Source organism: Grammomys surdaster, unplaced genomic scaffold (genome assembly GCF_004785775.1).
Source record: "Grammomys surdaster isolate TR1022 unplaced genomic scaffold, NIH_TR_1.0 125896, whole genome shotgun sequence".
NCBI classification, from domain to species: Eukaryota; Metazoa; Chordata; class Mammalia; order Rodentia; family Muridae; genus Grammomys; species Grammomys surdaster.
In genome coordinates, this window is record NW_021620720.1 from 710,850 (window position 1) to 781,478 (window position 70,629).

The 70,629-nt window shown below is 48.9% G+C and overlaps 2 protein-coding genes across 3 annotated transcripts in view; one reads left to right on the forward strand and one right to left on the reverse strand.

Moving 5' to 3' along the window:
• Positions 1-3,087: 3,087 nt before the first annotated feature.
• Aagab (alpha and gamma adaptin binding protein) lies at positions 3,088-40,038 on the forward strand. 2 transcript variants are annotated; one of them, XM_028752352.1, is made up of 10 exons: positions 3,088-3,188; positions 16,211-16,401; positions 16,548-16,644; positions 16,897-16,986; positions 18,327-18,410; positions 33,685-33,767; positions 34,823-34,919; positions 37,153-37,257; positions 37,722-37,771; positions 38,356-40,038. In XM_028752352.1, exons 1-10 carry the CDS (start codon positions 3,116-3,118, stop codon positions 38,431-38,433), a joined length of 948 nt encoding a protein of 315 aa, XP_028608185.1. In that variant the 5' UTR covers positions 3,088-3,115; the 3' UTR covers positions 38,434-40,038. The 2 variants fall into 2 exon arrangements, with proteins under 2 accessions (XP_028608185.1, XP_028608184.1); XM_028752351.1 differs by having other exon boundaries at positions 3,104-3,188; positions 34,820-34,919.
• A 4,406-nt stretch (positions 40,039-44,444) lies between these two features.
• The window catches only part of Smad3 (SMAD family member 3), a 120,489-nt gene continuing 94,304 nt past the window's right edge, over positions 44,445-70,629 (reverse strand). The window contains exons 2-9 of the mRNA XM_028752348.1: positions 64,814-65,007; positions 64,569-64,700; positions 63,286-63,360; positions 60,750-60,800; positions 53,229-53,441; positions 52,482-52,619; positions 50,295-50,439; positions 44,445-48,157 (exon numbers count right to left, since the gene is read on the reverse strand). Coding sequence (XP_028608181.1) covers positions 48,034-48,157; positions 50,295-50,439; positions 52,482-52,619; positions 53,229-53,441; positions 60,750-60,800; positions 63,286-63,360; positions 64,569-64,700; positions 64,814-65,007 — 1,072 coding nt within the window. The 3' untranslated portion in view covers positions 44,445-48,033. The remainder of the gene's footprint in view (positions 48,158-50,294; positions 50,440-52,481; positions 52,620-53,228; positions 53,442-60,749; positions 60,801-63,285; positions 63,361-64,568; positions 64,701-64,813; positions 65,008-70,629) is intronic.

Here is a 70,629-nt window from a genome sequence, read left to right on the forward strand (position 1 = left end):
ACCATCTGTAATGGGATCTGATGCCCTCTTCTGGTGTGTCCAAACAAATAAATATTTTTAAAAAATAAATAAATAAAGGAATCCTACTTTTATAGTAAAAAAAAAAAAGAAACCATGCAGCATTGGGGAGACTGGATCAGTTTATCATCAGAAGTGACCCAGTCCAAATGATGCGTTCGCATTCGGTAGAAACCGCACTGAAGCCTAGGGATGAAGTGACTGGCACAGAGGTGCAGAGATCAAAGCCACGGGCAGACCTGAGTGTTCCGGCTCCTAGCCAAGTCCTTCTACTTAATACCTTCATTGTCGGTAGCCTGTTTGGAGGAGGTAAGCAAATACCCAGACAGAAGTGTAATCCACATGGGCACAGGACGATGCTGCTTGTCCCAAAACTCAAGGCTCACTGGGAAACTAGGGAGGGCTTCCACAGTACCTCGTCATGCAGAGTCTGTGTAGAGAATTCAACCCTACACAGACGTCACCTTCGATGACTGGAATAACCCACCAGACAGCTTTCTTCCCTTACACAGCTCTCCTCTCAGTGTCTGTGGAAAAGCTGCCCTCCAAGTGTGACAGCCATTCAGTAGCACCTTTGGCTACTCACAAGCATCCCTCAGGCCTGGCCTCTTGCTGTTGCCTCCTATGAGCTGGAGGTGGGGAGTTCATGAGACTGAGGTTCCAGCCACTCCCTCTTACACCTCCCAAGTATGGAACCCTTCTTAAGTAGCATGTGTCCTCGGGGTCTCCAGAGGTGGTGGTACATGCAGTAGACAGGATTAGCTGAAGCAAACTCCATCTATGCAACTTTAAGGGAGCTTTTCGTGCTGGAGTGAGACTTGGGTGATTCAGTGTTTGTGGGGGGGGCTTACCTACTCTCCTGGAGGCAATCCCAGTAAAACTCACTTTTACCAAGGTAGATTTGAGTAGAATCATTATTTTGGCGGCCTTGTCTGGGGGAAGCAGATGTGTTCATGTCTGCCTACACAAAGTTCACGCAGCCCCCTCTTAAACAAGCAGGACACCGGTTAATGTAGAGATACTGCGTTATACCTTTCCAGTCCAGTTCTGCAATCCAGTGTCAGAAGTTGCCTTTCACTGCTGTGTATCTGAGGTTAGCCAAACCACTGTATCTAGTTCTCACTCCGAAGAAGAAAGGCTTTTAGCATACTGTTCTATACTATTCCAGACCTCAAGGGGAATGTGGGAAGGAATTATTTTAAGGGAAAATGTGAAACTGAGCCCCACGGTTCTTTCTCTCTTTTTAAGCTATGTTCCAGGTTTGACGGACTACTGTTCCTGTAGTCAGGTCACTGTGGGAAGAACTGGCTGATCACAGGACTAGGGGGAAGTCTCCACTAGTGTTCTGGTTGTTTCATGTCAATGAAAAAAGGGGCTCTGTGTAGAGAAAAACTAACTGTACTCAAAGAGAGGTCCGGTCCTTGCCCTCGGCTACTTAAGAGATGTGCTCTAAGCCTCTGGAATGCCCTGCCTTACAGAAGTATCTGGATGCTTTAGCCACAAGACAGTCTAACAACAAACACAGTTTATTACAGTGGGGGTTTGAGCCACCCTGTGTCAGCTGTGACGTGTGGAGGAACGGGAGCCTTCACAAAGTCAACCTCAAGGGTCATGTGAGTTTGAGCTGCAACCCAACTCTGACTGGAAAGCTTTTTGGAGTTGGCCAACTTCTGTATGGTGTCACATACTATGCCTGGAGAGAGGTGATAATACCCACTGACTCTTCTGAGATGGCCCCTGGACCCATGCATCTCTCTCCTTGGCTAACTTCAATCCTTTTCACTATGACAAACCCTAACCACAAAGGTAGCTCATCTCTAACTTCCATGAGTCTTGCTCACAAATAAAATTCGAGGGTGTCATGAGACTCATAGGCTCGTAGCCAGCTTGATTGATGTGAGGACTGTCCTCACTGGTGTTAACAGTTTGGCTACATTGTTGAGAATTAGACAAGATGGTTTAGGTCTAATTCATAACAGGGAAGTCTATGAAATTGGTGGGTTTAGAACCTGAGTTTTTTGTTTTTGTTTTTTCGAGACAGGGTTTCTCTGTATAGTCCAGGCTGTCCTGGAACTCACTCTGTAGATCAGGCTGGCCTCGAACTCAAATCTACCTGCCTCTGCCTCCCAAGTGCTGGGATTAAAGGCGTGCGCCACCACTGCCCGGCCTCCCTAGATTATAAATAAGATATTTCTCCAAGTTTTTTTTTATATTGTCTTGTAATCCAAGTCATCTTAAATATATGTTTGGGTGTGTTCCCAAGCAAGCAGTAACTATGTTAGGTTAAGAAGCACAGGCCCCATGTTCTCTTCGAACTTCTCACCACCTCCTAATGATGAGTCTGTTTCTCCTCCACACCCCCAAGCCATGGACTTTAAACATTTCATAATATCATTTTAAACGGTGCCTTGAACACCTCAGCTTGTTAGTCCAGATTTACAATCCCAGCTACTCAGGAGGCTGAGGCAGGAGGATCACAAGTTCCAGGCCTGCCTGGATTGTGAAGGGTGCTCCAAGACCGTCAATGATCATCTGGTCCCAAAGTAAAAAAAGAAGACTGGTGATGCAACCTAGAGGTGGAGCCCTTGCTTGGCGCTAACCTAGCATGTTCTGTGTTCAACCCCCATAACATGATGTCCTAACATGTACGGGTTTCCTGCTACGGGGCCAAAAATGAATGGCGGTGCTTGGGGAGCACAGATTTCGGCGTTCGAGGGGAGGTCTGTGCGGACGCCAGCTTGGCCTGTTTCCCACCTGGATTAGGATGGATCCAATGGGGTCGTTGATCTCCTGGGCCTGCGCCATGACTGAGGCGGACAGAAGACACTTGGCTCCGGAGGTATGGCCTCCTCCGGAGCGCTTCTAGAAGGTGCGGGCACCCGTCACCATAGCAACGCGGCGCGCGCGCGCGCGCGCGCGCGACCGGCACGCTCCACCGGAGGAGCGGAAGGGGGATGTGAGGCCAGCCCGCGCCTCGGCTGCCCAGCGCGCGGTCCCGCCCAGAGCGCGCGCCCGGAGCGCCTCCCCCGCGCGCCGGCTGCGGTGGTGCGGCCCAAGGCGGAAGCGGCGCCGGCGCGGAAGCCGCTCTGCCGCAGCGATGGCTGCCGGTGTCCCCTGCGCGCTGGTCACCAGCTGCTCTGCCACCTTCACCGGGGACCGGCTAGTGCAACGTGAGTAACCGGGCTGGGCCTGGGCTGGGCTGCAAGGCCCAGTTCGGAGCCACGGGCACGGGGCCGGCGACCTCTCCCGGGCACTGCGGGAACTGGGCTCCGGCTCGTCTGCAGGTGTCCTCGCCAGGCGCTTATCCCTCTTCCTGTGTAAAGTGAGGCCAGTCTCTGACCTCCAGCCTCAGGGGTGGTGGCGGGCACCCCCTGACATGGTACTCGAGGCCCCGGAACTTGTGCCCTTAGAGGAATGTAAGGCGCTGGAGTTGTGTTTTGGGGGTTATGCCCCTGCTGCTGGGGTAGTGTTTCCTCCTGTGAACTGAAGTGCTCAGAAAAAGAGATGCACGTGCGTTCGTGGTCTGCCAGGATGATGGACCGACCAGAATTCCTGTGACTGTGGAGAGCTGGAATTTTACTAACTGTAGCCAGATTCTCGTGGACTGCCTTTAGCTTCCTTCTTAGCCATTTGTTATCCACCTCCGTATCTGACCTAATATTCTTGTGTCTGACTATCAAGTAAAATCCTTTTGAATAAGCAGAGAGACCCCTAGCTTCTTCCATCAACCTAAAGGCTAAGAATTTTATCAGACGGTATCTGAGGCCTACAGCAGAGGCTTCCCCGATGTACTGTAATCCACCTACCTGAGGTTCTCACCCATGTATTTTTAAAACATCCTGGCATGTGGCTTTGTTGTCCCTATAAGAACATCATGAAATTGTTATTACCGTGTTGGAACATTTGATTTGAGGCAGCCTGGATTCCTGTTCCCTGTTCATGAGCATTCATATTTGGCTCCAGAATAAATGCTTATTCCCTTACAGATGAGAATTGTGGACATTCTTGACTCCCCTTGATTTTGTGTGTGTAATGTACATACATACATACATACATACATACATACACACACACTTGTGTGTGTCACATTTGTTGGCTGCCCTCTCACTTGCAGTTTAATTTCTTGAGTTCTTCCTGAGGTGCAGGTTCCCCAGAAAAATGAGTTTGAGGTGTTACTGCACCCAGTGCTTTTGCTTCTGGACCCTAAGCATGGCTCTAAAATTCAAGGTTTTTTTTTTCCCCTCTTTGGGGTGTGTGTGTGTATGTATGTATTTTCTGTTTTTTAATCCCACTGCCCTGTGCATACTAAGCATGGCACTCTATCTCTGAGATAAATCCCAGTCCCTCTACCCCAGAATGAGCTCTGAGGTGTAGGTCAGAGAGAGCTAAGGAGCCAGCTCACTGGCCAGTTGTCTGACTCTCTGTGGTCAAGTCGCTTCACCTCTGCCCTTCACGTTCCTGTCTACGGGCTGGGGGTTGTTTTACCGCAGGCTAGCGTGTGGCAAGCATTGGATAAGTGGTTGGCATTGTTGTAAAACCGTATCACCTGTTTAACTTGGCTTTGCTGATCCTTAAAGGGGTCACATGAACAGGTGTCTTTCGAGCCAGTGGATGCTGGCTTGCAAATCACCTGTAAAGCATTATACAGTTTATGTTTATTTTTTACACCTGTTGACAAAATTAGGCAAGCTGTCCTTCCAGCACGGATATTCTGTAATTTGGTTACTGTGAACACTTAGAAAGTTCCGTGCTAGGGCAGCAGCTTAATTAACAGCATTTACAAATGGGAACCAAACTCTCTGCCATTCTCTTACTTCCCTAGGGGAAGTAAGCAGTGCTCCCCACCATCCCTCCCGCTAGGTCTCCCATCTATACCCCTTATTCTTTATGTTGAATTTAGTACAATTTAGCATATGGAGAAAAAAAAATGTTAGCTAACATTTTGGTGATGTTTTTTTTTTTTTTTTGCAGTCTCCCTGGACCCCTGCATAGTTTCTGTGTTTTGTAATTATTGTAATTATATAATTCTGCTTCATATGTAGTTCTTAGCCGTGTGTGTGTGTGTGTGTGTGTGTGTGTAGTGTTGGTGATGGATCCCAGAGTCTTACACACGTTAAGCAAGTGCTCTACTACTGAGTCACACCCTAATCCCCTATCCTGATTTTTTTTTTTAACATTAAGTGAAAAAGTACTTTCTATTGTACATTCATACAGTGAATATACCAGAGTTTTCTCAAGGTGTTTATGGGTCTGTATTTATCTGACTTCCTATAAAATTTATACTCATTTAGATTCCCATTAATGACAGATGAATGAGCTTTAAAGGCAGGCTCAGGAATGTTATATAGTCTGATAGTTGTGGCGCTCTGTCTCCCTCTCGTCCCCCAACAAGGTCTTGCTATGTCTCCTAAGCCAGCTCTGAACTTGTAGTCCAAGTGTTGGGCCCACCATGCTGTCCTATTTCTCAAACCCTGTCCTGTTTGTCAAAGATCAGAACTGGCAAATGTGGTCAGTGACTTGAAAGAGCTGATCGGTCACCAGTAGCCAGCACACGGTGACATTTGTTCTTTGTTCTTTAATAGAGACTTTGAACATTATTGGGGACGGGGGTGAGGTTCTATGAAATAGCACATTTTATTTCTGTATGCAGAGTGTCTTAGGAAACTCTTAATTCTTGTTAAAGTTAGGTGCCACTCATTAGTGTTCCACGAGTCAGCAAGAGAAGGACCAGCCAGCAGGTTATTTAAGTAAGGAAATCGTGAAAGAGGGCAGGTCAGTTCTTCCAAGGTCATGGGGGACAGAGGCCACCGATGGCGTTAAAGACTGACTTCCATTATTCAGGGAATGAATTTAATTTGGGGATAAAAGATGGAGACCACCACCACGAGTAACTGTAGTCCAGGTAGGACCCGGGTTTTGGATCGACTCGTATGTGCTTTTGGGGGGGGGGGGGAGGTTGCCTTGGTCTGGAAGAGGAATCCTGTTTCTGTCGTCAGTCTTTCTGTACCTGATCTGTTTTACTGCTCTTGACCAACAGTGTTAAGTATCTTGTCATCAAACACCAGGTTTGTTAGAAATTCACTCTAAGAATCAGTAGGCCTTGACTGTGGATAAAGTACCTGCATGGACTTTGTCAAAAACTTCTTGTCACCGGGCAGTGGTGGCGCACACCTTTAATCCCAGCACTTGGGAGGCTGAGGCAGGCGGATTTCTGAGTTTGAGAGTTCGAGGCTAGCCAGGGCTACACAGAGAAACCCTGTCTCGAAAAACCAAACCAAAAAAAAAAAAACAAAAACAAAAAAACAACCAACTTCTTGTCACTCTAAGACTTACTTGCAGTACTCCAGTTAGGTACATATATAGCCAAAGGGGGCCTTCTTGGCATACAGTTGTGTGTGTGTGTGTGTGTGGACAGCTGTGGGAGTTGGATCTCTTACTCCACCACATGCATTCCTGAGACTGAGCTCAGCTTGCCTGGCCTGTCTGCACTGTTGCCACCTGAGCTGTCTCACCGGTCCCACAGTGCCACAGTCCCACAGTGCCGGCCATCACAAGCTCGGCATGCTGAGGAACCTGTGCAAGGAACTGCATGATGCATGAGAGTGACCACGCTTCAGGCCAGAGCTCCCTCTGCCCGGAGTATGCTTTGTGAACATAATACTGTCATCCTAGAAAGGTGTGTTCTGATAGACGTTTATTAGAGCTGGTGTCTGTTGTAGCTACTGCCACTAAAATTATGACTTAAGGTACTGTTCCCACCCTCAAGGGGAGTGTAGTAAAAACACATGCCCTATCTGTGAAAATTACAAAACGTTAAGTGCTAACATCTCATCCCTCTAGAAAAGAACTTAGAAGAACTCCTGGAGAATGATGTGGTTTTAAAATATGTGATGCCAACCCAGCAGTTGTGGGTCAGCCACCGTGTTTCCACATCTGGACAAGCTGTCAGAACATCTGCAGCAAAATCCCTTTAGTTAGTAACGTGCAGAAACTTAAGAGATATTATAATAGTACTGTATGTGTATGTAGAACTCTTCATAAGAGCGTTATTAGTAGATCTGTGTGTGTGTGTGTTTGTCTGTCTGTGTCTGTCTGTGAATGTGTGTGTGTGTCTGTGTCTGTGTGTGTGTGTCTTTGTATGAGTATATACGAGTGCAGTACCAAGGGAAGCCACAAGAGGGAGTTGGGTGTGGATTCCTCAAAGCCAGAGTTAACAAGTAGTTGGGAGCTACCCCGTGGGCCCTGAGAATTGAATTCAGGATCCTCTGGAAGATCAGGAAGCCTCTTGATTTTCTAATCTGTCTTTCCAGGCACCCTCAGCTGTGTTTTTAAAAGACAAAATTTACTTTAGTTCTAATCACAGTAGGATAGGGCATACCCATCTTATGGTGAAGGAACTGGTTTGGAAATACAAGGTTTAATTTACCTAGAGTGCTCAGGCAGTAACTGCTGCTGTGTGTGTTCATGGTCAAGTTTTAGCCCAGAGAAAGGTAGAGCTGAGATGTAAACGGAACTACTGCTTAAGGTGGCTGCTTTGGGGTATGAAGCAGTAGGAAGAATTAATGCTTACAAGATAGTTTTAAATATGCTTTCATTACTGTCTGGGATAGTTGAAGATTTATTGATGAGTGGAAGGGGAGGAATCTGGGAATCTGCCTAGAGAATGTATATTACATTAAAATAGAGCATTATTTAACACAGGATGTAGGTGTGGCGTATTAAATATACATTAAAAGATCATTTGCGCGTTAAGTCTAACAATTTCTGGGTTTTTCCTTTTCTTAGTTAATTAAATTTAAGGCAGAGACATTGTGTGTCCGGCAGTTCACTGTAATATGAGTAGGCCACATATCTGTTCATATTAATATGACATCCCATTGGGTTGAGGATTCTGTGTATCAGTAATTCTTCCTTCTGTGTTTGGTAGTATAGTGCGTATTGATTCTGAATTTCCTTTTTTGAACAAGGTCTCACTATGTAACCCTGGCTGGCCTGGAACTCACTATCTAGACTAAGCCATTCTCAAACTCGCAGAGACCCGCCCACCTCTGCTTCCTGAGTGCTGGCATTAAAGGCATATGCTACCATGCCCAGCAATTTGAGCATTCTTAACCTATATTATTTTATTTTTATTTTTAAGAATCCATCCTTATTTTGAGATTTCAACAGACATCTGACATGTTGACTCAAACATTTTACGTGTTATGTTATCCAAGCTCTCCGTGTCCCCCCCCCAACCCCCCGCCCCAGCAAGGTGCAAGAGATTGAACCAAAGGCCTTGTGCATCTTACAGAAGCCATCCACGCATGAGCTACAAGCCAGGGAACATTTAGCTTTCTGTGTTCAGAATTTAGAAGCCTTTATTCTCTGGTCCTCAGGCTTCTAAAACTGGGAACAAGAAAGCTCAGTGTGTTGATGGGCAGATTCGACCATGAAGAATCTCACAGCAAGTATCTGTTATAACATCACTTCTTGGCAAAACAAGAACACTCGGCAAGTTTCGAGAGTGTTTCTCCGTCCACCATACTCCTAGCTTAGGAAAGGCTCCGAAATGACTGTGGTCGGACGTTCCCGTTTCAGGGCTGGGTCCGTTGTTTGAGTCATAACTTGTGGTTTTCCTGAAACAGCTTCTGGAGAGAATCTGAGTGGAGCCTCTGGTCTGCTCTGGAGCTGCATTCATTCAGTTATGTCCCCAAGTCTTTATTTTCTTCAGCAGATGAAGAGATGAGAGCAGCAAGGTCTGCCACAAGTCCTCAGAGCCGTCACCACAGCCATGAAGAACAGTGGTGTCCCATGGAATTTAGGGGACACCAAAATAAACAACAAACACTGGTTTGTTTTTTTTTTTGTTTTTTTCATCATGATACTTCTTAATGCATTTAATTTTTCCAGCTTACATTAGGACTTGAGATTTTTACGTTTCTTACAAGAGAGATACTGTCATTAGCTTAAAGAGTGACACTTAGGGATAAACTCATTCTCCTCAGACCTGAGGGGCCTCCCAGGCGAGAGCACACTGCGTTCCAGTGTGTAATTAAAGCACAGTGAGGCGGGGCTTCTCCAAAGTCATTTACTCATAAGAGTATGGGAGCCGAGATTTAATCCTTCTTTCTGTTCTTGTAAAACATGATTTAACATTTCGGCAGCCAAAAGTGCAAATTGTCAAAATGGAGGCAGGAGAAATGGCAGATTATTTTACCACAGAAGCGAGAACTTTGACAGTTCTCAGAATACATTTACCTTCCTGCTGCAGAGTCTCTGGGACCTTGGTGGGAAATGTATTGAGTCAGTCAAATGGTAAATGAAGGTGTCTCTGTCGGTACTTGGTGCTCGCTTCCTTACCTGTGGAGCAGAGCCTCTGACCTAATGTGAGCAGCTTGTCACTCACGCGTTTTATTTATATTACTGTTGATGGGGGAACTAACTCCAAGGATTGCCTTTGCAGTTAGTGGAGAGGAGGTGAAGAGTAGCGTATTGTCAGCTGAGTTGTGGATGGCCTTTTGTAACGCAGCACACAGTGTTGTGTCCTGGAAGGTTGGAGCCTGTCTAGACTGAGACTTTGATTTCTGGTGTGCCTAACTGCTGACTTTTGTGCAACATGCAGTGGGCATGTGATTTTTAACAACTCAGTGCCTTTCACCCTGGATAGTCCCTTCAGCAATAGCGACATTCAGTGACTAATCAAATCTGATATAAAATCATTTTATAAGGTTAAGTCTGAAAGTCATTGGGAACTTTTCTGGCAAGAATGACAGTCTGGACACAACATCGTATATACGTCAGAGCCAGTCCACAGGTGCCTCAAACAGATCTCTGCAGCTTACCTGAGAAGCAAGGCTGAAGGTGGAGGCAGCCCAGGGCAGCCGTTGAAAGCCCAGAAACTAACAACCAGCTTTGGGTTTAGTATTCCTTACAGACCTGACTGCTGGTCTTGAGCCGCCAGATGAGGCTTCCATCAGCATCAGCCTGTCCAGGGGAGGAAAGCATGCAGCCATTGGGTCAGCAGCAGCGTAGAGGTGCTAACAGGGCAGGGTCATGTTTCCGTTTTGAGTTCTTCGGGAGTGTTCATGGGGGGAAATCTGCCCACTGATTTATAGCCTCATTTTAGTTGTCTAACTTTAAGTACGTGAACTTTACTCCAGAAATATTTACTGATTATCGTTACATGGGCCATCTGTCATAAGTACCTAGAGCATTGCTCCCGTCACCCGCACTTTAGCCGAATGAGAGCATTATTTTATGGAATAGGTTTTATCTAGTGTTTTCACTAAAAGTATTCAGGGGTTATTTTCAGGCATCTAGAATTAATTACCAAGTACTTTTTTTTTTTTTTATGGCTAGTATTCAAAGAAGCATGCTGTAGAGTGGGCAGACATGAACAGGGGAAGACCTTTGTACCTGGAGTGAGGGGTTCTGCAGGAAAGAACAGCAGCTCAGCCTTGTAGGGTTTTTATTCTGTTCACGAGTAGATCTGAAGCACCCTGTCAGGGCTGCTTTCCTCTAGGCTGGGGATTCTCGGCATCCACTCAGTTGCCGTTCTGGACCAGGCAACTCTCTTGCTGTTACTGAGCAAGCATTCTATACACTGGATGCCGGTGCCATTTCCCGACTTGTGACAACCACGCAGGTCAGTGGGCTGCAAGACCATGTCCTCGTGGAGAATCACTGCTTTGGATGTAATTAGAACTAATTTTGAAGGTATAAAAGTGGTGGGTTGCTGGAGAAGGGATTCAGCTCCTAAAATCGCTGGCTGCCCCTGCCGGGGACCTGGGTTTGGTTCCCAGCACCGACCGTCAGGCAGCTCACAACTGCCTGTAACTCCAGTTTCAGGGGATCTGACGCCACCTTCTGGCCTCCAAGGGCACAGCACACATGGTGCATAGACAGGTGAGCAGGCACATGCACATACACGTAAATAAAAATTAAGTTGTTTGAGGGGATGGAATTCAGAGATGTTTCTTTTTGCTGTAGAATCTGTGTAGGGGTTGTGTGTGAATCACCTAATAGTCTTTGCACACAGCATGCAAATTTTAAGGCTGTTGGATCCTGCTTGATTCTCATAAAACATATTACCTCCCACTTCCTGCCAGCTTCTTTATATCCTTGCATGTTTATGCTGCCATTGCATCGTGAGGCCTTTTAAAGGCAAGCAGAGACCACATGTGTGCACATACGCGCGCTAACACACACACACACCACACACAATTATCTTAAGATGAGGCCATGGTGACCAATTCCAGATGACTACTGGGAGAAAGTAAACTGGAAGAAAAGGGGGAGGATTGGGTTGGATTTCCTCTGCTTGAAGTTTTAAAACTTTCCACTGTGATATAAAAAGCCCACGAGCATGTGGAAACATGGGTTTGGAGTGCCAGCAGAGGACAGGGGCAGCCAGGAGGTATAGAGAGCTCAAAGCAAGGGACTCTCTGCTGCTTTTCCACAGCTCCCCGCAGCGGTGCCACCCCGCCGTGCTAGCAGTGCAGGCCTCCCTCAGAGGCTCCTCACTGCTGCCAGAACAAAGGCTACCTGTGCTCGGGCCAGGAGGCTGCAGGATGGCCCCTCAGGGAACTCCAGATAAGAATTTGCTGACATTGGTCAGTGTGGCCTCACAGCCCTGACATTCCGGATTTAACAGCTAGGGCCCCTGACACACAGTACCGTGATCTTGTGGTGTATGTGGTCCCCCACCCACCCCACCCCAGTTGCAGCGTCTGACAGCGTGCAACCCCCAGAAGACCTTCTCTCAGAGTTTTGGCTCAGTAGTTGCACCAGTTGCAACATCAGAGGCGTGCTGAGGTTTCTAAGGCCATTTTACCTGCTGGCTGATGGAAATCCTGGGTCTCATGCTTCTTCCCAACCGCATCTCCCTGGGTTCTCTTCTTTCATAATGGCTGTCTTCCCCTTTGGCTGACGTCAGACTTCTGCTGCCTCCTGTAAATTTCCTAATTGCTTTTTCTTCTGCCTCAACAATGGAAAAGAAAACTTTTGATACGTCATATTTCACAAGGCTGGAAAAGGAAGCAGTCCCAGAGCAGCCCGAAGGAGACTTTCCTCGTTAAGAGCTGCATGTGGCTCCAACCGCCACGTCAGGAGCCTGGTGGCACAGAGACAACTGAGTTGGGACTTGGGGAATGCGCATTCGTTAAAAATTAAATTTTATTTTCATGTGTACGGTGTTCTGTATCTATGCACCACATTCGTGCCTGGTGCCCATGGGGACCAAAAGCATCGGCTCTCACGGAACTGGAGTTACAGGTAACTGTGAGCCACCATGTGGGCGCTGGGAACTGTCCTTCCGAACGGCAGCCACCTGAACTAAGCCATCGCTCTACGCCACAGGAATGAACATTCATCTCCAGCCTCCTCTGTGCTCTGTCCCTCCACCTTCTTGCACATTCCGTCTTGAAGCCACAACAGGAGTTTTGTCTCTGTTTGAGGTGCACTCTGTCCAGGCTCTGGCTAGCACTCAAATGCAGGGCCGTAGTGGCTCTTTTCCAGTGGCTGCACCAAGGGAAGGGAGAGGCACCTTGCATCAGCAGGAAAGAGGAGCCCATGACAGACTCTTGTAGCTGGAGTGTAGACACTGATGCCTGCCGGGAAGACAGTTTGGGTTTGTAGAATAATAACCGAGCTAAGGATGTGGCTTCTCTAGCTTGACTAGGCTCTGGGTTCCACCCCTAGCACCTCATAAACCTGGTGTATGCCACATCCTGTAATCCTGGCACCAGGGAGGTGGAGACAGGAGGGCCAGACCCTCAAGAAATTGCATTCTCAGAACAGTGCTGGTTTCCAGAAGGACTGTCCTGATTTGCAGTGGCAAGCGTCACTTCTCTCAAGCCATGGGGGTGTACGATTTGGCCATGAAATCTGTTGGTACTAAGTGTTCTTATTATACCACTTCAGGAGGCACTCGTTGTTTTGTGCTGAAAATGTCTAGGGAAGAAGAGGCCAGGTGTGCGTGTGTGTGTAAACGGTTTGTGTGGTGTTGGAGAATTCGCCTTGAGCTTCAGTCTGCTTCCTAGCGAGTACCAAGAGGCTCGCCCACCTCTGGCTGATTCTGAAGCACACTCACTACGGTCGCTTTCCTCTGATTGCTTGCCGAATTGGTCTGCCCTCCTAGGTGAGGGCACAAAGCCGTGCAGAAGATGACAGACATGCTGGGTCACTCCACTGACCAACATGCACACAGCCTCTGTCACGTAGCTTAATCTTTCTTGTGAACACCTATGGGGCTGCGGGGGAAAATAAGCTTCCCCAAGTGAGGAAGTAAGTGGGGGGTAGAGGGTAGCTGGAGGCTCCCTGGCTGCCGAAGATGAGGGGTGGGGGGTGGGTTTGCTGCTGGACCTGGAGTGACATGTTAGCTTTTTACACCACAATGAACTATTTTAAGGTGTGAATCCAAGTGTGTAATAACAGACCTAGCAATCAATCACCTACTGTTTGTCTCCTAAAAAGTTATGTATTACAGCTCCACCAGGCGGCCGCCGGTAGCGGGGATGAGAGCTGGAGGGCTGGAGGGCAGAGCTGTTCGGGGAATTTCTTTGTTACACAAGAGCGGAGGACATCCACATTCAGTAAAGAAGGGAGAGTGTTTCGGGCTGTGCAGATATCAGCAGACTCTCATACCCACAGCACACCTCAAACGCCACCGTGAGCAGTTTGCTTCGGTGCCCTGCTGGTTTTTGGAATGTTCCTCTCGTTCTGCTGTTCCTGTTTGGTCCTGGGGAGACAGACAGTGGATCTTTAAGTCCGAGGATGTGTTATGGCTTGTGGTTATACCCCAGAGTGGTGTGACTCCGAGCCCAGCACCTCAGGGAAGCAGGCAAGGATGCGCTAAGCTGGCTTCAGCTTTAGGCTCTACTCCACACCTGGTGTCCCTTTTCTACCCTGTACTGACAGTAGGAACTGGAATAAGGCAGTCTTCATCCTTCCTCACCTACTTACTTAGCACAGATCTGATAACAAAGTTCATACCCAGCCTAACTGGACAATCTGACTAGCACATGCCAAACCAAACACGTGCCGCTGAGAGAGTAAAACAGAACAGAACCCAGGCAGCTACTAGATCACCAGAAAGTAAAATCCAGTTTGGTTTTGGTTCTATTCCCATCTGAGTTTAACACAAAAATAAATAAATTTACCACCTCCCCCATTGCTTTTGTTTATTTACCTATCTTAAAAGGCTTTATTAACATACAATCTGTGCAGCATACAGTTTGCCCAACTAAAGTGTACCATCCGGTGCTTCTCACTGTGTGCAACCCCTTTAGCAGATCCAGATGTTCACAGTTTCAGTTAGCATGTACTTGCAATTTAATTGATTGTATTTTGTCATTGAAGACACCGTTTTGGAAAAACCATGACCCCAAATTGATCCCAGCTTTTAAGTACAAGACTTAGGAAATAGTGGCCAGCCATGGGCCTTAATCCATTTGGTTTCTTCTTTGCCTCTTAACAGTACCACTGTTTGTATTTCGTCTCCTTTAAAAAAACAGCCAGTTCATCATTTTAAATTAGCCGAGAATGAGGATCATCACATGTTGGCTCCTCCCACCCTTTCCAAGCCTGTCTCTGTGTTCTGTGACATCTCCTGGTTTGGGCTGCCTCCCTCGCGTGGTGCCGACAAGATGGGGTCTGTGTTGGCTGGGTGATTCAAGGCTGCTGTTAGCTTGGAGCATTAACTCCCACTGTGAGGTGGACTTCGATCTAAGAGTTGTTTTTTTTTGTTTGCTTGTTCTCTCTGTGAGAAATTGATGTGAAAACAAAGTCTTTGATTTTAACAGCTCCTCTGTCCTGCTGCACACCCACCTGAGTTGTCATGTGAGGAACGTTGTAGCTGGTTACTATGGAGTTAACACTAAATAAAGGATTGCAACTCAAAATGGAAGTGAGGTAGAATTGCCAGTTTGTTAAAGAGGTCAAAGGTCAGTTTCAGACGTGGGCACAGATTATTCCTGTAAGAGGAATGACTGACTACTTTGGGCAAAAATTTCAAGGCAAGGGCTGGAGAGATGGCTCAGTATGTAAACTTCTTGCTGGGCATACAAGGAGTTCAAAGACCGGTACCCACTGCTGGGCGTGGCCACACATGAGGAAGGCATGGCTTTAGGCACACTCATAAACTGAGGAGGGCCGCAGGGGCCTCCTGAATACCAGCATAGCCCAAGGTTTGATGAGAGACTCTGTCTCAAGGGAATAGAGTGGAGAGGGATCGATGTCCTCTCTAGCCTCTGCGTGTGTGCACAGCATGCACAGCTGCACACCCTAGTGCACATAGAACACACTCATTCTTCACCTCTGGATGAGATGAAGGTGTCGGGGATGGTGTTAGGTCACCTCTCCCAGTTTTAAATGTTGTGTGGTACAGGGACCAGCCTGTTCCCACGGCTCCGTGACCGTAGTTCTGTGCGTTTGTCCATCTTCTGCAGTGAAATTTTATTACCTGCACAGCACATACATTTTTGAAAGATTTAGTTATAATGGAAAACATTTAATTTGCTTTGATAACATTTTTAAAATTTGCCAGTGGTGTCTCTGTCAAATAAGGATTTGGGGTGGTTTTCCGAGACGGAACAAGAGTGGATATAAATAGAATTGGGGTCATTTATCAGTATCTATTATTTTGTTTCATTAACTGAATTAATGTCTAAGCATTTAGCCCAAGGAGTATATGCAGCTCTATTTTATTAATGACTTAGCCTTAATCCGTTCATCCTCTTAGCATGCAGTAAGTACAAAGTAGTTAGGATTTCTGCAGTCATCTACTTCCCATGGAGGACTTACATAACAAAATTAATATACCCTCATTCTTTCTTTTCTCTTTGCTCTTTCCCGGGTATTTATCAAGGTAGCTTCCACTCCCCTCCCACCCCCACCACTGTCTAATCTGGAGCTAATGAATTCTGTATTCTGAAAAAGGATATAGCCAAGTGGTCCAGCGCTTGACAAGAACTGGAAGGTCCTGCAGAATTGCAAAACAGAAAACAGAAGGAAAGCCATTGGTTTAAATAAGGTCACAGTTGCTTTTGTAATGATTATGAGAGAAGAAACTCCTAGTAATTGCAGGGCTCTTTAGAGTCATTGTATGCAGGGAAGCAGCCAAGGCTCTGGGTCAGTCTGGTTATCTCACTAAATAAACTGGCTAGTGTGTTGGGTCTGTGCCTTCCATGGAGACACTGTGTGATTTATTTAGATATCCTTGGGACAGAAGATGCCGTTGTGGAAGCGACTTCCAGCGACTCTGTGAGGTTTTACCCCTGGACCATCGATAACAAGTACTATTCTGCAGAGGTCAACCTGTGCGTGGTGCCAACCAAGTTCCTGGTCACTGCCGAGATCGCCGAGTCAGTCCAAGCATTTGTAGTTTACTTTGACAGCACACAGGTAAGCTCTGGTTTCCCGTGACACCTTCAGTCAGACATTCTCATAGCTTTCTGCTTCTCCTCTGTGTTCTCCAAGTTCCTCAATGTATCTCTCCGTTTTTGTTCGTTTCTGCCTCCCCCCTCCCCTCCCCCCATCCCCCCACATAGAAATCAGGTCTTGACAGCGTCTCCTCATGGCTTCCTCTGGCAGAAGCATGGCTACCCGAGGTGATGATTCTGGTCTGTGACAGAGTGTGTGAAGATGGTAAGACTTCCCTGCAGATTTACCTTCCCATGAAGACAGGTCCAACCATGACCTGCACTCACCATGTTACTCGTGAAAATACCACAGTAATTACGTTAGTTGTTTTCAGCATACCTTGAGGCCGAGGTCCTTTCCATTCTGTAGCTTTATCTTCGATACCTTTAGAATGGCACTGACATGGGGAGGAGGCGTTGAGGTCTGTGAGGGTGTTGACGTTAGCTTTACTTAACATTCTTTCACATGATGTTTTAGGAATAAACCGACAGCAGGCTCAAGAGTGGTGCATCAAACATGGCTTCGAGCTGGTGGAGCTCAACCCAGAGGAGCTGCCAGAGGAGGACGGTGAGTGCTCCTGTCTGGAGGAAGCAGCATTTGGTGGAGGTCTAAGATTCTGGTCTAACCTAGGGTGATCACAGCAAGAACCTAGAAATACTAGTTTTCTCCGGCAGTTTGAAAAGCTTTGAGCAGAACCCATTGCTATGATCCTCCCAGCTCTTGGCATAGTCTGTTGGGTGGACTCCACTGCACATTTGAGAACTTTGGAAAACGCACGTGTGTGCTTAAATAGATGAAAGTAAGAGATCGCTGCTGAAAATCATTGTCATCTCCCTGGTTTCTCTCCACTGACAGCCAAGGGTGGTGAGACCTCTGTGTGTGTGTGTCTGTGTGTGTGTCTGTGTGTGTCTGTGTGTGTGGTTTATGTTACTCTTTTTAAATTCATAGTGAGCTAAGGCTGAATTTCGAGAAACCTCAAGAGGAATGCCAGACCTATTGACACCCAAGCCAAAAATAACCCCAGAGCCTCCCACTCCCCTCCCCCAGGGCAGCTGTGTGTCGCCTGCCTTCTGTTCCACAGCCATCTGGACCTCTGGTTTCTTTTCTTTCTTTTCTTGGCAAGATTATTTTTTCATTTAATGTTTGAATGTTAGGCTGTATATATATGTCTGTGCACTGTGCATGTGCCTGGTGCCTGAGGAGGCTGGAAGAGGGCGTCAGGTCCCCTGGAACTGGGGTTACAGATGGTGTGAGGTACCATGTTGATACTGGAAATCATACTTCAGACCTTTGAAGGAGCTGCCAGTTCTCTTAACGGCTGAGCCATCTTCCCAGCCCATCTTTTCTTTGGGGGGAGGGTCTATTGAAAAGAAAAATTCTCTCTCTGTGTGTGTGTGTGTGTGTGTGTGTGTGTGTGTGTGTGTGTATGTATGTATGTGTGTATTGTATATGTATGTGAGTACCTCCAAGGCCAGAAGAGGGCATCATCCCTTGGAACTGCAGTGAGCCACCTAACGTGGGTTTGGGAATTAAACCTCTGCAAAAGCAGCAAGCATTGTAACCACTGAGCTATCTCTCCAGCCCCAAGATTAGTGTTTTTAGTGCTCTCCTCTGGTTGTTTAATAAGAACTTGCATTTTCTGGAGATTGTGAGTAGATTCCATGGGTGAAGTGATGGAGATAGCTTGATCACACAACTCCCTTCTGTCCTGACTGTTCTTATCAGGAGCCCTGTATTTGCTTTATTCATTTATTGCTATACATAGTACATTATGAAGCAACAGCTAATAAACAAGAAAATTAAACCAAGTTATTTGACAGCGTGGCTTCAGGTACATATAGGCGCTATGTGAGTGTGTAGGTATATCTGGGTGTGTACACAGATCTGTGTGTTTCTTTCCCCGGCAGATGACTTCCCTGAGTCCACAGGAGTGAAGCGGATTGTGCAAGCATTGAATGCCAATGTCTGGTCCAACGTCGTGATGAAGAATGGTGAGTAACTAGACGCTGTCGCTCTTCCCCTGTAACGTGTTTTAGATTATCTGGGTATATGTGGAACCATTAGGAGACTGGAATTATTGTCCCAATTCTCAAGTCTTCGGTTGAAGGAAGAGCCAGGTGTTTCGTGTGTGTTGAGTAGGTAATTTAGTGAGCACGCGAGTGTTGCAGTAGGCCTCACATTGTCTTTGGCTTTATAAGACCTAAAATTTTAAGATACGAGCTTTATCATTAAAGAGCTCGCTTGTCCAGCTGTGGGATTCTCTGTCTTTGCCCTCTCTGGGCTCTCTGTGTGAGTGGGGTTTGTGTGCACTTTTCAGATGCCAGGTTGGCGAGCACGGTGGTGTAGTGAACACAGTCACATCTGCAGCTGTCGCGTTAATCTTGATGCAGAGAGAGCTTCCAGGAGAGCATGGGCTCTCGTACCATTCTTCATGGGATGGTCAAAATTCAAAGGGGAGAATGCTTAGCTGGAGGAGGCATGGCTCCAAGAGCGAGGGATTTATGTTATAAAGTCCCTAGGCGAGTCTCACACAGCAGGGGAGCTCCCTTAGGTTTCAGAACACCAGACAGGAGATGTGGGCTTTCTCCTGTAGTAAGCAGGTGGGATCTCCGTAGGTTGACATTAGGGTGGTGTGTGGGAGGCAGAAGTGGAGCCCCAGGTCAGAGAGACCTGAGCTGTTGCAGCCCTGTGGGGTGTGATGGCGGTGACTATGAGGTGGAAGGCTAGGTTTGACCTGTAGTCTGTAGTTGGCTGATGCCGGCTTTTGGAGCCTGCATTAGATTGCTCAGTGTTCGGGAACAAGTCCACAGACTCGATGACTTAGACTGTGGGGATTTATTAAAAGGTCAGAGTCCTCCCCTTGAGGTGCCAGGGCCACCTCCCTCCAGAGATGCTGGATTGCCTGTCGTAGTTCTGGCTTCTGTAGTTCCTTGACTGAGACACTGTTACTTTTAATCTTTCCATGGTTTCTTCCTGTGCGCATGTCTTTGTTCATATCTCTCCTCCTATAAGGCTAGTAGTGGCATTAAATTAGGGCCCACCCTATGGCCACATGACCTGTATTCATTTCCCTGTTTCCAGATGACAGTACACTTCACCGTATTAGAGGTTAGGACTTAGCTTTGTGGTTTGGGGACTGCAGTTCAGTCAAGAGTGTAGTGCCTGAACAAGTGTGCTGTGTTAGGTGAAGCACTGCAGAAGGGAACGAGGAAACCTGTGTGTTACAGTCGGTCTAGCCTGTCTTCCCTGAGAAAGGGCAGGTGAGTGGCCAGCTTGGTGGGTGCAGAAGGCCTCATCTCAGTTGTTAGGATGCTTGACCCTGACCTCTCATCTAACCTTGTGCTTGGCAAAGCCCTTTCTTGCACAATAAGGAAATTTTTTCTCTTTCCTTACCCTTTCTTCTTCACTCTCCCCACTTTCATGTTAGGGAGAATCTGATCTAACTGATGGGCCCTTTCCATTCATCCATGCTCATTCATTCCTTCATCACTTCTCTGTTGAACATTTGTCATAGCTAGCTACTGCTTCAGACAGTGTACAGTGTAACACTAAGTTTAAGCTATGGTCCATAAACCAGATCAATTTAGAATAAAGTTCTTTTTTTTTTCTCTGTGTAGTCCTGGCTGTCCTGGAACTCACTCTGTAGACCAGGCTGGCCTCGAACTCAGAAAACCGCCTGCCTCTGCCTCCCAAGTGCTGGGATTAAAGGCATGCGCCACCACTGCCCAGCTTAGAATAAAGTTCTATTCAGTACTGCCTGTTATAAATTTCTTGGAATAGCTAGAAATGGCTTTAATCATTTTTTTTTTGAAAACTCTGACCCTCATTTCATACATTAAAGAAACAATGGCATACATTAAACATACATTAAAGAAACATTTATAGCTGTGCAACCTCCCAGTGAAGTTACGGCCTCCCATGTCCTTGAGTTAACGAAACGGCACATTGGACATGGTTGGGAGGGACATGTCCATCTGAACGAATGAGTATATGTATATTCAATACACACACACACACACACACACACATCATATACTCTCTTTCTGTCACTGTTCGCTAAAGCAGTGTAAGAGGCCCCCGTTAGCAGTCTCGCTGTGTTAGCTGTTGCATGTAATGTAGAGACGGTAAGGGAGGGGTTCCTAGCTTAGGACCGTGACATAAAATAGCAGGGACTGGTTTGGGTATTTGAGAAGTCCTGGACATGTGTCAGTTTACACACTGAGCATACTTTGCTTCTGTACAGGGTGGTTTTCTGTCAGCTCGACACAAGCTCGGGGTACCTGGGAAGAGGGTGTTTCCGTGTCCTCCATTTGGCCTGTGGGGCATCTTGACTAATGGTTGATGCAGAAGGACCCAGCCCAAAGAGGGTGGAGACGCCCCTGGGTAGGAGGTCCTAGGTTGTCCTAAGTAAGCAGGCTGAGCAACAGCCAGTAAGCAGTGTTCCTCCATGACCTCGGCTGCAGTTCCTGCCTCCAGGTCCCTGCCCTGACTTCTCTAACTACACCTCTAAGCTAAAATAAACCGATTCCTCCCCAGAGTTGATTTGGTCCTGACGTTTGTCACAGCAGTGCAGAGCAAACTAGGACTTCATCTTTGTGCAGAAGTATTCCTACATCCTGTGAGTTTAAACAGTGGAACAGTGTTCTTTAAGTGAAGCAGCGAGGCTCAGTGTGGGTTTGCATGGCTCTTGACCTTCATTTCATTTTTGTCTACAGTCCCGGGAAACAGACGTACTTTCAGCTAAAACCCAAAATTTTGGCATTAGTTTACTTTCATGTTAAGAGGATCCGGGTCCGTGTTATAAACAAAATAACCCGTCTCCTCCTAGTCGAAGCAAGCAATGGAGCCAGGGAAGTGCAGGCCTAAAGAAGTAGGACATCTTTCAGAGCCTCAAGTCTGTCCCTAGAGAGACAGCTCTGTGTGACCCTGTGGTAGGCCATAGGGTCCGTCCAAGGCAGCCTGCTTCCTCTGCCCCCTGAGAACTTGCGGCCTTTCTGGTGTGCATGCCAGTAAGCTACGTCTTCCTCAGCAGCTACTGCCTCTTCCTTTCCTCTGTTTTCTTTATGTGGTGTATATGTGCAAGTGTGTAGACATGCATATGAGGTGAGATATAGATCTTTGAAGAGGTCAAGGGTCAACCTTGGGTGTTGTTCACCTTGTATTGAAACAGTTTCTCACTGGACCCTGGGGACTGGCCGATTAGGCTATACTGACGAGCACATGCCTTCACACCTGGCTTTTTACTTGGGTGTGGGCAGACACTCAGGGCCTTCTATTTGCACTGCAGCCACTCCAATGGCTAAACTATCTACCCAGTCACACAGTAGGTTTTCTGAAAGTCTAAAGTTAGGCATAAGAGAAGGGCTTATCCATTGGTCTATCAGGGGTGGGAGAGGGGTTCATGAAGCCCCGCCTACCTTAGGAGCTATTGGCAGTTAATGATTGCTGGGCAGGGGGAGTCATTTCCTTCTGTGATGTAACTGCTAGCAGCAACTAACCTTCCAGCCATGCTTATGCATGCGGCCCTAATTAAACTCTGTGAGTCACAAAAGCAGCCACAAAATAACACCGAAACCCCAAATCAGCCATGAAAATAGGATGGAGACTGTCGGGAAGAAGATTGGTTCAGTGAGAGTGGGAAGGGGTGAGAAAGGGTGATGAGAAGGGGATGAAAGTGACTGACGACCATACGCCTGGGTTATCACACTCTTAGGTGTCTTCAGTAGAGCCGAAATCACGCCCAGGCAAAGCATCCTTATAAACACTCAAGCCGAGTTACTCACGATAGCCCATGGATGAAAACAACTGCAGAACCAGTGGGCAGTCCATTCAGCAAATTGCTACTCAGCTCTAAGAAAGTACGAACCAGCTACACCAGGACTAACCCCCCCATCCCCCACCCCCCCACACCACCATTGTGCCCAGAGCTTTGGTGTCATTGTGCTTTGACGAGACATCTAGAACAATTACATCCATAGAGACACCGAGTTAAGGATCCATGGTTCCCAGGGCTGAAGGAGAGGTCACTGAGGGGATGGGATTTCCTTATCAGAACATGAAAACGATGTTTTGGACTTGGTGATGAGCTTGCAGAGTTTTGTGACTATATTAAAAGCACTGAATCCTACACTGTAAAGGGAGTGGCTTGGATATGTGAATGGCATCTCTCATATCCATGGGTTAAATTATGTTCCATATCCTGCTTAATTTCACAGTATCCAATGCGTGTGTTAGGTACAGAGGTTAAATGACTTTGCCTGAGGCACAGAGGTCCAGAAGTGTCACACTCATTACCAGGCTGGCGACATGCAATCCCCTAGGAACTTAGTAAGTAGTTGTGTTCTGGTTGCCCTCCCAGACATTCTGACTAGTTTGAGGTGAAGCCCAGCTTCCCTGATCCCTGTCTGCTTCGACCTCAACTCCCTATGTTTATAAACAAATTACAAGACTGTAAGGAAGTTTCCTCCATACTTCTTGCCCTCCTGAAAATCAGGTGACAGTGTCAAGTCCTAATTACACATATGTGGGATGAGCTGTATGTGTGTGCAGTGCCTGTGAGTCTGAAGAGGGCGTTGGATGCCCTGGAATTTGGAGTTATGGGCAGTTGTGAGTTGCCTGACACAGATTCTGGGAACCAAACTCCTCAGGGTCCTCTGAAAGCGAAGCACATGCTTTTAACCACCGAGCTGTCTCTCTAGCTGTGGGCTGTGTTTTTATCTGTGTGATGACGTTGGTCTTCATCGGCTGCTCCCAGTCCTGGCTGCACATTGGGAAGTTTTAAACCTGGTGCTGCCTGGGCCAATCCACTAGGAAGAGGGAAGTGGTTGAGGCACGGGTAGCAGCTGCAGTATTAGAGCCACGGGGACTCAGTTATAGCTGTGGAGAGCTGCTGGCACAGAATAATCATCTAGTTTCGACTTGCGTGAGTGTGCTTAATCGGGGAGAGTGAATTGGGCATTTTGAAAGCTTCGTTGGCCTTTGCTTCTGTAGTCACCAAGAACCTGCATTTTCACATTCCTGAATCCTGACTTTCAAAAGCCATAGGAAGAAAGACAAGATAGGGCCAGTGCTAGTTCACCTTAGGAGAGGTGAAGGCTGGGAGTATGCCCCTTCTTCCTCCTCCATCCCTGTGACTTGTGTCGTCAGTACAACACAAAGGTCACCTGTGTTCCTTGGCATCTGCCATCATATAAGAGTGTTGTTCAGACTCTGTGCACTTGGCCGTTTGAGTTGTCCTCTGCTGGCCTCCAGCCTGTTCTTGGTGTAAACTTTAGGTTCTATTCTGAAGTTTATTCAGGAGCTACCTGCTGAGCAGGCACTGTGTTCGGGACCCCGTGCGTGCTTGATTTACACTGCTGAGCGGTCAGTGTCTGCACCTCTGGGCTCCCTGTGGGAACAGTATTCAACAGGCAGCAGGACACTAGTGAGTTATGTAGGGTGCTAGAAGGTGCTAGGTAGTGGGAAAGTAAACCAGAGAGGGCACTGGGGCTTGGGGTAGATTGCAGTACAAATAGGGTGGTCAGGTTAGGTCCCTTGCAAGGCAGGTGGAGATTTAGACCTGGGAGAAGAGCATCCTAACAGGGCATGCAGTAAGCTGAGAGCACACCCTGGCATTGAAGGATAGCGAGGCGCTCCCTGGGACTACAGAGAAGAGAGAATGGGAGAAGAGATAGAGCGCTTGGTTATTCAGGGCTCTGTAAGCCACCTTGATAGCTTCGGGATCTACTCAGGTAAAACTAAGCACGTCACCAAGGCTTCTCATAGGAGAGATGTCATGATCTAACTGAGAGAGGACTCTGGCTGCTGTGTGACGGAGAAGGCCTCTCTCAACTGCCCTGGGCAGAAAATTCTGACAAGCTGTGGGCCTGTTAAATAGTGCAGGAGTAGCATCATGGCCTCCTTGCCATGATCACCCACTGTTGGTGACCCGGAGCTGTGTGACAGCATCCTATGAGTAATTAATCACATAAAGAAATCAAAGGCCTCAGCGGGTAGAGCTGGTCTTCTGGGAAAAGCTGTTTCCTTCACTCTGTGCTCTAATTCTGACAACAGTGCTAAAGCATCTTTCTCCATCCGTGGTGTGCGCTCCCGTGCTTTGGCCCCAGGACCAGCTTTTGTTTGACCACGCTTCTTCCTAGTCTTCCTGTGAGGTGAAGAAAGTTCTCATGGAAGCTGGGTGCTGGGTGAGATGGCCCATGCCTGTGAGCCCAACAAGAGACCGAGGCAGGAGGGCCCCGAAGTTGAGATGAGCCTGACCTTGTGATTAGTCCCTGCCTCAGAGAACTGGACGAGGTTTGGTTCAGAGTGACTCAGTGACCGAGGAGATGGGAAGAACGGTGGCCGTCTAACGTAACAAGAGAGATTGCATTGTGTGTGCACATGTACACACACACACGTGTGCACATACACACAAAGTATACATCTGTGAGTGAGTTGACCATTAAATTTTGTGTGCATGTGTGTGTGTGTGCGCGCGCACGTGTGTGAGTAAGCAGTAGTTTATTAAAAACTAATATGGAGGTTAAGCACAAGGTTAAGAGAAAGATGCTTAGGAAGAAAGCAAGATGCACCCAAGAGCATGGTGTGGGTTTGTGAAAGAAAAACGACAGTGACCTTGTAGGTTTCCTGTTGGGTTCTTTTGTTGCATGTGACTTTGTATTCACAGTTGTGGAGGAGGGCTTGTGTACATGTGTGTGTCTGTAGAGGCCCAGGGTTGATATCAGTATCTTATTTGGTCACTCTCTACTTTATATTTTGAGGCACAGTCTCTCCTTGAAGCTGAAACATGCCATTTTGACTGCTTTGGTTAGCCAGCTCTCACCGGTTATGCTGAGCTTACAGTCGGGTCACCATGCCTACCTAGCCTTGAACTCTGGTCCTGGTTTGTGGCAAAGACTTCACCCTGCCAAGCCATCTCCTCAGTTCCTGTCCTTGTGGTTTATGGAATGTAAGCTTATAGGGAAGAGAGGCATTGGGAAGGTGACTCTTCCATATACAATGTGAATTAGCTCAGGTGGTGCAGGGTCGAAGGTCTCCTGAGCAGGAGTGTTGTCTCCATCATACTGTAGTTGCCTAGCTCAGCAGTTACTAGTGCCCTAGAGAGCTGAGCAGAGATTAGTAAGTGGCCCCGGGTGCAGGGGAACCATTGGCAGAGCCAGGTGAGTTCTTTGCCACAACTGGCTCAGCCTAGGTGCTCTATTGTGTGCAAGACTTTAATGAGACTGACTGGAGGTAATGATTATATCTGGGGTTTGGGGTTTCTCTTGCTTATTGTTTTTAAATCCTTTTATATTACCTGAATAGCATGGTTGTTAGTGCTAACACATTGTCCCTGAACTTAATCCAAAGAAAGTATAGCGAAACTTCCTGCTAGCTGATGCAGCAGACAGGGGTGAGCTCCTTGTAGGTGGGAGCGGTGTATTCTCATTATTTTACCTGGAGTCAGGGTGGATTAGCCTCTCCTTCAGTTTGAGTTATGACTGGTTATACACTGTAGGTACTCAGTGGTTTTTAAAACCTCATACCAGGTTTAAAAACAAACATTAATTTGTACACTTGCAGACAAATCCTTGTAGTCCCTCTTGGCTTAATAGGGGAATGTGTCCTGAGAAAGACATCATCAGGTGAAGCCATCATCGCGTGAACATTGCGAGATGTGCCCACACAGACCCAGAGGGCATAGGTCAGTCACCTGATGCGGCCTTCCTGGGCAGTCACAGCACACAGGACGCAGGTGTAAGAGGCTGCCTGGAGCAGTTTTGCAATGAGCTTTCTTTTGTAAGTAGAAATAATAATAAAAACACAGTATAAGCGTGTAAACCAGCATCATTTATGACCACTTTCAAATAGTATATGCAGTGCACACGTGTGGGTAGTTCACCGACGGTAGTGCAGTGGGCCTGCTTATACCCGGGATCACTATGGCTTTGTGGTACACACGGAGGCATTGACAGACAACAGGCTTCTTCAGCTCCACCTCAGTCACTGTTCTATTACTGTGACAAGATGCCATGACCAAGCAACTCCTAGAAGAGAAAGCATTTAATTGGGGCTGGCCTACAGTGTCAGTTGGTCCATTATCAACATGGCAGTGTGCAGGCAGACACTGAGCAGTAGCTGAGAACTACGTCGTAGGCAGAGAGAAAGACTCTGGGCCTGGTTTGGGCTTTTTAAACCTCAAAGCCCATCCCCAGTGGCACACAAAGTCCGACAATGCCACGTCTCCTAATCCTTTTCATCTTTTCAGATAGTGCCACTTCCTGGTGCCTAAGTGGTCAAACATGAGCCCATAGAAACCATTCCTGTTAAAACCACCACGAGCTTCTCAGGGTCCTTTCGACCACTGCTGTACTGTATGGCAAGCTTAGGTTGACCCATATGTTATGCAGTATATGACCATACTAGAAGGATCTTCCTGACAAACATGACGTGTGTGCTGACGTACAATGGGGTTTCTGCTATTGGCTCTGTCAGTGTCTTGTTTCATCAGGAGTAACGTTCTCAGTGCATGCATTACTGATCCAAAAGGGATGACCTTTTGATGCTTGGGAGACAAACACATTCGGACTGTTGTATGTATAAGGCCCAGCTCCACACAGCCCACGACCAGGGGCAGCATTATCTGTGGCATTGAACTGCACCTGGGAGAAAACAGTGCCTAAAATACCCCTGGTGGCAGGAGCTACTGGGAAAATGGCTGAATGCACTGAACTCGAGGTCCGTTGTGCTTCCTAAGCTCTGCCCAACAGAAAGTCCCCAAACACCCTTGTATGGTGAAGGTCAGACTTGCAGGGACCCATAGGTTCCATTCAGCATTCAAGACTTCACCACAGATGGTCCAGGAAGTAGAGTGGGTGGAACCCATGCTCACACTGAGGGCACCTTTGAGGCTCTTCAGCCGCTTCAGTTTGCTTACCCCTTCCTCTGCTGTTATGCCTTAACTTTCCTCATCTAAACCCAGTCTGCAACTCAAGGAAGAGATCGAGATGAAGCCTCAGCTCCTTGCTCTGTTCCCCAGGCTCCCAATCAGAGCCTGGTCTACGGCTAGAAAACCAACCAATAGGGTCTGACATTTATAGTTTGGTAATACCCCTTATTTATGGGTCGCTGCCTTATGACAAACGTGACATGCTTTAAGTCCCTATCACCTCCCCTTTGAGGTTCCCAATAGTATCTCTCATCTGGAACATCAGAACGTCACGTTGTAAAGTACTTCACTTGAGGCAGGGCCTTGAACTTGGGTAGTACCTGTAAGAGCTGGGTAGAGTCTGGAACACTGTGTTCTGGCTCAGCCTTTTTGAGACGTACACATCATGGAGGAGGGTAGTACACACAACACCTTTGCAAGGTGTCAATTTTATGTTACGCTGTGTTCCTGTCCCTGGTTTCATAAGCTGAACACTGGCGAGTTCTGTGGAGGGCTTTTTTTGCACTGGTGGCTTCTGGATGTTACATTAGGTAGCACCATGGTAGGTGAAGAGTGGGTGGGGAACCAGCGAAGGAGCTGGTTGGTAGACTATCAAATGCTACAAAGTCGCTGCTCCACCCCCAGTGGGCAGAGAGCCTGGGCTCCCAGAGTGGGTAGAAGCAACTCTTCCACACAGCAGTCTTCCATTCCCCATTGCACATGAAATGGATGGATTGAGTATCTGTGAAATCACCTCCTAAATGATCATCTATTGCCTCCGCATGGTCTGAGTCAATGATCGCCTGGTAGAAGTTCCCGATCGCAGGTCAAGCTGGCCTTGTCATTGATGGAAAGAACGGAAAGAAGAAATGAGTGCCCACATACAGGGCCTCAGTTTCCACAGCTGCCTGAGATGTTCACCTGAGAAAGTAGATGTCTTATGCCTTTTACCCTTAAAACATTATATCATCATCATCATCACCATCATCACCATCACTGTCATCATCTACATAGCTCAGGCTAGCCTTGAACTTGATGCTCTTGCCTCAGTAACCCAAGTCCTGAGATTTCAGACATGTGTCACCACATCCAGCTCTATACATTTTTAAGAAGTGAAAGACGATTGAATAAAAATTTGAATCTAATGTCACAGAAAAATAAGGCATCAAGTTAGTGAGAGGAAGAATGGTCAGTGAGGAGGGTTCTAGTAGTCTGCCTATACCTGTGTAACTTTGGGAGCTCGGCTCTATGTCCCTGGATCCCCGCGTCCAGTTTCAGGGGCAGCATCCACTGAAATGGATGTCATGTAATCCCATAAAGCTGCACTGGAGTCCAACTTGAAACGTAACATTCAAGAACCCAAGATACGACCTGAGCACTCAGACTGTCCCTATCCGTGATGTCATTGGCTGTCCCGTGTGTACCAGAGCATAGTGAGCGAATGGGTTCTAAGTGGAGAGGATTGTAGGACATCCGTGAGGATCGGGAGAAACGGTGTGCCTCTCCGGTGTGGCCTTCAGGAGCGTCACACACAAAGCACTGGCCGCAGCTCTCTTCCAGGCACCCTGGAGGCCGCGCTGCTGACCACCCTGCTTTTCCCTCGTTTCCAAAGCTGGTTACGTACCGTGTCAGAGAGCCGGCTGCTTGGAGTCTTCACTGCCAACGTCTCCCACATACGAGTCTCAGTGGCTGTATTCTCGATGGCCAGCAGGCCTTCGAAGATTTTTCTGGCAGGCACTTCAGATTGAGGAGGTAGGACACACAGTAGGGCCTTTGTTCGACTAGTTCAGAGCTCTCCTTCATGATGGTGGGAAAGACGGTGCTCACTCCCAAGTGTAGTTGAGTCTTCATGCTGTGTGTGTGCAAGAGGAGGAAGACTTTCACCCTGACACACTTGTGAGTCTTCAGGCTGTGTGTACAAGAGGAGGAGAACGTTCACCCGGCACTCACTTGTGTCCTTGCCGCCTGCTGTCAGTCCCTGGTGCTTCATTCTCTGTAGTGAATAGTAGAGGGCGAGAAAAGTGTGATCTTACTCCGTCCTTGTAGGAGTGACTCTTGACTTCTGAGCGGCTCCCCCGTGTCGCAGGCAGAGAGCAGAGGTGCATTTCCCTGAATCTGTATCACAAGCCAAACCACATGGAGGGCCGAGTCCAAATGAGCCCAAGTAAGCATTGCTTTAATGATGTATTCAAGACTCCAAGCAGGGGTTCAGTGAGAGAATAAATAGGGTTTTATGATTTTATGGTTTGGTTTTGTTTTTTTTAGTATGCAGGGTCGTTTTGCTTCCATGTATGTTTACACCATGTGGGTCCAGTGCTCACAGAGGCCAGAAGACAGCATCAGGTCCTCTGGGACAAGACTTTCAGAGATGGTTGTGAACTGCCACTGGGTGCTGGGAATTGAACCCTGGTTCTCTAGAAGAACAGCCAGTGCTCTTGAACTGCTGAGCCATCTCTCCAGTGTCCTGTGTTGTTGTTGTTGTATTTTTTTTTGTCTGTCTGTCTTGTTTTTCCTAAACTCACCAGGGGGAAATGGAATATGCTATCATTCTAATGTAGACTCTTTTTCCTGGAACTGGTGACAGCACTTGTGACCTTTCTTAAAGGTTGTGGCATGGCCTAAGATTATCACTAAAAAGTGGGCGTGCTGTCTCCATGAACTTAGAAGTGCTTTGGCTGTGGTTCTCACAACATGTAAGTGGAGAAGACTGGTTCACGGAAAGAATATAAGAACACCTTAAAATACAGAGAGTGCTTGAACTTCCTGGGTGATGCCCAATATTTGCTGCTTTTCAGAAATAAAAACTAAAAAGTGAACAGGTGTTTAATAGGCCACATAGGTTAGGGGCTGTGGCCAAGGACATCCTTAGCATTTGAAGAATCTGTGCTGATAACACGCTCTGCTGGGTCTGGTTGGTTTTTGTTTGTTTTTGTTTCTAATGGCACCATTGTCTCCCATCTGTAATTCACTGGGCAGGTGGAACGGAGCCACATGTTTTGGGGATAAATTTAATACAGAGTTGTCCCTCTTTATCTGTGGTGTGGTTACCTGTAGTTAACAGACTACCCCAGAAGTTTTAGAAATAAATAGCTCCTGTTTTCAACCGGTGTGCTTTTCTGAGTGACAGGGTGGCGTATTGTACCATCTTGCCCAAGGAGGCAGGCTGACCTTGTGAGTGGCCCATCCCACACACTGCCACCTGCCCAGCCGTCACCAGTAGCCATCTTAACTGTCATTTGACTGCTGAGGTATTTGAGTGCCTGTGTTCACATGATCCCTACTTCGTTAATAATGGGTTCAGAGTCAGTACTAATGATGCTGGTTGTCCAGGCAATTGGGATGAACTGAAGAGAAGCCGTCCAGAATTCCTTGAGCGTCTTCTCCCATTGTCACCAGAGGAGTGAGTTCAGTACATGGAAATGTTGGGAGAGAGAGCAGCTGTCCCACAGAGCTCTTTTGAAAGGTGGATTTGATTTTTTTTTTTTCCTTTTTATTTGTGTTTGGTCCTTAGTGTGTGGGGGGCACTGTAGGCCTGCAGGACCAACAGCAGCCAGAAGAGGGTAACAGATCCCCTGAGTCTGAGGTTACAGAGGATTGTGTGCAACCATGTAATTGCTGGAAACCAACTGCAGTCTTTCATAAGAGCAGCCAGTACTCTTAACTGCTGAGCCATCTCTCCAGTCAGAAAATTATTACTGTGTTCTGCTTTAAATACTTGTTTTATTGTGGTTATTGTCTTAACTGTATCTAACTTATAAGTTAAACTGTATCATAAATATGTAATATGGACTGAGTGCCCCTGACCTAAATGCTTAGGACTGAGTTTCTCAGGTTTTTAGACTTTCTGCATTTTAGAATTCTTAAACACATGTATACAGGACATATGTTCTGGTTTGGTTTGGTTTGGTCTGGTCTGGTCTGTCTGTCTGTCTGTCTGTCTGTCTGTCTGTCTGTCCTGGTGTTCTATACACCTATGCATGCAACCTGGAGGTAATTTGGAACAATGTTGATTGCACCTTTGTTTTGGCAGTGTAAGAGTTCCCACTGAGGCATCATGGTGGTGCTGAGAAAGTTTAGGATTCTGAAGCATTTTAGTTTTCTAAGTTAGGACTGCTTAACTTGTTTAGGGAAAAACCACAGCAGTCTGCTCTGGTGCACCTGGGTCTTCACTGGTAAGCAGTGACTGCTCTTTTTATGCTTCCTGGCTGATTTCTTTTTCATTAAACCTTGCCCCTCCTGCATCCCTTCCTTCCTAGTCTAGTGTACAGTTTCAGCAGCTGAAGGGAAAGGACCTTCTCAGTAGGAGTAGTGTTCCCATGCCAGAAACCCGGGAGGCTGCAGGGTTTGGGGTTGGAGGAGATGGTTGCTAGCAAGTAAGAGAGATTTACATAATTCTTTCCTGTGAGCATGGCGTGCAGTTGGTGCCTGTGGGCAGAACTGTGAAGAACACTAGACCAGAAGATCCAGTGTGTAAAATGCCAACCAAGCCTTTTGAGCAACCCTCCATGCAGGCAGTCTGCTTTGAATAAACAAAAGTAGATTCTTTTCTCAATTGTATAAATGTGTCTCTGACTTCCTTAAAAATCTAAGCAGAGAGACATAATGAAGCCTCTGACAAGCTGACTGAGCCTCCATTGTTTATCAGAAAGCACCGAGCCCAGCTACCTCCAGCTTACTCCTAAACACGTGACTCATCGGGAACTTTTTAGTGTTTTAAAATTTAAGCATTTTAAATAAATATAAATGTATATATTTATATAAAATCTATTAAGAAAGAAAGAAGAAAAATATTCAAACACAGCAAATTCCAAGATGCATGAGGAGAGGAGGCTGAGAATCTCTTCTCAATCACCAGCTCTCTTGCTCAGCGACCATTGGTTTACAGACCAGCAGGCTGAGGCACTGTGGGGTTGGTTAGTCTGAGGTCATGCAGGTGGGCAGGGCCGTGAGAGAAAAGCTAGGGTTTGATGGGAAGCTCCGCCTCTTCCCGCTACTCTTTTTTTCTGACAATTTTACCTGTTAGCCTCAGAGCATTAAACACTATTCTGCTGGTTTTAAAATTGTAGCTGAATGTACATAGCATAAACTAATTTTTTAAAAAAAAATTAAAAAGGATGGTCATAGAAAAAACAAAGGTGCCCAAAGGTTTATAGTGTGTTGTAGGGTTGCATGCCCCTCTGCCTGGCTCCTTCCTGTGAGAAAGGAGGCATTGATCTCCGATGCACTTTGGGGTCACATGTCCCACCAGCTTGCCAATTTCGTGGGATGCCGAACTTATAGAATGGGGACACTTCTGAGTTACAGTTGAAATGACCCAGCCTCCAAGTTGTTTCCAGCAATAGAAGAGAGGCGCTGTGTCGGCCGCACAGTCCGCCTTTCTTTCCAGTCAGCCAGCACGTGCACACTCATGACAGGGGAAGTCCATGAGTCCTGGATATCCACAGCCCAAAGAGCAGGAGCTACCTGCTATGTGAGTGAACCTGTCCTCAGGTGCTGACGCCCTGAGAGCTGGGTGCACTGTCCCCAGGGCTGCAGGCTGCAGAAGCCTTAATCCCCTGTCTGATCCCAGTGCTGCCGACTGGAGCACTTGCTGGAGGCTGAGCTGAGGGGGCCTCTGCCTAGCTCTGTGAGCCAGTGAGCCTTAGAGGCCATGAGTCCTGAGCTTGGTCTCAGTCTATGTTCTGGGTGATCCTTTGATCGGTTTCAGACACTCTACCCCAGACCTTCCTCACTGTGACACAAGCACCGTGGGAACCTTGACGGAGGGTGGCTCCTCAGGAGCGAAATGATGTCATGCTCCTGTTTACACAGTAGTAATGCTTTCAAGCTGACATATAAAATGTTTAGGACTTTTAATCAACATCAACTATTAAAACACTGACGTCATAACTTGAAAATGGAGCCGTGGAATGGCATTTGTGTGTACTAGCCTGCTAGTTTTTCACCTTGACCCATATTCTGTTGCTTAGATTATTCAGAATTGCGAGACTATGCATTAGTCAACTTTGTATCGCTGTTAGAAAATGCCTGAGATGATCAACTTACAAGGCTCAGTTTACTTTGGCTCAAGGTTTCAATCTGTAGTTGATTAGCCTTGTTACTTTGGACCTGTCACTCCACAGTATATTATGGTGTGTGTCTGGAAATGACTATTCACCACTAGTGGCCGGGAAGCAAAAAAGACTGAAGAGGCCCACATCCCAGTGTCCCCTTCAGGGACATGCGCCCAGTGACCTTACTTCTTCTAAGTACGTTGTGTCTAAACTCTTTTACCAGCATGGTTAGAGGTGGAATTGAGGACAGAGCCTTTGCTTCTCACTGTAGTCATATTGACCACATTCATGATGTTTTCTCTTCAGACAGGAGCCAGGGCTTCAGCCTTCTCAACTCGCTGGCTGGAGCAAACCACCACATTGGATCAGCAGAGAGCTGTCACTCCGAGGTAAAGAATTTTCACCTCTTTGACTTTAATATCCTTGTTGTTACAGATCTTTACACATTCATAATTTCTCTCGCTTTCATTTAAGAGGCAGCAGAGATCTCAGCAGTTGAAGGGAGACTCTGAAATGTCCCGTCTGACCCCTGCTGAGGGAGTGCTAGTCCACCCCCTCGGCAGGTTTGCACTCAGGGATACCCTGCAAGGGCTTTTTGATTTTTCTTGTTGTGTTTTGTTTTGTTTTGCTAGAGTACTTTTTAACTATGCAAGGATAATCTTGCATAGAAAATAAAAATGATTTCTTTTCTATACTTGCTTACCAAGGTCCCGAGTGGGCTCTGCGTGAGCTGACAGTCCATTTCTACACCCTGTCCTCAGCAGCACCATTCTGAGGTCACTTGGTCAGCCTGCTGGACCCAGGTGCTGGGTGGAAGCCACCATCATCTCCCCAGACACTGAGCTATTCGTGTTCTATCAATGTTAGTTGTCTGTGCATACGTTCATGTTTACTTGTGTCTGTGCAGGTGCGTGTGTGTGTGTGTGTGTGTGTGTGTGTGTGTGTGTGTGTGTGTGTTTGGAAGCCACAGGACACCCTCAGGGGTCGTCATCCTAAGGAACACAAGCCATGTTCCTTTGAGACAGGGATTCTTACTAAGCCCAGAGCTCACCAATTAGGTCAGTCAGCCCTGTGGACCCTCCTGTCCCCGCCTCCCCAGGGTGTCACATTTGGCCTTTCTCTGTGGGTCCTGGGGACCCAACTCCAATCTGCATGCCCACCAGACATGTTCTTTCCTGACTGAGCTATCTCCCCAGCCCATACCATGGATCTTAAATGATGCAAGCACGTGCTAGCATTCTGTAGTCTTTCCTTGAAAACAGTTCAGCTGGGGCAGTGGCTTTGCAGCTGTTTGTGTTTGAATGAGACCTTGTTCGCGTGTGTCTCCTCCTTCAGGTTCTGTCAGTGCTTCTCCACAGCGAGCTGGGGGTGGAACGAGTAAACCCTTTTGGAATTCTAAGATCACTTCCCGTTAAATTGTTGCTTCCCTGTGTTTCCCCAGCAGCAGGAGCCATCGCCAGCAGCTGAGAGGACGGAGTCCCTCCCTGGCCATCGCAGTGGTGCATGTGGTTCAGCAGGCACACAGGCCGACAGCACTGTCGGTGAGTTCCTCCATGAGCTCCCCAGGGACAGAGACACGACTCAGACACACAGCCAGAAAGCACTGAGGGGAGAGTCCCTTTAAACACGGAGAAGAAGATGTATGGCGTGCCGCTGGGCATGAGCCCTCTGAGGAAGGGCAGACAGTGGCTTCCTCCTCCATTCTTTCAGCACGGTCTTGATTCAGATCATGTCGCCTCAGCCAGCCAGCCAGACGGTGGTCAGCTCTGCTTTCTGCAAGTCTCTCATGGGGTTTAACATTAGCCAGAGCTACTGGTGACCGGCATGTCACATGAGTGGAGTTAGACTCTTACACTTCTAAAGGATCTCTCCTGCCTCCATGTTATCTGGTTTTGGGGTTTTCAAAGAATATGTGTTATGGCCATGAAACCTGGACTTTGGTGAACCAGACACTGGCACCTACTTTGTCTTTACAAAGGCCAGCAAGCCAAGGAGTTTAGTGGACAGTAACCGTGGTGTACTTCTGAGGGGAGTGCTAGTGTTCTTGCTTTGTGAGCCATCAGGAGCCACGTGCAGTGCTAACTTCTTTAGACTGCAAGTGGTGGGGGCAGCCCTCCCAATCCCACACCCTTGGGACCAGCTCAACTGCAACCCACCTCAGCCAGGTCCAGCTCTACTGTGCTAGGATCCACACTCCCAAGTGCTGCAGGCATGAGGAGTGGGGCCAGTGCTCCTCCTGCTCTCAGGCCCTCTGGGCCAGCTCTCCCAGGATGCCCAGTCAAGGGGTAGGGCCAAGGTCTCCTTAAACTCTTCCTTTTAACTTTTTTTTAAAGCACAAAGTGACGCTGTCTTTATCTCTAGCTCAGTTACCATCTGTCTACACAGATAAATTAGAAATACGACCTTTGGCCTATACATCAATAGCCTACTTGGTGTTCACTGAATTAAGACACACTTATGACCCCAAGTGCACTTAAACAAATTGTATGGCAGTGTGGTAAATGAAAGGGATTTCTTCTTCTCTTCAAGGACTCTGTGGCCAAATAGAACTTCTAATAGTCAAGGCTGTGGCCATTAGAATACCATATAATTGGATTAAAGTAAAGACTGTACCTCAAGTAGTAATAGAGGCTTGAGAACATGATTCCTATGGTCTTTCGAGCAGGAATAAGGAATCTGCCCTCCCAGGGCTGTAGAAAAGCAGGATGTTCTGGTAAGTTAAAACATCCCATTGTGATGAGGTTATGGCTCGGTAGTGTAACTCGTTCATAGAGTGCCTACTATGCATGTACAAGGCTCCGGGCTTGATCGCTGGTGCTCCAGAAAAGGGCACAGGGAGACAAAGGAAGAAGAATGGATGGGCAAAGCTATGGATAGAAGAGAGGGGGTGAGGGATGGACAGAGCCACAGACAGAAGTGTACTAAGTGAGCTCCTCTCAGTCTTCTGTGTTCACTGCAGTGCTGGTGAAGAATGTTAGAAAATCAAGGAGCCTACACAAATGCAGACTCAACTCTGTGTCAGTGCTAAGGATCTGAGGAGCCCTGGATACTGGGTGGACAGGGAAGCCACTGTCACTGTGGAGGAAAGAATATGAAGGGGCTGGAGCGGACTGAGCAGTTAAGAGAGTGCAGTGCCCTATAGAAGTCCCAGGCGTGATTTCCAGCACCCTGACCTCAGCTTCAGGGAGATCTAAAGCCCTCTTCTGGTCTCTGCCAACACATATCCACTCACAGAAACACATGAATATGCACATAACTAAAACAATCTTTTGAAGTAATGTGCTGAGGCAGAAATGTTGAAGGATTTGTATTAAGAGTGTATTAAGCAAACATGGTTTAAAACAGCCCCACTTGTGGGTAGCTAGCTGGCATTTAGGTGAGTTCATTCTTAAACATAGGTTATTCTGTTTTCCTACCTACAAGTTGTAGACAATGATATCTGTCCTGATAGGCTTCGCTGTGGCCAGGCCATTGTAATAGTGGGTGTAGGCAGCATTGTACCCTGTCCCTGCTGAGTAGGGGAAGGCGCCTTTCAGAGCAAGTTGCTGGAACAAGTCGCAGCTCTAACTGGGAATGGTGTCCTCTGCTTTATCAGTGCCATAAGGATGAAGAGAGACGGCTCCTTCATAGGGAGGAGGCGCCAGCAGCCTAGCCGGGCGCAACCCATCGAGTGGCATGTGTCGACACTCAGCTGTTGCCCACGTGCACACAGAGAACGAGCACTGACTATACCTACCACGTGTAGAAGTAATCTGTGACCAACTCTGATTTCAGACCCCATGTTAGACCTGGATATTCAAGAATTAGCCAGCCTTACCACCGGAGGAGGGGATCTGGAGAACTTTGAGAGACTCTTTTCAAAGTTAAAAGAAATGAAAGGTAAGGATCTTGGCATGCCTCACGTGCTGTCCCACCATACCCCGAGTGTTCGAGTGCCAGAGCTCCTGTAGTTTATGTAGTAGGATCTCACTTTGTGATGGCTAGATTCGATCCTGAGCTCTGGGCTTGGGCACTTTAGCTGCTTAGGAGATTGGACCATTTTGTTGGTAAAAACATTCCCTGGGGAAAACTTCCTGTCTCCGTCCTCTTCTCCTCACTCTCAAGTTTTCTGAAGTGTGTCTCTCCCCTTTAGTGAGTCTCATTAACACAGCATCTGTCACATCCCCACAGCTCACTCATGTCCCATCTGGAAAACTTGGGAGATAGAGCTTCCTAATAGCGTGACGACTGCGCCATGAGCGTATGTCTCAGAAACCCATCCCACCTTCGAGTGTGAGCGCCCATGTGCTCCAGCTTCCCGTGTGCTAGTAGACAAATTCCTTAAGATGTATTTTCCCCCCTAGACAAGGCTGCGACGCTTCCTCATGAGCAAAGAAAGTTGCATGCAGAAAAGGTAAGAAGACCATCTGGTGCTTATGATCTGTAAGAGGTCTCAGCTGTGACGTGTACTGCGCCACAGGGCCTCAGTGTGAGCGTTGCACTAGGTACTCCGTCCAGCTGGGTGGTTACTTGTACAACAGTAACACAGTTGCTGCAGTCAGACTGCGCTATCTTCAGTGCATGTTACGTGACATGATACCTTCTCAAAGGTATCGTGCTTGCCTTCCTGTTAGGACAGGAAGCTCTTAGCTGTTTTGTTTGTTCATTACCAGAGCAACAAATGTTCTTGCCAGGAAACGGACATGATTGGTGACACCTCCTTTTATGTTCTGTGTCATCATTGATTTCTCCTGAGGTCAGCTGCGCGCTGGTGGCTTTGGTTCTGTCAGTAATGAAACCAAACATATCCCCACCCTTCACACAGCCCTGATTGCATCCAGAAGTCTGGGTCAAAGGCTGCTTGGGATTTAATGTGTGTTGTTGGAGGGGGAAAGTGTAGAATTGTAGACCTTAGTCAGTTTGGGTGTGGCACATGAAGTGACCTGAAGGTTAGCTGTTCCCAACCACCTGACCTTTGTCACGTGCTCCCCTCCACAGGTGGCCAAAGCTTTCTGGATGGCAATAGGAGGAGACCGAGATGAGATCGAGGGCCTTTCTTCGGATGACGAGCACTAAGTTCTGCCTGCTAGGTTTGACTGACACCGATGCCAGCACTGTGCGCCCCAAGTGCTTCCCTTCTCTGCTGGGTTCTGTTCTGCCAAGATTGCCATTAGCACGCTGGCCACCTGACTGTTTTTTGGGGTTCCCTTACCTGAGCTTTTAGAAAGGCGCTAGGGAGAAATCTTTGCTCCTGCCGCATAAGTGACTGAGGAGTGAAAGGACAGCATGGAAAGGACAGAGAGCACACTGTGATCCCAGCACCTGAGGGGCCGAGGCCAGCCTGGGCTCCGTAGGGAAGCCCGCTTCTGTGCTGGATTGCCAGCGTTCACACTGGCTGCAGGTCGGGCTTGTGCTATCTGCTGTGTACTGTCACTGGTCCACACCAAGAGCACAGCTCTGACCTAAGGTGAATGTTAATGACAAGAAAGGAGGCAGTTGTAGACCTAGTATGTGCCTCGGGGGTAGGGGAACAAGTGGCTCATGGGTTTGTCTCTTAGCAAGTCCTTACGGACATTTTTAAGTTAAGTGAGTTCCTGCCACAAAGAAGTAAAAGTCAGATGTGTAGCTGTAAGAAACAGAGGCAAAGGTCTCTTCCTCTGGGGAGTGTAAACCACCCGTCTCCCCAGCTGCTGGGTAAGGGCCCTTATTAGTGTAGTCATGTGTGGACCAGAGGAGCAGCAGTGTTGGTTCCAAGCACACTGCTGACACTGCAACAGTGTGCTCTGACAGGGTGCTCTCCCTGGCTGCCTAAGGTTCAACTCAAGTGTCCCCTTCATTCTGCTTGGAAGCAGAGATTACTGTCAAAGCACCAGTACCAAGCAGTGAAGGGACAGGTGAACCTTCCAACAGCCAGGTCCTGAGCTACCCCCATGCTTTACTTCCAGGGCTGCTGGCTCTACTACACTCCAGGGACAAGTCCCAAGGAAACCCTGTCCTTCCTCTTGTGTTTGAGTGGGTCAGCCCCAGGGGTGCACAAAGCAAAGTTTTAAAGGAAGACAGGGAAGTACAGCAAATAAAGGTCTAAAGGTCCTTATTCTGTCATTACAGACATATCTGTGAGGCAGGCAAGCGGGAGTCTTCTTTATGGTCGTCACTTTCTAAGCAGGTGCAGCCATGATGGTATTCATCGTGGGCTGAGAGCTGGTCCTTCCCTAATGTCAAACATGAGTTAGGTCATGACCAGAAACAAGATGCATCTGCTTGGGTACCACTTACAGGACTGAAACCTGCTTGGCCAGGCCAGAACCAGCACAGGGAGGAACCATGATCCTGGTGATGGTAGTATTCTAGAAACAGTGGGTGCTGGTTTGTTCTGGGTCCCTGTGCTCCACCCCCCACACACACTCTGATCTTATAATCTTGAGCTTGGGTTTACCATTACCCTTTCAGGGGGACTAATACTTTAAGGTGAGTGCATTAGTTAAGAAGGAAAATTAGGGAGGTTGGCTTGTGGGTTGCCAGAAAAGGTAGAACATGTTTGTTTGTTTTTAAAATGTGGAAGATTTTAGAAAAGTATGTTAGGTCACATGATTAGGGAAAAAAATTAGACTAGAAAAGGCCATGGACTTGATTCTGCTTACTAAAAACCAGGTAATTAAAAGATGATTTATTTATAAAGTCTGCTAATGTGTTTTGTTGTGTTTGTGGAAGAGGTGTAAGTTAGTGGACGCTTGGTGTCCTTTGTAGTAGACACACAGTCTGAAGAGTTTGTCAGCTGTAATGTTTCGGAATCTACTCTGTATGTGACGTCTCTGTATGTTCCCGAGCCGATGCTGTGCTAACAGGTGCTGATGCTGTGCTAACAGGTGCTGTCTAACTTTACATGCACATAAGTCCGAGCTCCAGAGGGGACTGAAGTAAGAAACCGGCTTTCTGTCTTAAACATCTCTTGTTTCTGTAACATAGTGCATGACACATAGTAGGCCCACAGCCTTTGTTGACAAGTACAGTCTGCTTGGTGGGAATGACCAGAGTCTGACGATCCAGGGGTTCTGGAAACTAGAGAAAGACAAGAGTCAAATTTTTCTTCTCTGAAACAATCATGTTATGTAATGATTTCAAAGTGATGAAGGCAAGGCTATTTTTATAATTTGAAAATATGGCAGAGAATGAGAAGGTTGACAGAACCAGCTGGCTTGCTCTCTATTTATAGAGCTTGGCCACAGCTGATCCAGAGATACTAAAGATTTGGGGAAGCCAGGCTTAAATAGAGGGGCAATGTAGAATGTGGTTCAAGGATCATAGGATATACACCAGGCCTTTGCTGAGAACCACTCAGGACTCGGGGAAGGTGTGTGCCCAGTGTCACCCTCCCACTGTGGAGAGGTGGGGAGGGACGTCTTTGACAGTTTATCACGTTCCTTGCGGATAGTCTTTTTTTAAACTTATATTTATGTGTATGGGTGTTTTGCCGTCTTTGCCTGCATGTATGTATGTATGTACACATGTGCACGGTGCCTGTGTTGCCAGAAGAGGGAGTCGGGTCGTCTGGGACTGGAATTACAGATGTGTGTGAGCTGCCATCTGGGTGCCATCCAGGTCCTCTGGAAGAGGAGCCAGTGCTCTTGGGATGGTCTCTTAACAATGGCCACTGAGAGAGCGTGAAGCCTGGCCCTTACCCTTGTGTGGTCTGCTGTAGCAAACAGGAGAGTCGTCGAGGAAGGCTAAGCTGTGGGCTCTGGGGACTGATTGGAGTGTGGGCGTTTGTGGCTGTTAAGCTAAATTTAGCAGAAGTCTCTCAAATGGACAGAGGTTCTGGTTCCTTAGTGCTCTGAAGGATGGAGAGCTTAAACAAGTGTGCTGACAACCAGACATGCTCTTCACACACACCCGTCACAGGGGACAGCTGAGTATTAGCTCATTGTCAAATGGTATCAGAGGCCTTCGGGGAGAGAAACTGGAAACATCTCCAGTGTTCTGAGTCTGGATGGGCTTTAGGGCTGCTCGGTCTGGAACTTGACATCCCCTTTGTGTATCTTGGAAGTGAAGTGATGCCACAGAGCAGAGGGCAAGCCTCTACTCAGTGTCCCACCCCACATCTCTGGAACACACACTCAAGTTTCATGTTCCCCACAGATCTGCTCTGAATCTTTACTGGGAGGGAAGTAGGTTCCAGTGTCGAGAAGCATCTTGCTTGGCTGTTGTTGTTCCTCTGATGTGTGGCATGAACAGTGAATGGCAGTCATGTGTTCCCGTCCCCAGAATGCTGGGCAGCCCCATTCCTGTGTCCTAGTGCTTGAACAGCGCCACTCCCCCCCATCTCTCCTTATGGAAAAGCACAGATTCAATCCTAGCTTCAAAATTATGACTGCACCTTTGGAATTCAAACTTGCTTGGCGTACGTGTGTGTATAGGGAGTGGAGGTCTTAAAACTTTTGAGTGTGCTATATTTACTTGTGTGTGTACACATGTGCCACTTGGTGTATGTGGAGGTCAGAGGACAACTTTAAGGAGTTTGTTCTCTCTTTTCACCATGTGGGTTCTTGAGACTTGAACTCAGGCCATCAGGCTTGGCAGCAGGCACCTTGACCCACTGAGCCATCTTGCTAGCCCTTTCTTTTGCTTTCGAGATGTAGTTTTGCCGTGTGTCTTATACTGGCCTTCAGCGTTCAGTCCCCTTGCCTCAGGTTCCTGAGAGCTCGGATGACAAGTGTACTGTGCCCATGTGTGTTCACCCAGAAACTGGGCAGCATTCAAGCTCAGCTTGCTACCCAGGAGCCTCTCTGCTGTCCTTGTGAAAGAAGCGGCCATCAGATGGCTTTAATGCAGCAGAGATGTGAGCTCACTGATGTCCAGGGTCTGTGCTTATGAGAATAACAGTGTTGGTTGGAAGAGATATTGATTTAACCTGAAGTTTAAGGACATGGACTGTATCAATGGCCCATCCTGGGAAATCTCCAGACAGTCATCATTAGCAAAGTTTGGATGCTTCAACTTGACTTTCTGCCCTGATGAGGCTGAAACCAAGACTCAGGAACCAGGTACATGGCCTGTGACTCTTGTTAGTGCCAGAGTCAGCATGAGCATGACAGAGGAGTCAGTCTTGAGGATGAAGTTTCTCTTCTCCTGGAGCTCAGACTTCAACTCAGATTTGAGCAAGAGACAAGCAAGACAAGGTCACATGACAGAAGGCCAAGCAGAATGGAAAGACAGTTGCAGCCAGCTTACACCACAGTTGTTTCCAAATGTGAGTCCAACTCAGAACAGGTTTCATCCCATATCTGATAAGTCCTGGGTGATCCTGACACTCCTGGGACGTGCTTTGAGAATCATGGGGAAGTCATGCTGGACTCCAGATAAAAGCAATAAAGAGTTTGTGTACATAGGTAAGTGGAGATGTGAAAATTCTCAAGGTAAGTCATGACATGAAACAAATATGCTTGCAAGTCCCAGGACAGTCCCCATCAGAAAAATGGCGGAGACGAGTCTGCCTGTCCCAAGGGACTGAGATGCTACAGGCAGAAAGGGTCTTCACCCGTTCCAGGAAGTTCTCTTAGCAGCAACCTTGTCCATGCATATCTGATCAGCACTGCACTGAAGATTGTCTGTGTGGACTCAACACTAACCCTGCCAAGCACTGGCACAGAGGTGGCCGCAAGCCTAGGGTAGAAGGTGTGAGGAGAAGGAACACAGGCAGGCATGCAGAGGATGGCAGTCCCCACCACTGCTGCACTGTGGAGAGAAAGGCAGTGAGGAAGGCCAGGGCTTCCATAGATGACATCGGAATCTTGGCTGGGGGCAGTGTTGTCTGGCTTTGAGATCCACCCATGTTTCTTTCCCTGACCCCTCACAAGGGGATCCCATGTGTTAAAGGCTGTCCTCGGCTCATGGCACTATTGGGAGCTGCAGGAACTTTTGAGACAGGCCTGACCACACAATCAGTGGGGCCCTGCCCCTGCTTTCTCCCCTACCTCTCATTACAGGCCCACAAATGACCTTGGGCCAAAAGGTCTAAGATGAAGAGCCAAAACAAAGCTTATTCTTTGAGGTATCTCTATAGAGACAGTTATGGCTGACACGGGCTGTGTGGACCATGAGGAGAGCAGGCTGGAGACCAGGATGGTGCTGTGGCAGGGTCGAGGCATTGAAGCAGCCACCATGGTGGTACGGAGAGAGCAGAGACTGGCGGTGGGAAGCCATGGATAAAGATGGCCTCTACTAGTCCAGTTCTGTACAGGAATGGTAATTTCTGTAATTAGGTCTTCTGACTGTGAACATGGGCAACTGGTGGGCCAGCAGGCCTCTGTCCCTGAGTTGGAAGCTCAGGGCTGATACAGGAGTCACTAGCATTTGTGTGGCTAGAAACCCTGAGGGCTGACAATTCATTATGAAGGACTGTTAAGAGGATACTTGTGATCTGGGAACACCAGACCATAAAGGAGATGTGAGCTCAGGAAGAAAGGCCGATCCAAGAAGAACTAGGAAGCCTCCCAGGGTAGGGTCTTTCCAAAGCGGCAGTTTGCTCAACTAGAGCCTCCGCATGGTGAGGGGTCAGGGAAGAGAAACACACGGAGCTGCTGGGCTCGGGGAGAAGCTGCGGAGAGCAGGGGCTGAATGGTGAGGAAGGCGGTATTTTGGTCATCTCCATCCACATCTGAGGTTGATAGACACTTCAGTCAGGATAGCAGCTCGTTTTGAATTCACAATGGCATCACAGAATGGCGCTACTTGTAATTTTTCGGCGTCTCTGGAAAGATAGAGTGGCATGGAAGACAGAGACAGTACAGCAGAGGACTGGGAGGGGAGCCCAGTGGAGGTGGGGCAGGAGGCAGGGGTAATGGACAATGGGTTCCAGAGTGTATCTATGACTGGCACCATATCTGGAGAACCCAGGGCCTCCTGTGGGGTGCCCTTTGGTAAGGAAGCAAGGGTGAGTATTACTGTAGGACAGTGGCAGTGGGGGTCAGGCCCAGTGTTGTGGTATTAGCGCCTGCTGAGCTTTGAAGCCCCCAGGACCTTGCTGGGGTTCTCTTTTAAATCCCTCTACCCAAAGACAGCAGCAGGGAATCAGACCGCGTGCTTCTGGCTCAGGAGCTTTACAGTGAAAAGTTTATTAGAAGGGCGCTTATAAGAAGAGGGGACACGGCTCTTTAACAGTGGGGTACAATGCTGTAAGATACAAAAGTTAGAAAAATCTAAAACACTATAAATACATGCTTTTTACAAAGATACTAAAGGCCTGGCTGGCTAAGGAGTGACAGCAACCTCCGTCTCCAAACATCCCCAAACAAGAGTCCACACCAGCCCACTTGCCCTAGCAGCAGCAAAGGCTTCTGGGATAAAAGATGGCTCCAATTTCCATGTGAAGCTTCCACTTCCAGAAGAGAGGGGCCTTGTTGAAGCGGACATGTTGTTGAAGGCCTGGGCTCGACCGGGACAGCCTGTTTGCACACGCCACCACTTGTCCGCCCAGCCTATCCCGATGCCTGTGGATCCTGAGCTGACAAAGCCACTGCAGCCTCCACCAGTGTCTGGGACTGGCTGTGCCCCAGTTCTACCAAGTCACCATCCTCGTGAGGAGAGACCTTTACAACTGTCTTTAAGAAATTAAATAGTTATCCATCTGAACGGCTTTAAGGAATTGTTACATAAATATGAAAGCGGCAGAATGCTAAACATCACTTTTGTGTTAATACAAGCAGCTGCAGGAGCTGTTGAGGGCGACAGCCATGCATCGACGTGTCCCGTCTGCAGTGCCACATCCTGATGTGTGGCTCTCTACGCACTGGGAAGTTGCAGTGCACTGTGAAGGCCATTACTTAAAGGGGCCAGTAATGGAACACGGATGCCACAGACCGGAAGAGCGAGCTCTGACCAGGTACCTTCTACTGTAAAGGGCTCACACATCTAGTCATACAGGAAGAGGACAGTGCGGAGCTAGAGCTGTGTCCCTCCTGGCACATGTGCCTTCCCAGCCTCTCAAGGACTTAAACTCAGAAATGGCAGCTTAGGGCTAAGAATGAAGTCAGATATTTGCCTCCGCCCCAGGCAACTCAGGCACATGCGTGACTGCACATGCTACTTAAAGCGTTTCTGTGGTTTGAATAAAAACATCAGGCTCTAGAATACATCTCAGCTCTGAGAAGCAAGTTGGGGAAGATCAAGACCACAGTACCCCATAAGCACCGAGGCTTGATGCAATACATTAACAAGTTAAAAAAAAAATACAACACACTTTCAGGTCAGTGGAGAAGTCTGCCAGCAGCCTTGCCTGCCTTGTGTCCTTCCTAAGAGAGTCCCTGCTCTCCTCTCTAGGCGTTCCTCAAAATGCCAGGTCTCTCTACAGGCTGCCTGGAAGGTAGCCAGCTGCCATGACAGGCCAGCACAGGACTATAAGCCACATGGCTGGGGCTACCTGAACAAGCACTAAGGAAGGAGGGGCAGTAGAGGAGAGAGGTGTACAGAGTTAGCTTCTCTGGGGTGCCCAGTGCTAGCCATGTGGGTCCATGTCAGCAGGTGCCCAGGGCTGGAACAGCATGTGGCAGTCAGGCCACCTGAAAGAACCACACTTTTCAAAGGCCACACCAGCTTCTGCACTGTTTTCTCGGTTCCCAACTGTTCTTTAAAAGTAGAGGTGCTATTCACACAAAAAAGAAAACTAATTTGGGAGGACACTTTGATTACACATACCCAAAGGACCTGTGTTCTCCACGATGGCGTGTCCTTCCTAGACTCCAAGCCTTTTTTACTCTCAGAGATGCCAAGAGTAGAACCTGCCTAGGATTTTTCTCGTACAGATTTCTCGAGTGACTGGCCAATAAAGTGAAGGGGCATACTCCCAACCATGTGCCTCCAGAAGCTGCCATCTGCTCTGAGCAGTGCCTTCCAGTTGCAGCAGAATGGACTGTACCATAGCCACCTGGAGGATGACTGAGGGAGGGGACACAGAAAGCTCCTAGGAAACTGAGCAGCAAGTGACACGAACTTCTGCCCATGGCCGATGAGAGGACCGTGAATGTTTCCCTAGAAGCCACACCAGAGTGTCTCTGTTGTGTTCTGACTCGGAGCATGTGTGACAGGCAGGCAGTTCCAAGGACTTCTGTGTCTGGAGCAGCAGTTCACAGACCATTTCAAGCCCAGCAAAATGTTCACATCTGTGGTCTGTGCCCTTCCAAAGAACCTGAGAGGTTCAGAATTGTCTTGTGTCAACAGCCTAGGGAGAGACTCGCACAGGCATCTGTGTCTGAAGAAGGATCAGTCTGTCTAGCTGGAAACATCCTGCCCAGAGCTTCTAAGGGCACAGGCTCCTGGAGAAGAGGCACCAGGATGCGCCCCAGAGTCTCTGGAGCATCAGAAGATTCATCACATTGGAGGGTGCACTTTTTCCCCTCTGGAACAGGACAGGACTTCCATGGGAAATCCATGCAAAAGTATGGGCTCGTCATTTCATAACACAAACAGCAGCCAAGAAGAGAACACCAGTTGCGGGTGGCGGTCCTGTGTGCCCTGTTCTAAAACAGCCAGGAAAAGGACTTTTTTTTTTCCAGTTGAAATAATTTATACTCGTTCCCTCTGTAATTGCCACTGGGAACAGTGCTTATTACACAGTGTCACTGTGGCAGTTTTCGGTGGCAATCCTTTACCAAAGCTAGGTAATCTTACATCCCAGGGTGAAGATGACAGAGCTCTCTGCACCAAGCCTGCAATTTTCCAAGGTGTAAAAAAAATTAATAGCCCTTTTCATTTGCCCATGTCAGCCTGGGATGTCTTACCTCCTGGTGAATTGTCTTCCATAACTCTTGGCTTCTAAACCTCAGGGCAAGAAGCAGTGGCTGGGTCTGTCCACTCTGGGTTTCCAGCCAACATATGTACCCAGGATTGTTTTTATCAAACAGAAGACACTTCAGAGAGCCTATGCTAGGGGAATTCATTAATGCAGTTGTCTCCATTAGACCAACACAGCCCACACGTCAAGAGTGTGGTGCCAGCTCCCAGAGGTGCATTCACTCAGTGTGGTGCCACCTCACCCAGGACACGTACTCCAAGACTCCTGCAAACACTTGAACAACATCCGAATCTCTTTGAGACTGATGTGAAAATAGGAACGATACATCACATACACGCTGAAACTTCAGCAGGTCCTTCCAAGGAAGAAGAGGCAGTGAAGAAACGGTTCTCACCAGCTTTAGCCTCCAACATGTTCCCATCTCTGTGCATTCTGGGAGTAGGGAGAAAGTGCCTACGTAGGCCATCCAGTTCATCAGGTACACCCTCTCTGAGAGAGTGGTGGGACAGGGCACACTTCATTAAAAGTTCTTCTCCAAAGGTAAACTCACCACTCCAGCCCTGGAGAAAGGCACTTTCCTTTTAGACTGTGACATCCCACATCTCTGTGATTAAACAAGGAGTCAGGTGGTGACACAACACCTGTAGCTCAAGCCACCAGCTCAGAAGCCGTCACTTGGCCTTCAAACTGTGGCACGTGTACGCAGCAGACACAGCTGTTCATAAAATCCATCCCTGGGATTTTCTTCCGTGGTTTCAGGAACAGGTTGGTGCCTTAGTGGAGAGGAACCTGTGTTCTTTCACAAGACCAGGTCGGATGGAGTTCTCTTCCAAGGACATTTTCCCCTAGCCCGCCCTCCCCAACCCTGCTTCCCTTTACTCCCAGTATCTCTAAGACACACTGGAACAGCGGATGCTGGGGGAACCCATCTGGGTGAGGACCTTGTCAAGCCACTGCAAGGGCCCATTCAGGTGTAGCTCAATCCAGCAGGGGGTGCTGGTCACTGTCTGTCTCCTGGAAAAAGGAGAGAAGAGGTGAGAGAGTTTAAAACGTTCAGAAGGACACAAGTAAATTACAACACTGCTTTCTGCTACCCCAAGACAGAGGTCTGTCTCTTTGTGCTAGATAGGTAAACACTGCCCAGAGGTGGCACTAGTAATGCGGCTGAACCAGATCAAATTTCCAGGTCGGGCTTTGTGTAAATTGAGTTCTGCTAGAGAGAAAGACCTCAAAGATTTAAAGGTCAGTTTGCAGGAACTATGACAAGCCCCCATACATAACCTGCCTAAATAAAGGTCTCCTGGGTTCCTAGCTTGGCCACTGGGTAGGTGTCCGCAGCCTCCTTCCAGATTGGGGCCAGCCCCACAGTTATCGTGACGTGTCTGATGGAGGGCGTTTTTTACAGAGCACTGACGGAGCCCACATGCCTCAAGTCCCAGGGTGCTGCTTTAATCCCATCTACAGCTTATTTTGGAAAATCTTACCAGCAGAGCTAGCCGGGGAACAATTACTGGAAAAACCAAGGCACACCACACATTTCTTTTCCCCCACAAAGCACTTTGTCTAAATTCAGACTGCTTGGTGACGCAGCTCACAGGCAAGCTCCCAGAAGCCTCCACCAAGCAAAGGCTATCTGCTGTGGCGACATACGGGTGCCAGCTGGAGGTGAGGCCTAGGCTGCAGGCCCGCTTACAGCTGCTTTAAAGAACCAGCCTGAAACCTTACTCTGTTTGGCCCACAGTACAGGAGGGCATGGCTGTTCTGGGAAGGGGCCGCACCCGCCACTAGGCTGCTGTGCTGTGCTGTGCTGTGCTGCCAGGCAGCAGTGACGCACTGAGCCGGGTAGGACAGGGTGTGCTGGCAGTGTTTCCTCCATGGTGATACCATGCCCTAGAGAGGGGCTTCTGCCAACATTAGAAGATGGAGGGCCCTAAAGCTGCACCACTTTCAGGGCCGTCATCCCGGGGCTCACCTTCTCTCAGTCCTCACATGCTTTGCTTGAACAGTTAGGGAGGTTCACACTCAGCCTGAGACATCTGCCCGAGGGCAAGTGGGCCTCCCAGTTCTTTTCCTTTGGGGTTTTTGCATTAAAGAATTAATTTTCTAACCTTTCACTCTGATTCCCTAAATGATCTGAATCCTGGGCTAAAAGGTTGGCTCCGGCATTCATCCAGCCAGACCTTTGGGCCGGGTCATCACAGCATAGCTGGGAGTTATTCCATAGTCTGAGCAATTGGGTTGCATGCTTGGTGACCCTCCCTGGATCTCAGATTAAAAGGCCCAGGGTGCTTTGCTCACTGGCACCATGGGGCACCCATGAAAGAGCAACAGCTCTGAAACCTAGACGGCGAGGTTAGATTTTACAGACCTCCGTCCTCTGCTGAGAATCTGACTTTCCATAAGTCATGCTCATCGGGGTTTCATTACAAACGGTGGCCTGGAGCCAATATTGAAATGGGTTTGGCTGGGGTACAGAATGACTGCAAAACAAAACTGATTCCAAACATCTGGAAAAATGAAGAAGAAAAGGGGCGAGGAACTTGCAAGGCACTGGCTGCAGCTAACGTGTGGGTACCTCTGTGCAGCTCCACTCTGAGGGGCGGGGAGGAGGCGTGGAGCAGAAGGGCATGTGGTCCTGCCTCCCAGACCACTCCTGTCCAGCACAGGAAAAGGAGACTGCATTCTCACTACACCTAGTCTAGACAGTCTGAGGGCCTCAACCATGCAGACCAGGTAGACCTTGATATTACTGGTTCCACGTTTAAAGTGCTAACTGGCATTCTTTTAAATAAAAGGAAATATATACATAAATTAGCCGTTCTGTATAAAACACTCAAATCTCCTTGTCAGGGAGACAGTTATCCTGAGAGTCCATCCCAGGGGAAATTGAGGACACAGCAGCAGCCAGGAGAGGTGGAGTCTGAACCCGTCCTCTCCACCTGACTCCATGCATGCCCTTGGCTCTCCCTAAGCTGTCAGCTGTCATATCCCTAACAAGAAAACACGCCAGTGTCCCCACAGTGGTCCTAGAAATGCTGGCGGAGCCCGAGAGCTGAGCACCAGGCTGAGGCCGTGCTGCTATACTTGGCGGCCACACCTTGCCCAGGGCCAGCTCCCTCTACCGCCCACCAGAGGCGGCTCAGTCGCTGACCTGTACTCAGCTCCCCAGCCTTTGACGAAGCTCATTCGGATGGTACACATTCGAGTCAGCTGGTAGACGGCCTCGAAGCCCTGGTTGACAGACTGAGCCAGGAGGGCGGCGAATTCCTGGTTGTTGAAGATCTTGAGGTTGCAGCCTGCCAACCACAGACGAGTCAGACAAGGCAATCCCGGGACCACCCACCCGAACGGTTTGATTGACACACCTCAAGTGGCACACTAAGGTTCCGCCCAGCGCCCATCTACTCTGAGCTCATCACCACGCAAGGATGGGCCTTTGCACACCCGTAGCAGGGAGATAGATGCATGTGTCTGGGACACTACAGGCTGGCCTATAGGTGCCACCTCCAGCTGCCAGGATGCCAGATACCAAGAAGGAAGCCTGGAGATGGGTGTGGGTGATAAAGGGATGCCCTGGAGAGGCTGAGGCAGGGGACCTGAGCCTGGCTGCCACTGTCTTGGGGTAGCCAGCTGGAGACAGGTGCTCCTGCATTGGTACAGCAGTAAGACATAAGGCAGTGAGGTGGGCATGGGACCTTCTAACAGGGATGTTCTGCAGTGGGTCACCTTCCACCTGATAGCCCCATCTCATGCTGGGGCTGGAGAAGACAGTCGGGTCAACATGGTGGCCTCTGGATTCAGGCTTGGTCCAAGGTGACATCATCAAAAAAGCATATCTAAATTCTCCATAGTACAGCTAGAGAACAGGTACAAATAACACTGAAAATAAACCCGTTTGAAGCCTTGTTGCCCAAGTGCCAGGATTGTGGATTGCATGACCCAGAAGATAAAGGCCGGAGTCCATGCCCAGTAGCCAGTGGACCAGCAGAGACCCTATCTGCTGTGTGACTCTATTCTGCTTCTCCTTCTGACTCTCAATCTCCTTTAGGGGGTTGCAGGGAGCTGGGCTTGGTCATCAGGACCCTAACAGTCTCTGAGCTAACAATACACTACCAGAGCCAGTTCAGCCTTTACCAGCTGTGGAGATGGAGGGGGTAAGGCAGCAAGCTGGGAATAACACCTAGCTCCCACCTCTGCCCCTGCCTGCTCCCGGAGGAGGTGGGTAAAACAACACAGTCCGTACGCCCCTCTGGGACTGCAGCCTCAGCTGAGCCAACAGACTGGACACAGGCGAGTCAGCTGGAGTCCGGTGGTACAGCCCTGCTGTGGCTTCCTCCCAGCTCTGGGTCTTTGAGAAGCAGCTCACTCTTAGAACTTCTCTCACTAGCCTTTCTTAGAGCCACAGGGGTCGCTGAGAGATGTGAACACGCTTTGTAAATGAAACCACAGAAGCTGCCCCAGCAGAGCTCTGTTCCCAGCTGGGATTTTCTGCAGTCTATGGCTGACCCCGCTCACAGCCCACTACCCTACTGTCAGCCTCTCAGCAGCAGCAAACCGGAAGAGGAGCCACAACTTGTCCCAGGCAATGACCGGACACAGGCCACGTGCTATCTGAGGAGTGTGAGGAGTGCTCTGGCTTTCAGCCTTTGGGGTAAGGGAGTTCCAGCCTGGCAGTTCTTGGGGGGGGGGTGTCAGGGGACATCCTCAGAAAAACTTCAACTCCCCAGAATAAACCCAAAACTTTCTCACATCAGTCCAAGGCCTGAATCCAGGATGCCTTTTAAATATCTCCCTCTCTTTTACATGGCTCCCCCAGACAGCACACACCCAGTGTCCCACCCTCGTTATACTGTCCTTTCTGGCACATGCCCTCACAAACTTCACCCCACCATCTCCTGACACCTACTGCCTCCTCCAGGACACCTTACTGATCACCCCACAGGTAGATGGCATTTCTCCCTATCAGAGCTGCTTGCTGGGGACTAATAGCCTGGGTGTGTTACAACCACCCTATGTCCATCTTAAACACTTCAGGCCTGTAAAGCTGTGGGCACAGGAGCTCTGTCTGCCTCTCCATCCTGATCTAGATCTCGGCATAGATCCAGAACACATACGTCTGGAGAAAAAATGACGGGGAGACAGCACCTCACCCCTAGAGGTGATGGAGGGTACCCTGGGTTACAGGTTTGTTAGACACTGCCTCTGTTCTCTAGAGGTCAGTGGTACACAGACAGGTACAGTGTCAACAACATACATCCCAGTGTGGAGGAAAGGCAAGAAAGACTTCCCGGGCATGCCTCTGGGGCCATGGCACAGGGCAGCACGCTCCAGAGCTTACCTGGGGGGATCTTGCAGACAGTGGCGGGGTGCCAGCCATAGCGCTGATTGCAGTTGGGAGACTGGACGAAAATAGCGCTGTCACTGAGGCACTCTGCAAAGACCTCCCCTCCGATGTAGTAGAGCCGCACACCTCTCCCTGTGGAGGTCAGAGAGTTCAACCCCACTGCCACCCCACTGCTCTAGCCTGTCCCCCCCAAACCCCACCCCGCAAGGCACAGAGGTGCCTTGGTCAAGTTGCTACTGGGGTTCTGGCACTCCCTGGCCCCCTTGCCGAAGGGATTGCCCAGGGACCTCCCTTCCCATGGTTTCCTAGTGCAGTCTGCATTTTATCTCTTTCCCTCCATCACCTAAATCCACTCCAGCCGGACAGAAATCCGTTTACAATTGACTCAGCACATCAGCGGTCACGTGAACAGAGAGCTCCGCCCGGCAGGGGGGATGTCACCTAGTGAGCTCCGCCCAGCGGGGGGATGTCCCCTAGTGAGCTCCGCCCAGCGGGGGGATGTCCCCTAGTGAGCTCCGCCCAGCGGGGGGATGTCCCCTTATGCTTAGAAGAGGCCCAGAGTACAAGAAAGCAACTCAAGGACCAATGTCCCGTGGGCAGAGACCAGGTGACAGGCATCTACACACCGTGCAGACCCTTCCCGTGCCACACGCTCCCACCTCCTCTCATCTGGGTCCTACAGCTCTCAGTGCTGGCAGTCTCGGTGTCCCCAGGAGGCAGGGGTGGGGATGGGTGTGTTACCTATGTGCCGCCTCGTAAGCTCCACAGCGGCATTCCGGTTGACGTTGGACAGCAGGCCCAGGCAGAAGCGCTCCGAGTTGGAGGGGTCAGTGAAGCCATCTACCGTCATGGATGGCTGTGAGGCGTGGAATGTCTCCCCAACTCGCTGGTTCAGCTCATAGTAGGAGATGGAGCACCAGAAGGCCGGCTCACAGTAGGTGACTGGCTGAAGGTCTGAAGAGACACGGGGTGTTCCGGGTCAGGAGGTATTCAGGGAGGCTCTGGAAGACTTACTCCTCCTCTGACCTCCCAGTGTCCATTGTACAAACCCTCCAGGGTGCCAGGGAGGGAGAGCCTCACAATTTGGGGAAGACCCTGACAGCCTATAGAAGAAGAGACACTGAGTTCATTTCTTTTGGGGCCCAAAGGCAGCCTGCCCAGTAGTGTCTGGCCTTCCTGTGAACAGAAGCAGCCTTCAGAGAAAGGCTATCTGGAACATAAAACGGGTCAGGACCAACAAGCACTGTAAACAGCTCCAAGCATACTCTGGCTGTGAAGCAGGTCATGCCACACTCTACAGCAGCCCCTTGGGAGGGTCCCCTCAGCAGGCAGGATCCTGGCTGTTCCTATCTCATAATCTGGCAACCTCCTGCATGACTGCATGGACCCTGTGCCACCTCCAAACAGTACTCCACACGGCAGCTCTACTACTGCCCTTAGAAGCTTCAAGCCCACTCTGCCCCACTTAAATGGTCACTGCAGCATCTACCTAAGATTCTTACTCCAAAGGACTCACAGATATTTGCACAGCCACCCGGTGATTTTGTGTGTCTTTGTAGTATCCGTAAGTGTCCCAACTATCCAACTTGACTGTGAGGGCCTGAAGTCCTCTCTCCTCCCTTGCATGGAGCTCTGACGAGAAAGGAATAGGGATGGCCCAGCATTGGCCTGAGAATCCTGTCTGCTGTCCACCAGGCAACTTAAAGTGGAGACCTGCTAGGGACCCAGGTTCACTGTCCCTTAAGTGGCCAAGCCAAAGAACAGCAGCTGCTGTGTTGCCCACAGGGACGGGCCTAGGCAGACCCTGGTGACAAAGTGGTCCCGATCTCCTGCAGCCCAGGTATACGGTCCTTGTAAGAGTGAGCTGAGGACACAGCCCTCTTCCCATCCTGACACTTTACACAGTACATACTGCCAGAGCCAGCTCCAGGGTCAGCACACCCTAAGGTAGGGCAATGACTGCCTGGGAGAAAGGGGGTCTAGATATTACAGGAGATCAAATGTACCCTCAGCCTATACTCACAGCATATATACATATATATGTGTGTGTGTGTGTGTGTATACATATGTATGTGTGTATGTATGTATGTATGTATCTATCTATCTATCTATCTATATCAAGCACTGACAATAAAAACCATTTCTAGTACTGCCAGATGTGTTCCAGGGGTTGGAAGTACCTCCCACTGAAAGCCACTGCCCTTTTATGTTGAACCAGCATGACTTCATTCATGTTCCCCTGTGTCAGCCTCTAAATCACCCCATGCCCCCATGTTGCATCCTCTATGCCTCTGGAGCTATCCGTGGATTCCCCGAGCTAACTGGAGTAAGATGTGACCGTGTAGTAAACAGCATGTGGTACCAACAGTGATAATAACCTTGACTATGGACCTGAGAACTCCCTGATCTTGTCTTGACTTTCCAGATGCAGCAGAACAAAGCTTCCCTTTCTTCCTTTTCTTCTCACGGTTGAGCAAGAGGCCAGGAAGACAGAGGCAGAGGATCAAAGCTACTGTATAAAGAAGGGGAGTGATGGGACAGGAGCAGCTGTGGCCTGTGCCCCTGGCTCCTGAGGCTGGGCTGAGGCACATCAGCCCATGTCCGGCCCTGGCTTTGCTCCATGCTTCCACATTCCAGTGAGATAAGCTAGATTCTAAACAATGCGGCCACTAGAATGTGAGCTATGTTGCTTTGGACACTTTGGGTTTTTTGTTTTGTTTTGTTTAAAAAAAGAAAAAAGAAAAGCCCAGGGCTAGCCAAGGTTTAAAGTGTTCAGGTAACCTGTCAGCGCCACTAGCTGCTACTGCCCAGGTACAGGCTCTACTGACCTTGAAGTGTGTGTGTCCTTGAGGACGTGATCTGGTCTGTTTCCTATTCTGTGTCAAGACTGGTTCTAGAAGACAGCTAAAGCTGGCCATCTCAGCCATGGTGTTTCTGGCACGTGTCAATCTGAAGAGGCACCTTTGACTGATCCAGGTCAGCCCTGCCCTCCTCAGTAATGGGGATAGCACATTCATCTCCCTTTCCCAGGGTTTCTCTGTGTAGCCCTGGCTGTCCTGGAACTCACTCTGTAGACCAGGCTCGCCTCGAACTCAGAAATCCGCCTGCCTCTGCCTCCCAAGTGCTGGGATTAAAGGTATGCACCACCACTGCCCAGCCCTCGTCCCCAAATTTCAAAGTCCTGCCTAGAATTTCATGGGTCTAGTTCCAGGAACACTGATACCTACCAATCTAAACAAAGGTGGCAGGCCACCCAGAGTGTCTCTCACACCTGAAGGAACGCTATTCTGGGAAAGGTGAGCTACAGGGTAGAAAAAGGCCTTCCCAAGGAGATATGGAGCCTCCTCCAAACACCTCTGTGATTCTCCAGGCACCCTGAGCAGCACAGGAGGGAGACTGGGCTCAGATGGACATGCCATCAGAACTCACAGCAGCTCATGGCACCAGGGCGCAATTTGAAGTCTGCCACTTCAGAGGGTACCCGTCAACTCTGGCTCAGAAATAGGCAGAAGAGGATAGCCCCCTGTATGGCCTTTAATTTGCTGCACATGGCTATGTCTTTGAGTTCTCTCTCTCTCTCTCTCTCCTCTCCTCTCCTCTCCTCTCCTCTCCTCTCCTCTTCTCTCCTTCAGGCACCTCAGCCATAGCATGTACAAAGCAAAAAAAAAAAAAAAAAGTAGAATTACTATTTCTTCCTGCAGTGGTAGCCCTACCCGCTTCCCCACATGCAATTCTTTTCTTGCAAAAGTCAGGACTCCGGAGAGAAAAGAACTATCACTGGTGTAAGTATGTGGTAGCAGATACTGACAGCTTGACTCTGAGCTTCCTAAAAAGATCAAACAGAAAGGGGCCAAAGTTGTTATGGTTTGGGCCTGCAATGCATCCTATAGGCTCTTAGGTTTGAACACTTGGTCCCCAGCTGGTGGTACTGTTTAAAGAGGTTATGAAACCTCTGTGACACAAGGCCAAGCTGGCAGATGTTGGTCCCTGGAAGCAGGCCTTGAGGGTTACAACCTTCCCTGAGTTCTGGTTCCATTCTCTGCTTTCTGATCTACTAAGGTTTGAACAAAGTGTGCTTCGAGATCCAGCCAACATGGGCTTAGCTGCTCCAGCCACCTTGTCATTCCCTGGAGTGAGCACACCCCAGGTTTCAGAGTTTCCCAACAAATGCTGTCGCAGTCAACACAGGCCCTGAAGACCTGCTGCTCAAAGGCTCCTCTGGCAGTGAGACGTCATTGGCTGATTGGCTGATAATCCAAGGAGCATGGGTTCGTTCTGTTGACCAAGGCTTCCATCACCTGAGGTGTTAGAGAAGACCTTAACTCCACACAGCCCAGTCCCTACCAGCCTGCCCAGTCCCTGCTACTATCCTCCCAGAACAAAAATGCCAGAGACATGAAGCCCGCAGCACCGACCATCAGAGCCCCCACCTCCATCAGCATGGTGTCAGGCAGGGGCACTCAATTCTCCGCTGGCCTCAGGCCAGCCTAACGCATTGGCTGGCTTCAGTTCCAAGCCCCGTTCCAAGCTGGCACAGACTCTCTGTTTTGTTTAAGGAAAGGAAAACAGAATAAAACCCAGAAGGCGACATTCGGATTAAAGGGTGCCTATTAAAAACATGTGCAAAATATTCCAGTTGGCAGAAGCAGAGGGGAGGACAGGGGCACATCAACTTTCTCCTGAACTGAAGCGGGCGATGGGCAAAGGTCTACGTAGTGGGTACCACAGGACTTGAGGTCACAGCAGAGAAGCCTGGCTAGTCTGGGCCCTCCCCACCCATGGAGAGCAGGTCTGTCTCCATCTTAAGGATTCCACCCCCCCCCCAACTCCATATCCCCTCCATCTGTCTCTCCCTTGGTGTTCCCTTTCAATGGAGTGTCCTTCCCCATCTATATGACTCTTCCCAGCAAGGCCCAATACAGGTGACATAAGACATTCCCTCATGCAAAGAACTTTCATGCCTAGCCATGTGGGCACTTTCTCATGTGCTACAGGGGTTGGCCCTCTCTAACCCCAGCCTCCGGGTCCTAATTCTAGCCTCTGGGCTTAAGGCAGAGAGCTAAGGCATGCAGAGGAATGAAGGCAAGCTCCTGAAGTCCCAGACCAGTTTACTAAATCAGGAAAACGTGTGTGTGTGTGTGTGATATGCATGTGCCTTGGGGAGCACCTCAGGTGTCAGTTCCCACTTTCCACCTTGTTTGAGTCAGGGTCTTCTGCTCAGCTAGTCTATGGGTTTCCAGGGAGTCTCCAGTCTCTGCCCCCCATCTTCCTGTAGAATGCTACCACATCTGGCACTGCATGGGTTCTTAGGATCTGTATTCAGGTCTTCAGGCTTGCATGGCTGTACCCAGTGAGCCACTTTCCTAAGCACCTGCATGTGTTCTCAAAAGCCCACAGAAGGCTGCAGCTACAGATGGCCTTTAAGAAGTACCTGTCTTGGGCAGCATGGAGCCAGCTGGCTTCTCTTCATTTCAGGAGCTTTTCATCGCTCCTACCACCCAGCCCTGTCCTCTCCCAGCAGAAGGCGGCTCACCCTGCCATAGGCACTCCAGGAAGCTATAAGTAGGCTCCAGCTCTGTGCTGCCCCAGGGCTCTTAGGAGGACCTCGGTTTCATTCCAGCCACACCCTACATGTGTCACTGTGAAGCAGGGAACAACTTACTCAGCAGAGGGATCCAACTGATCCAACTGTCACCTTTCCCTAGCCTGATGCTTCCTTCCTGTTTTCCTCAACCTTTCTGACTTAGACCCTTAGAAAGTTCCAGGTGACCCACCCAGCATGATGTGTGGTAGAAACATGCCCAGCTCACAGCCCCTGCTCTGAGAAACAATAGAGTCAGGGGTTCCCCAGGGCCAGCCTCTGCACCGTGCCCATGCCTTTGGGCCTCATCACCCAGGTCTCTGCACCACTGCTCTGGAGAAGTGGCTTCCTAGTGGCAGGAAGTTCATCTTTCCCTAGACCCAAACTGAGGCCTGGAGCAGGAAAGAAATGAAAGAAGTAACTGGATGTTGTACACTTTCTTTTTGCAAAATAATTATATGATGAGATCTTTAGAAGGCACATCTGTAATTCTGAGATACCCTCACCCTTTTTCTCGAAAGCACTGTACTGGCTAGTTGTATATCAACTCAACAAGCTAGTCATCTGAGAGCAGGCAAACCTTGGCTGAGAAAAATGCTTCTGTAAGATCAGGCTATGGACAACCCAGTAGGACATTTTCTTAATTAGCGATCCCATTGTGGGTGAGGTCATCCCTGGGCTGGTTGTCCTGGGTTCTATGAGAAAGCAGGCTGAGCAAGCCATGAGGAGCAAGCCAGTAAACAGCACCCTTCCATGGTCTCTGCATCAGCTCCTGCCTCCAGGTTTTGAGTTCTTGTCCTGATTTCCCTCAATGATGGAGGCACACAACCCCCTCCTCTAGGCTCACTTCCTCAGCACCACAGGTGAACACAGATGTGAGCAGGCTCTGAAGGTCTATGTATTCTCCTCAGCATGGCTCTATGCACCGTATGGATTCTGCCCTCACATCTATACATACACTGTTTGGATCGAGGAAGCTGAAATACAAAGCCAGTTTCTCGGTTGGCAGCTGTCTGTACAGCTGAGTACAGAGGCTCTCCAATCCACCTAATTTTCTGACATGCGACATGAAAGCTACCACGCTTCTGCCCATGGCTATGAAGAGCAGCCCGTGGGGTACCCTGAAGAGACCCCAGGAAATACCCTGTCCCCACCCTGCTTTTTGTTCATTCCCCCTCCCAGCCTTCTCCCCAGGTCTGAGGGTTGAACGCATCCTGTGAGGAATCCTTAGCAGAGAATTCTGACCCAAGGCCACTGCCACCACCTTCAGACTGGCCTGTGACCGTGATTGGCTTCAAAGATAAGTAGCCAGCACGGTGATACCTGCCTGGTCACAGTGGGGGTGAAATGGTTCTAAAAAAATAAATCTAAAGCAATCCCAAAGCGGGAAGCCCAGAGTCAAGCTCTCAATAGGCCTTTAATGGCTTCTAGTCTCAGTTTGTTTTCAATAACTCAGTCCCTCTGCTATCAGGGATGTGGCCTTCCCTCAGCCAAGCCCCTCAGTCTCATGCTACAAAGATTTAAACTGTATCTCAAAGTCATGTTTTGTTCCACCTACACGTCGGCAAATTTCAAAGGCTCTTCATCTGTCTCCCAATATTCTAGGTGATGAGTTTTATCTGATATCTGCCAAGGTCTTAAAACAAACGGGCACCACAGCCTGTCCAGTGTATGCTGCTCCAAAGTGTTTCACCACGACTGGCTTCTTTTCCTGATCTGAAAAGCAAGTGCTAGTCTTAACCCCACACTCCCAAGCCCGTGAATCCAAACTTAGTTTTTTTTTTTTTTTCCAAACTATAAACCAGAAAAGCAAAAGCTACCTTTGATAAAAACATGGACATCTCATCTGTTTTGAGTCCTTCTGCTGATTCTAGCTCCAAGGACTCCTGCAAAGCCTCCCTCTCCCACGCTGGAGGGACACTAGCAGGCTGGCAGGGTGACCCTCAGAACACTGACTGACCTGCAGTTCAACAGCTGAACATGTTGTGGGAACAGTGGGGTCAGCTGATAGAAACACTGTGAGATAACACAGTAATAATCAAAACATCCAAATGGAGAAACCTTTTCAGAGGAACAGAGGCAGAATGGGAAAGGCAGACAGGCCATGGTTTCAGTGGCATGGAGCACATGTATACACTGCCCTCACAGGGCACCAGACAGACCACGATAAAACAGTTGTGCTAGGCAGTGCGATTGTGGGCACGTTGCTTTCTCCCCAGATTCCTTCTGTGTTGCTGTTTTAATAACAAGTTATTATGAAATGACATACTCAGCTGAAATACCAATGTGTGTCTGAGACAAGCTTCCGAGAGCTGGGCGCCGAGTCTGGGCAGCTGCCTGTGGCTTTGCCCTGAGCCACACACGTGTGTTTGGCTGACCAAGGGCCCTGTCTCCTGGGTCTGAGGTCTGGGAGATTTTCGTTCACTCACGTCTGTCCGCTTCCCAGAGGAAATACGAACCTCAGCATAGACTGTCTCTCCTACAGGCCACTGATCTCAGGTTTCCCTGTTCTGAGGTGACCTAAGGATCACTGTAACCAGAAACGCCGCCGCCGTGGGTTGAGCTCGGCTGATAGTGAAGGAGGAGGCAGGGCTCACCACTGTCCCTTCTCACTGAGGCAATCAGTTGAGTTACAGCCAGGAGTGAGGCACTCTCTGCCTTAAGGATGAATGGTTACTCACCCAAGTTATTGTGTGCGGGGGACATCGGATTTGGGGAGAGGTTTGGAGAACCTGCAAGGTGAGACACAGTTGTAAGACATTGTTGGAATACTCCACAATCAAGCCAGGATCGCTTTCCATGCCACGAGGAAACCCTAGACCAAGCCTTGAGTCTCAGGAGCTTGGGGCTAGCCTCATGAGCTCCCCACTACATATCTAGGTGTGTTGGGGCCCTATCTGTGGAATAGACAGATTGAGTAGGTAGCTTTAGAGGTGACTCAACCACCTACCACCTTAGCACCTAAGCAAAGCTCTAGCAGGCCGAGGTGGGCCCAGCTAGGCCAGCTCACACACCTGCCCTCAGGGAAGACTGACTATTTCCCGAGGAAATGAAAAGACAGGGACCTGGTCCTGCACCGCATGGCCCTGTGCTCTGGAGGGTAGCCTCCGTTCCTCCCACACTGCCCGACTCAGTCTGGCTCTCAGGTACCTGGAAATCGCTTCAGGAAAACTCACAGATATGCCTCAGAACTCCTTCAACTCTGCAACTGATTTTGATCCTTTGTACACGGCAGAAGAGGGCACGTGGGGAAGTCTAATTCTACCCAATTCATGCTCTGATCTTCTCTCTACCCCTAGCTACCAAGAAAATGTGTGTGTGTGTGTGTGTGTGTGTGTGACGGGGGAGGGGGGAGATATCAGGTCTGCCTTTCCAAAGGCCCATGGGCTTTGGAGCATAGTTAGTTATTTATGAATGTCTTACAGCCTCGCCCCACCCCCTGACATCCACCAGACCTTGAGGCTGAGCCCTGAAGCTGCCTTGAGCTGTCCCTAGGGCTCTTTTATTTCATCCCAACAGAGCTCTGAGCTCTGAAAGGGCCAAGAATGGGTCACAGGCTTCCTCTTCTTCCCTGTGATAGCACCTGACTCTGTGGAGATAAAGACCAATTTCAGAGGCCATAACGGGGCTCCGACAGCTTGCTGCATATGCATATCAGCCATGACTTTGGCTGCGGTTTCGGTAAAACTATATTAACATTACTGGGCTTTAATCCCCGCCCCCCCAGTACAAAGTAGAGACATTATCATCTATTGACCTGTATAAATTAAGTAAGATGGTTACATTAAAAATAAACAAACACAAACCACTCTAATGCCAGGATTGGCATACAGAAAGCATTCACTCATTGTTTGTTTCCTATTTTGTGGTGGCTCAAATCATGAAGGTCTAAGGTTAGTCGAAAGGGCACATGTGCTGCCAGGGGAGACCAGAGGGCGACCTGGGTAACCCTCTAACCAGAGGCACCTCCACATCTCACCTGGTAGGAAAGCCAAACCCATGAGCAACTGGACTAGGAGCCAAATGGGTTACTTGGAAGAAAAACAAAGAACAGAGAAAGACGTTCACTCACTCGTGCCTAGGTTGGCTGAGTACACAAATCCTGCCCCCCCTCCACCCCACAGAGCCTTGCAGAGAAAGTGGGAACAGGAGAGGAAACAGAGCATAATGAGACAAAAGAAAGCAGAGGGAACAAGCAGATTGGAGCGAGAGAGAGCATTCGTGGCTGGCCCTTCCCACACACAAGCCATTCTTATTATGGCTACTTCTAACAGTCATTCTACTCACAGAGAAGGGAGGGGGGAGGAAGCAGGCTGGTGAGAAGCCCTGGAGCTGGAGGGAGGCTGCCTAGATGGCTCACTTCCCGTGCCAGCCCTCTGTTGCTGCAAGTCTGCAGCGGTCACTTGGCACAGAGCACAGGAAGGTCGTCCATGCATTCCAGCTGGGTCTGTGCTGCCAGCCACATGCCTGGATGGGTGGGTGGGTGTGTTTTGGGGGAGTGCGCTTGACCGAAAAGTATAACACCCCAGTGACTAGCACACATGTGATCCCTTTTCACCCTTCTGAGGATTGTGCAACCTCTTGCAGTGCCAGCGTGAGGCAGCCCACCATTGTGGGAAGGGAACAGCTGCTGGGCTCCTTACTCCCTCCTCACCCACTATGCAATGCAGAACAGGTCCCATGTGGCAGCTGGGGCTCTGTTCAAGAAGCTGCTGGTTTGGAACCAATTTGGTCCCATAACATATGACATGGGAAACATCTGGGAACATAACAAGAGCAGGAGAGAACTAGCTCTGTCCTTCCCAGCAGAGACACACTGATCGAATTTGGCCACTATATAAAGACAGACGATAGATAGGTAGATAGATAGATAGATAGATAGATAGACAGTTTTTTTTTTTTAAAGAATCTTTGCTGGCCACCAGAAAAGGCTGTTCCTTCATCCATGTTCTCCTCACTGCCCTCCTGCACTGCTTCAAGTGTTCGAGCCCACTTCACACACCTTCTGCCAGCACCCCCCCCCCCCCAGTGGGCTAACACCTGAACATCTGGGATAGACTACTGTCAGTAAAACTACTTTGTGTTCCTACTTCAGAGTATCTTTCACCAGGGACGTACAAGGCACACGAGGGGCGCTACTCTGTAGACACTAGAGAGGGAGAAAGCAGCCAAGCAGAAGGGAGGGACAAGGCGGCAGGCATCACTCACACTACTGACCTGCATCCATGCTGTGGTTCATCTGGTGGTCACTGGTTTCTCCATCTTCACTCAGGTAGCCAGGAGGTGGGGTTTCTAGGGGATAAAAAGGCAGGCAGTTCTATTAAAATGAATGCAAGACCAGGCTCTGGCACTACATTTGGTAGCCAATATATAATGCATTTGTTCCTCCTTTGAGCACCTAGAAGAAAGCTGAGCCTCAAGGGAAAAAGTGTCAGCTCCTGGACTCTGCCATGCTCAGGCCTGTCCACCTCTGCCTCCCAACCTGGATCCTAACACACTGGCTCTCTGAAATCCTTTGCTCTAGGACCATAACTTAACTGACTTGTTGCTGTCCTTCAAAGTCAGGTTGAGAAGGGATGCTTTAGGACGTGCCTACTTTGCCATCTCTGTCCCCTGAGGAGCTGTGGCCTTGAGCCTGTCCCTGGGCATATTGGCTGGTCCCTGCTGTCTTAGGGGACGTGGCTTAACTCCCCAGCGAGAGTGCCATTCAGTGGTGGCTCCCTCAGTGATCTCTTTCTGGGAACTCCTCCGCCTTGCCTTCCCACCCTGTCTTAGCCCTCCACGGTCTGCCATCTGACAGGGAATGGACAACTTACCCCCCCGGAGACCAGTGCTACCTGCAAGGATCTGAGAAGCCAGACAGCTGGCCTCTGCTTGCATGCGTTCTGACCTAAGACACAGGCCACAGCCAACTTCAGTCCAGTAAACCAACCCAGAGTGAAAGCCACATCCAAATTAGAACACTCTAAAAGGAACACAGCTGGATCATTGCCCCAAAAGCAAAAGTTGCCCTGACTGGCCCTAGCGTGGCCAAGCACAGCTTCCCTGGATACCCAGAGTGCTTGGCAGTGATTCACATATTATTTACATGTAAATGAGGGGCTTCTAGAAACACTGGCACTCTAACAATGGAGCACATTCTATTTACTGCCTCAGCTCCCACTCTGCCCAGTCCAAAGCACAAGGTATGTACAGGGCCCCCCGCTGCTTCATCTCACCCTCTGCAGCCCCTACCCTTCGGGGACCCTGCCTGTGTGCCAGCCTTATGGGCTGGGAGGGCGAGGAGAGACACAGTGTTGCTATTTCCGCTTTCAAAATAAATGACGGCACTGAGGCCCTGCAGAAGGGTCACAGGGTCCTCCGTGCCAAGAAAAACATCGTTAGGGGAGCTCCAGCCACCGATCATTCCCGGCAGGGATGCGGTTCAGAATCAGGGCCCAAGAGCCTGCTGTATGCCCACACTATGGAGAAGATGGGAAAACGGCAGCACCCGTGCCTACCTGGAATATTGCTCTGGGGCTCAATGCCAGCGGGGAAGTTAGTGTTCTCGGGGATGGAATGGCTGTAGTCATCCAGCGGGGGGAACTCAGCCGGGATCTCGGTGTGGCGCGGCACCAACACTGGAGGTAGAACTGTCCCCAGGGGAGACACAACAGAGGGAGATGAGTGTCAGTGCACTGAGGCCCCAGCCCCCCAAGGGCATCTGAGACACTCCAAGGGGGAGGACAAGGCCACTCTCACATACCTGGTGTCTCTACTCTCTGATAGTGGTAAGGGTTTACACACACTTCATCCTTCTTCATGTTGAAGGCGAACTCACAGAGCTCCATGGCCCGTAACTCATGGTGGCTGTGCAGGTCAGGCCATCGCCACAGGCGGCAGTAGATAACATGAGGGAGCCCCTTCCGATGGGACACCTGCAACCGCCCATCCAGTGACCTGCCATGGCAAAGAAGGGACAGAAGGTGTGTCAGTTAAGTAGATCTGGATTACCGGCTCCTAAGTCCAGCCCCCAGCAGCTCCTGGGGAGTTCAAGGTTGCTGGCAGACACTCTCAAATTCATTTCTCCCCCAAGACACAGGGGACCAGGACATCTGAGCACCACCGTTCACTGTTCTTGCTGGACAGGGTCCTAGCTCCCAAGAGAAACAAGGAGGCTCACTGAGGGAGGCTGAGGCTTCCTAGGCTGGAAGAGAGGTCTTGCACCCAATAAGCCCCAGAGTTCTCAGAGTAGCAGCTCCCAAGGAAAGAGACCTCCCTTAAACAATCCCAAGCAGATACACATGACATCAGTCTGGCCCCATAGAGGTGACCGCTGGACAGAGTGGAAGCTGAGTATAAGACTACAAGAAGAGGCCGAATGGCCAGGAGAGTTGACCTGGCGGGGAGTCCTGCTCATGTCTAAAAGCGGTAAACAGTTTCTGAGATGTTTAGTGGACTGTGTACATGCACACGTGTGAAAACGACAGGCCCTACGATGAGTCTGGTTGCGTGTGGCCCACGGGTTGGGAGGCAGTGGGGTGTCGAGTATAGTGGAAGAGAGGTAGGGTTGCCCTTTTCACAGGAAGGCTGTCCTAGGAGCCCCGGGTTGGGGGCATGGTGTTTCTAGTAGCTGGGCCAGGTTAGCAGAGAGCCATTGCAAGCTGTCTCTCTATCCCCAGGACACCTATGGGTCTGATTTCAACAGATTTTATGAGTACTTTATAAGAGAGGGGCTGGGCTGGCCAGATGTGTCAACCAGAGCCAACCAGGGTCCAAACAATCTCCAAGCCACTGGCTTGGAATAGGGAGGGACAAAGGTCAGTGCTAGGCTTGGTCACAGTGACTGAGAGCTGCTGACTAAGGGTGTGTGGAAGGATGTAATTACCTCCCTCCCATGAGGCCCAGACCAAGGAGCCCCTACAGCTGAAAACAGTAATTACAGAGCCGGAACAGAGGACAGCCAGAAACTACTCCTTGAGGCACAGGAGAAAGGCAGCCAGATGTGAAATCATAAGACCCAAAGATGTGGCTATGCTCCTGACTATGCCTGGGTACTAAGACCCTCAACTTCCCCATCTGTAAGATGGGGACAGTCTCCCCTCACCTACTAGGAAGCACTTTACAGAGCACTGACTGGGGAGAACTCCTCTCAGTGTTACTGGTGACTACAGTTATTCTCTAAGACAGCCCTAGGCACGGAGGCTGAGCCCCTGTTGAAGAAGAGGGAACAAAAGAATGGTTAGTAGTAGGTGGAGACAGAAAAACCCTCGGCTCCCCTCACTTTCTTCCAAAGCTACTAAATCCCCCAAAGATAAGAGAAGTGGCCACACTGCCTCTTCAGGGTAGGACAGAAGCCCTAACACAAGGTTAGCTGGATGCCATGGCTGCTTCTCCGCTTCTCCGATGGGAAAGCGAGGGACAAGAGAGAGGAGTGGAACTGGAGAGTCCCTCCTGGGCAGTGGGAGGAGATCCTCTTGCTCTCAGAGTAACAATGGGCACTAGGGAGATGATCCAGTTAGCGAAGTGCCTGCATTTTGAGTGTAAGAGCAAGAGTTTAGTTTCCAGAACCGGTGTGAAAAGAGACAGCTTGGGCAGTGCACTGTGGAGTCAGAAGCAGCCAAATCCCCGCCTAGCCTACGTGGTGAGACCAAGGCCAATGAGACCCTGTCTCAAAGAATAAAAGCAAAGCGGACGGCACTTGAGGAACAGCAGCCAAAGCTGTCTTCTGGCCGCCTCAGACATGTAAACATGTGCATAGGTCCCTGCACACATCGGCGTACCTGCACACACAAACCCACACAGGTACATATAGACATGCACAAAGACAAACAGCAGGAAAAAAAAAAGCAAGAGTACTAGCATCATCAAAGCAATGTGCCAACTGACACAAATCCTCAAAACTGACCAGCGCACCAATAGGACCCAACAAAGGCTGTCAACAGTCACATATACATGAGACACTGACTTGCATCAAAGGTCCAAAGACACACCAGCTGAACCTCCCAGAGATCCACACTAAGAAAAATGACCTTCAACCTGCATCTTACACCTGTGTAGAAACTGAGGGTCAAAGAATAAAACTCAAACCAGTGCGGAGCTCTGTGACCAGACAGTGATTTCTCAGCCGCTCCACTGAAAGCATTGTCCATGAAAAGTCAAAGTTTATATATAGATACACTGGGACTCGGGATAGAGGCTTCTGATCGGTACTAAAGCATGAACAGAAAGAGAGGTGACAAGCCAGACGAGAACACTGGCAAAGAATAGATCTCACGGAGGTTCTTTCTAGGATAAAGAATGCCAAAAGCAACCCAACGTTCAAATACCAGGCGAGTCACTTAAACAAACGCTATTTGAAAACCTTAAAGATGGCGAAGATGTTACTAATAAGAAAAGCATAGATTAAAACTACACAAAGGGATGGGAGAGATGTATAGGCACTTAAAATCACTTGACATCCTCTTGCAGAGGACCAGATTTTGGTTCCCAGCACCTACATAGAGGTTCACAAGCATCTGTAACTCTAGTTCCAGAGTCTCTGATGCCTTTTTCTGACCTCCTCATGCACCAGGCACATGCATGGTACACAGACATAAATGCAGGCAAAATACCCATATACATAAAACAAAATGTAACCATATACAACGATACGGCCACCAAACAACTATCAGAACAGCTGTAATTGAAAGGACTGTGTGTGGCACGTGCTGGTAAACGGTGTGGAGCGACTGGGACTCGTGCACATCACACACGGAAAACAGCGATAAAGTGTCTCCGAGAGACAACCGGGGAGTTTCCTTAAAATCCAAAAGCCAAAAGCCAAAGTCTGCCGTGACAGCTTCTTTTCCAGTGGCCGTGATTAAATACTTTGACCAAAACTGTAACGGTCAGTCTTAACTGTCAATCTGAAGAAACCAGAAGAGCCGGGCAGATGGGTTTCTGTTGTCTGTGGAGGATTATCCTGATCCGGTTCACAGAGATGAGAAGAGTAACCCACTCTGGGTAGCACCAATCTCTGGGATGAGATCCTGGACTATTCAAAGGAAAGCATGAGCAAGGCACAGTATTCATCTCCTTCTTCTTCCTGACTGTGTGTGTACTGTGACCAGCTGGCTTGAGCTCCTGCTTCCTGACTTCCCATTGTGATGGGCATCACCCCACTCCTGGTACCAGCTTTCATCTTAGTTAGTTACTCTAAAAAAAAAAAAAAAGTACTCTGAAAAATGCAACTTAAGGAAGAAATGGCTTATTCTGGCTTCCAGAGAACTACAACCCATCATTGCAGAAGACACGGCAGGAGGAAGAAGTCAGCTGGACATTCTGCATCTGTGCTAAAGAAACAGAGTGAACAGGAGGCTAGAACACCTCGGAGCCTACCTTCGGTGGCTTACTTCTTCCAGTGAGATTCTAACCCTGAAGTTTTCATAATCTTCCAGTGCTACAAAAGCTTAGGACCAAGTGTTCAGACACGTGACCCTACAGGGTACATTTCACATCCAAACCATAGGGTCCACCACCTAGTCTGCTTGTAAGCATTCCCCAAGGGAAACAACACAATATATCCACAAATGCACAAACACCTAAGTGCACTGATTCATCCACACAAAGAGTGACTGGCAATTAAAAGATTATTGGCCTTATGGTGCCGTGAGCAGCTTGATCCCATGAGTGAGTGAAACTGGGTTGTTCTTTTTGTGTAGAATTATAACCGCTTACTTTGTTTCTTGATACGGGTATCACTCTAGCATTGGTGACGGCTGGTATGATATAGCCCCTGGGCCAGCCTCAAACTCTTACAACCTCCTAAGTTCTGGGACTACAGGTAGGTATCACCACCATGCCCAGCAAACTGTGGTAGAAACACAAACTAATCCACTCTAGGAGAACAGCTTAGCAGCTGCCCGGGAAGGTAAAGCTTGCGTGGAGGGGTGGGAGGGACAGATTTACCAAGGGCAAGGGAGATATATGAGCAGGATGCCGGTCCTATTTGTTATCTTGATTGTGATGTTTTTATGGACAGATACATGTTGAAATTTACCAGACAGTACACTTTAGGTGTGGGTAGTTTCTTTGTAAATTATACCACAATTCCAGGCGAGAGAAGTGAAGACTTTGGACTTGCCTAAGCCTGGATTTGCTGTCCCTGTGTTCAGCAACTCTATGAACTTGAGCATACCACTCACAACTTCGGCCTTTATGTCTTTGTCTGAAATAGAAGTCCCATCACCAGACTCTTGGGAGGCCTAAGTGACACTTTGTGCAGCCCTGGGAAGAGTGAGAACACATCAGGTATCAGTATCCTACTGCACAGTAACCTACTGTGCCTCCTCCCTGCCTCACTCCCATGCCCGATGCCTGGCTAAGGAATTGGCCTAACCTTCCAGGCTTGGGTGATTCGGGAACGTAGCAGGATCAGCCGCCATGGGACCCCTGTCTTCCTGGTGCCTGTTACCTTCATAGGACTGCTCCAGGCTCACAGCAGGTCACCTCCACCAGCACCAAGCTGTATGGTTCATACGGCAAGTCTTTGGTGTTCCTGGCTCACTGCATCCAACCCCCTATGCCAGCCTGAAGCAAAGGTCAAACAAACCCAGAGCCACACAGGAATCTGTACCAGGGCTGCAGCAAGAAGCCAGCTCTCCCGGCTGGAAGACGATCACTCTCTATAGTTCTTGAGCACATGACCGTCAGTTATCTGATAAGATTTTCAAGAAGTCGTCTGGTCCATGTCCCTGCTTCTAAGCTATAAAATCTACACGCACCCCTAAAATGGCAAACGTATCTCATTCAATTCTTCAGAGACAATCATGGCAACTCCTCCTCAAAGTCTGGGCTGATCCTCCCTCTGTCCCACTCAAAATGCACACCAACACTTACCAAATAGTATGAGTGAACTGGGCGTTCCAGCTGCTGGATTTAACACAGCTGATGTGTCCAGAACACACCCTCCCAAGCCTTGCATGGCTTGGAGCCCATTAAGTAAATCCAGTAATTAAGTCTTCATTCTGAACTCATGTTGCTGTGAGCATGCTCAGTTACAGAGAAGGTTCTCTCTGTAAACCAGGCCTGCCTTCCTCCCAGTGGCCCAAAGTCTGGTGAGAGGCAGTCCCAGGAAGCCACCTTGAGACCTACTCCCCAACTGTGACTGAGTTCTCTTCCCACACCCAGTGTCTTTCTAGTGGTTGACCCCCAAACATCTTTCTCTAACATCTCCCTCCAACTCCCTGGACAGAAGGTTTTAATCTTTAAACATATTCTTCCCCAGCCAAACAATTTCCTGTGGCAGGAAATGAAGCTTCCTCCCATTGGCTCCAAATGAGAACTGTAAAGTGTCCCAAAATGGTGGCGGGAGCCATAGCCAAGGATGCGGACATGCCAGAGGCTGGAGCTGATGGTGAGGATGAAGTCAGCCAGAGTGCTGCCTGGGTGAGAGGGTTGGGCTGGAGCCCACCTCACGCCAATATTACTCCTATCTATGGTCCAGCAACCATGTAGGGGACAGCAAGGGGTCACAGGTCAGGAACAGAAGATACAAACTCCAGAAATACCTCAGTACCCATTCAGCACGGACAAGTACCA

Coding starts and splice junctions, on each gene's coding strand:
- Aagab (XM_028752351.1), top strand. CDS start 3,116: ATGGCTGCCGGTGTCCCCTGCGCGCTGGTCACCAGCTGCTCTGCCACC. Junction 34,920..37,152: donor ACAGGCCGACAGCACTGTCG/GTGAGTTCCTCC, acceptor CTCTGATTTCAG/ACCCCATGTTAGACCTGGAT. Junction 37,258..37,721: donor AAAGTTAAAAGAAATGAAAG/GTAAGGATCTTG, acceptor TTTCCCCCCTAG/ACAAGGCTGCGACGCTTCCT.